This window comes from Salvia miltiorrhiza, chromosome 3, assembly GCF_028751815.1.
Source record: "Salvia miltiorrhiza cultivar Shanhuang (shh) chromosome 3, IMPLAD_Smil_shh, whole genome shotgun sequence".
Taxonomy (NCBI): domain Eukaryota; kingdom Viridiplantae; phylum Streptophyta; class Magnoliopsida; order Lamiales; family Lamiaceae; genus Salvia; species Salvia miltiorrhiza.
In genome coordinates, this window is record NC_080389.1 from 50,674,390 (window position 1) to 50,746,052 (window position 71,663).

The 71,663-nt window shown below is 36.0% G+C and overlaps 5 protein-coding genes and 2 long non-coding RNA genes across 9 annotated transcripts in view; 2 read left to right on the top strand and 5 right to left on the bottom strand.

The window, feature by feature from the left end:
* The window catches only part of LOC131014175 (uncharacterized), a 3,547-nt gene extending 3,207 nt beyond the window's left edge, over window positions 1-340 (bottom strand). The window contains exon 1 of the long non-coding RNA XR_009098093.1: window positions 1-340. This exon is cut by the window's left edge and continues 252 nt beyond it. This is a non-coding gene — a long non-coding RNA (uncharacterized LOC131014175).
* Window positions 341-7,497: 7,157 nt separating this feature from the next.
* LOC131014184 (uncharacterized) lies at window positions 7,498-11,020 on the bottom strand. Its single transcript, XR_009098094.1, has 3 exons — window positions 10,429-11,020; window positions 8,259-8,318; window positions 7,498-7,759 (listed from the first exon to the last, which is right to left on the bottom strand). It is a non-coding gene; the product is annotated as an uncharacterized LOC131014184 (long non-coding RNA).
* A 4,188-nt stretch (window positions 11,021-15,208) lies between these two features.
* LOC131014177 (protein root UVB sensitive 2, chloroplastic) lies at window positions 15,209-19,313 on the bottom strand. 2 transcript variants are annotated; one of them, XM_057942069.1, is made up of 10 exons: window positions 19,180-19,313; window positions 18,924-19,058; window positions 18,036-18,124; window positions 17,845-17,929; window positions 17,683-17,742; window positions 17,500-17,593; window positions 17,296-17,393; window positions 17,044-17,223; window positions 15,837-15,959; window positions 15,209-15,761 (listed from the first exon to the last, which is right to left on the bottom strand). In XM_057942069.1, the coding sequence occupies exons 1-10, from the start codon at window positions 19,189-19,191 to the stop codon at window positions 15,336-15,338; spliced, it is 1,302 nt and encodes a 433-aa protein (XP_057798052.1). In that variant the 5' UTR covers window positions 19,192-19,313; the 3' UTR covers window positions 15,209-15,335. The 2 variants fall into 2 exon arrangements, with proteins under 2 accessions (XP_057798052.1, XP_057798053.1); XM_057942070.1 differs by lacking the exon at window positions 19,180-19,313 and adding an exon at window positions 18,389-18,452.
* Window positions 19,314-20,266: 953 nt separating this feature from the next.
* LOC131014180 (uncharacterized) lies at window positions 20,267-22,278 on the bottom strand. The gene is made up of 6 exons (XM_057942074.1): window positions 22,139-22,278; window positions 21,928-22,022; window positions 21,740-21,840; window positions 21,360-21,429; window positions 20,800-20,843; window positions 20,267-20,643 (listed from the first exon to the last, which is right to left on the bottom strand). The coding sequence occupies exons 1-6, from the start codon at window positions 22,149-22,151 to the stop codon at window positions 20,547-20,549; spliced, it is 420 nt and encodes a 139-aa protein (XP_057798057.1). The 5' UTR covers window positions 22,152-22,278; the 3' UTR covers window positions 20,267-20,546.
* A 117-nt stretch (window positions 22,279-22,395) lies between these two features.
* On the top strand, window positions 22,396-24,772 carry LOC131014179 (uncharacterized). Of its 2 annotated transcripts, none has more exons than XM_057942072.1 (6): window positions 22,396-22,530; window positions 22,643-22,697; window positions 23,497-23,547; window positions 24,084-24,175; window positions 24,276-24,353; window positions 24,448-24,772. In XM_057942072.1, exons 1-6 carry the CDS (start codon window positions 22,475-22,477, stop codon window positions 24,596-24,598), a joined length of 483 nt encoding a protein of 160 aa, XP_057798055.1. In that variant the 5' UTR covers window positions 22,396-22,474; the 3' UTR covers window positions 24,599-24,772. The 2 variants fall into 2 exon arrangements, with proteins under 2 accessions (XP_057798055.1, XP_057798056.1); XM_057942073.1 differs by having other exon boundaries at window positions 22,476-22,540.
* An 8,503-nt stretch (window positions 24,773-33,275) lies between these two features.
* Window positions 33,276-38,706, top strand: LOC131014176 (geranylgeranyl transferase type-2 subunit alpha 1). Its single transcript, XM_057942067.1, has 8 exons — window positions 33,276-33,509; window positions 33,624-33,795; window positions 34,050-34,210; window positions 34,296-34,400; window positions 35,549-36,337; window positions 36,434-36,623; window positions 37,534-37,720; window positions 38,156-38,706. The coding sequence occupies exons 1-8, from the start codon at window positions 33,394-33,396 to the stop codon at window positions 38,521-38,523; spliced, it is 2,088 nt and encodes a 695-aa protein (XP_057798050.1). The 5' UTR covers window positions 33,276-33,393; the 3' UTR covers window positions 38,524-38,706.
* Window positions 38,707-57,796: 19,090 nt separating this feature from the next.
* LOC131014178 (ethylene-response factor C3-like) lies at window positions 57,797-59,041 on the bottom strand. The gene has a single exon (XM_057942071.1). The coding sequence runs from the start codon at window positions 58,825-58,827 to the stop codon at window positions 58,153-58,155; it is 675 nt and encodes a 224-aa protein (XP_057798054.1). The 5' UTR covers window positions 58,828-59,041; the 3' UTR covers window positions 57,797-58,152.
* Between the last annotated feature and the right edge of the window lie 12,622 nt (window positions 59,042-71,663).

The window sequence follows — 71,663 nt, forward strand, 5'->3', positions numbered from 1 at the left end:
AAATGTAGAGGAGAATTATTGATGTATTTTCTCTGTCTCGGTGATTCTGTAACTGTAAGATGGATCGCGTGCTCGTATCTGCTTGATACTGTTTATTTAAATAATTCTCGTATTTCGACATGTGATTTCTCGCTTAAATCGATAAATTATAAAATGAATCTAAATTAAATCCGTAGATTTAATTCGTTTGTTGTTCTAATATTTAAATTAAATCCGCAGATTTAATTAACTCACGAGTCAGAAATAAATCACGACTTGAATAAAGATAAAATCTAATTTCATCTTGCTTAAATAAATAACGTGACTTTGCTAAGTCAGTTATAACTCTGAAATAATATCATTGACTGCTTTAACAATATAAATTCAGAATCATAAGCTGAATTCATATTAGGATAAAAACCGTTTTCATTCACTGATGAACAAAAATAAACACTCATTACTAGATTTAAAATATATAAAAGAGCGGGTCACTACATACTACCCCTCTTAACAAAAATTTCGTCCCGAAATTTGCATATTTCTTCTAAAACAATTCGGGGTATTTCTCCTTCATTTTGTCTTCAAGCTCCCACGTGGCTTCCTCTTGTCCGTGGTGTCTCCATAAGACTTTCACTGATGTGATTGCCTTATTCCTGAGTTGTTGTACTTTTCGATCTAGAATGGCCTCTGGTCTCTCTTCATAGCTCAAGTCTGGGCAAAGGATCATCTCTTCTTGGTGGATTATGTGCTTTGGATCGAAAACGTATTTTCTGAGTTGTGATACGTGGAAAACATTGTGAACGTTTTCAAAACTTGGCGGTAACGCCAACCTATAGGCTACTGGGCCTATTCTATCCAAAATCTCATAAGGTCCTACGAATCGGGGCCTAAGTTTTCCCTTGACACCAAACCTAGTTATCCCCTTGGTAGGAGATACCTTTAGGAAGACCTTGTCTCCTATTTCAAAACATAACTCAGTTCGACGTGCATCAGCGTAAGATTTCTGTCTATCTTGTGCCTCTTTTATTCGCCCTCTGATCTGGCGGACTGTCTCAACCATCTGATTGACCATGTCTGGTCCTAAAACTTTTCTATCACCCACTTCATCCCAATAAAGCGGTGATCTACATTTTCTTCCATATAATGCCTCATATGGTGCCATATCAATAGTAGCCTGATAACTATTATTATAGGCAAATTCAATCAACGGCAGCACTGCTTCCCAACTTCCACCCCTGTCTAAGACCACTGTTCTCAACATATCTTCGAGGGTCTGAATTGTCCTTTCAGACTGCCCATCTGTCTGCGGGTGAAAGGCGGTGCTAAAATTTAGCCTCGTGCCTAACTCCTTTTGTAAGCTCATTCAAAATCTAGAAGTAAATTTTGAGTCTCGGTCTGAAGTGATTGACACGGGTACACCGTGTAAGCGTACAATTTCTCGAACATACAACTGAGCTAGCTTGTCTGACCCGTGTGTGATCGGTATTGGTATAAAATGAGCACATTTTGTGAGTCGATCCACTATTACCCAAATTGCAGTGTTTCATTTCTTTGTTCTGAGCAAACTAGTCACAAAATCCATTGCAATGTTTTCCCACTTCCATTCCGGAATTTCTAAAGGTTGCAACTTTCCAAATGGCCTTTGGTGTAAAGCCTTCACTTGCTTGCAAGCTAGGCACCTCTTTACAAATGATGCTATGTCTCGTTTCATACCTTCCCACCAAAAATACTTCTTCAAATCTTGGTACATCTTAGTACTTCCGGGGTGGGCAGTATAAGGGGTATCGTGAGCCTCACTCATGATTTTATCCTTAAGCTCATCATCGCGGGGAATGCATATTCTTCCCTTAAAGAGGATAGCATTATCTGCTGCTTCTTGATAATTCTTGACTCCTCCTTTCCTTACTGCTTCCCGTAGTTTCTCCATTTTCTCGTCTTTTCTTTGTGCTTCTACAATCATCTTTTTCAAGTTAGGTATCGCTTGCTATCATCCCTGGTGGTTTAACCACTTCTATGCTCATTTTTCCAAACTCTTTGATGAGCTCATTCTATTGGGTGACGAGGCATCCCAACCTAGATTGAGTTTTACGGCTTAATGCATCAGCTACTATATTGGCCTTACCCGGGTGGTAGTTAATACCGCAGTCATAATCCTTCACTAGTTCGAGCCACCTCCTTTGTCTCATATTAAGGTCCTTTTGCTCGAAAAAAATACTTCAGGCTTTTGTGGTCTGTGAATATCTCACACCTAACTCCATATAGGTGGTGTCTCCAAATCTTCAGCGCATGCACCACTGCAGCTAACTCCAGATCATGAGTCGGGTAATTCAGTTCATGTGGCCTAAGCTGTCGTGACGCATATGCTATCACTCTTCCTTCTTGCATTAGCACGCAGCCAAGTCCATTTTTGGACGCGTCTGTGTAGATCACGTATTCCTTATCAGCTGTTGGGACGGCTAACACTGGTGCAGTAGTCAACTTTTCCTTGAGTTCTTGGAAGCTCTTCTCGCACTCCTCTGTCCAAGAAAATTTTATTCCCTTCCTGAGTAGTTGCGTCATTGGCCTTGCAATTTTAGAAAATCCTTCCATAAACCTCCGATAGTAACCTGCCAATCCTAAGAAACTTCTTATCTCATTAGGGTTAGTAGGCGATTTCCATTCGCGCACTGCTTGCACTTTTTCAGGGTCCACTTTAATCCCTTCTGATGACACAATATGTCCTAAAAACGTGACTTCGCTGAGCCAAAACTCACACTTGCTGAATATGGCATAAAGGTGCTCCGTCCTCAACGTTTCTAGAACAATTCTCAGATGTTCCTCATGGTCTTTCTCATTCTTTGAGTAGATCAGAATGTCATCTATGAATACCAAGACAAATTTGTCTAAGTACGGATGGAATACTCGATTCATGAGGTTCATGAACACAGCTGGCGCGTTAGTTAGCCCGAATGGCACAACTACAAATTCGTAGTGGCCATACCTAGTTCGAAATGCCATCTTAGGTACGTCTTCTGGTCGAATCTTCAGCTGGTGATAACCAGACCGCAAATCAATCTTCAAGAACACGCTTGCTCCCTTGAGCTGGTTGAAGAGGTCATCTATCCTTGGTAAAGGATATTTGTTCTTGAGTGTCACTTTGTTCAGTTTCCTATAGTCTATGCACATTCGCAATGTGCCATCCTTTTTCTTCACGAAAAGTACGGATGCACCCCAAGGTGATACACTTGGCCTAATGAATCCAAGTTCCAAAAGTTCTTGCAGTTGTATCCTGAGTTCTTCCAACTCTTTAGGAGCCATTCGGTATGGTGCCTTCGAAATGGGAGCTGCCCCGGCTCCAAATCAATGGTAAACTCAATTGGTCTGTCCGGTGGTGGCCCTGGCAGAATCTCTGGAAATACATCTGAAAAGTCCCGTACAATTGCTACATCTTCTATGCTCCTTTCAGTTCCCAGTTCTCCGTGCAAGTATACGAGGTAAGCTGGGTATCCATTCTTCATCATTTTCGTTGCTTGTAGGGCGGAGATGATCATCTTTCTTCTCCCCATGCTAATTCCGTGGAAATGTGACGGCTCCCTTCCTGGGGATCGAAACGATATCCGTCTTTCGTTACAAAGGATGGTGGCATAGTTCTCAGCTAACCAGTCCATTCCTAGGATTATGTCCACATCTCCCATCGGAATAACATACGAGTTGTTCACTACAATCTTGTGTGACCCTATGTTCAGTTCTAGGTTCAAGCATACATGATCTACTGTTGTCATCCCTCCTATAGGTGATGATATACTCAACTCCTGATCAGCTCTTTCCATTTTAAGTTTTAAGGTGCCGACACATGTACTTGAAATGAAAGTATGTGATGCGCCCGTATCAAATAGAAGTACAACAGGAGTATTGAGTAACATGCCCATACCTGCCAGGTTTCCCTGGTTGTTCTCGGGCTGCTTCTGCCTCATAGCATAGGTTCTAGCATGACGAGGCTTTTCATGTTGTTTCTGTTGTCGCTGCTGTTGTTGGCGGGCCTGTTGCTGATACGGTTGTTGAGGTTGTGGTTGGTACTGTAGCTGTTGGTGCTGCTGTGGCTGCTGATACTGTGGTTGCTGCCTTGGGTATGGTTGGGGCAAAGCTTGGATTGCTCGCAGATGTGGAGCCTGGATAGGTGGGTTCGGCCTTGAACTCGTTCCATGTTGCTTATTCGGACACCGATTTGCATAGTGCCCCTTCTGGTTACAGATATAGCAACTATCACTGCCGGCCTTACAGATTCCCACATGATTTTTGTTACATTTGGGGCAATGTGGGGCCTTCTGTTGGTTATTTTCCATCTGTTTCGGTGCGCTCTGGCTTCCATAGCCCTGTGACTGGAAGACCCGTCCCTGCCATGGCCTCTTCTCGCCTTGGTTCGGGTTACTGTTGTCCCATCTCCTCTTTCCTCTAAAATTCTGATTATGATTTTGATCATGTGAAGGTGCTGGAGTAAGTACAATTGCAGATCTTTCTCCTGGCATGGCTGCCTCAATGTCTAACGCTCGGCTGAGCGACTCAGTGTAAGACAATCCTCCGTGGCTTGCCAAAGCCATCCTAATCTCGTGCCTCAGTCCGGCACAAAACTTTTCAGCCATCTTCTCATCTGTGTCAACTTGTTCCGGCGCATATCTAGACATATCGCAGAATATCCTGTCGTATTGAGTTACCGACATCTTTCCTTGTTTCAGATTGTAAAATTCAGTCTCCTTTTTCTTGCGGTAGCTTTTGGGTATATACTTGTCATATATACCGGCTTTGAATTGTTCCCAAGTCAGGTTTTCTAACTGCTCTGCTGTCATCGTTTTCATCCTTGCTTCCCACCAGAAATCAGCTGACCCAGTCAACTGAAAGGACATACAAGTCAGGCGCTCTTGGTCGGTGCAACGTAGGAAGTTGAAAATGCGCTCAATAGCGCGAACCCAAGTTTCAGCTTCTGCCGGGTCTCCTGTCCCGTTGAAGGTAGGTGGGTTCTGTCGCAAGAATAATTCCTCAATCCGCCGTTCTGGCTGAACAGGTGATTGAACTATTTCTGGTTCTGGCCCTGTTTCTGGGCCTCTTCCTTCATTTCGGGGAATCCTGCCCCCGCCTCTTGGTCGTCCTCGTTTTGGCGGCATTCTATTAGGTCAAAACACAAGTTGTCATCGTATTAAAACACAATAAGGACATACTATCATTTCTATAGTTACTCCTTAACTCATCGAGTTCTGCTCCTACTAAAACTTGAGCGAACATATAAATAAAACATAGCGGAACGACTTGCCGCGAAAAACCAATAAGGTCACCATATATAACATAGGGAAAATTGCCTCAATGAGGACTTTACATCATCATAAATGTCTAGATTCAAAGACCTATCTAAGTACCACACATGATGAACTGGCTACCTAGCGAAGCCATCACAAAAAGTACTCAGTCATGGAACGCCCCAAGGTTTCGCGTCTCCGTACTAATACTAGTCAAAATAACTAAGCCAACATAGGGGCATACAAAAGTATCGAAATGATCATCGTTTTCGAAATACACAAATAACGTCCTACTAAATGCACAAGAGATTGTCTGTATGCATTACGTGCTTGACCCTTGGGTTAAAGCATACGTGTTTGACTGATTTAATCTAATGAGTATCTGTTTATCTTTGGGTCACAGAAAATCTACCAACAGCTAGTAGATCGCAATGATTCATATCACAAATGGCAATTAGGCAAAGTGTTTCAATAATTTGCCAAACAATTGAAAATGAATAACCATAGGGTAGAAATGAATTGACTGAAAGGTCGAAACGAAATGACCTAATAGTCTGAACCCGTTTGGCTTTTCAGATGAAGGTTTAAAATATATAGGTTTAAAGACCCATATATGACGACTACTGAGATTTTGGCCATGTGGACTGGCCAGGTCCGACACAACTACTTCTCAATCACTCGGAAATACTTTTCCGAACTTGGTAACTCTTGTTCATTGGCTGCAAAAGGTATATTTGGTCTAAAATCACCACTTTCTTCTTAACATCTTGAACATGTCCTTGAAAATATTCTAGAGCTTCTCAAATTTGGAGTCTGTCTCCTAGTTTAATGCAATCCTTAAACATCTTCTATAGGCGAAATAAGGTAGGTTCAACCTTACTTAACAATCTTCCTCTACATGCTCTTAATGTAGTACTTCTAGTACTTAGTGTTCATTCACATAGCACTTGAAATGTAACCATATAATTCGAAGCACTCTCACGCCTTTACAGGAAATAGATTTTGCATCTCTGAGCATCTTTGCAAGGTATGTGTCACCACAGAAAATACTAAGTCATGGAATGACCTTAGTCAATGCTTGCATTCTGGCTACTAAACTGAATGTATAATCCAAGACGTTCTAACTGAGGCGATGTCCTCGATAGGTTAAGGTATATATACTTATCTTGAGTATATCCTTAGGGTCTTATTAGAATCTTAATTCATTTGTTTCAGCATTGATCCACTGTCGGCGCTTCTAGCTATTATTAAACTCTGAACCATCTTCGAGAACTTCTCTCGTCTTACACACTTGCATAGATTTTTCTAGTCAATCATAATGGTTGGTAACTTCTAGTTACCCATGGCACCTATCCTCCTTTCGATTTGTAGCAGGTGATCGTAATCAATAGGGATTCTAAATCATGCTCACGTGTAATATAATAGGTAATTGTAATAATAAAGGTTCTGAATATCTGAAACTATAAGCTGGCAGTTCTAATCGCGATGCTATAACATCATACACAAAGTGTTATAACTGCATGTGAGTCTGACTCTGAAGTTCGAACATAAATCATGAAGGTTCTCTTCATGTCATAACTGATGATAATCGAGAGTTAGTAATGAGTCTTAGCTCATTATGCGATAGCTAACTGATTACATAAGTCACACTCGTCGCTACGAGCAATGATTCACGTGATCTATCATCAAATAAGGCAATAGTCGATTCGGTGTTCTGTCACGCGTGAACAACCTGAATGAAGAACTATGCCTGCTTCAGTGATTCGTGCGTGGCACTCCGCTTGCACTGCTTTTATTGGATTCTCCTTTTTTTTTTTTTTTTTTTTTTTTTTTTTAGCTCTTCACCATGGCTATAGTGAAATATAACTGAGTTTCTAGCTTCTATTGTTCTTCTCGTAACAGTGATCATGCATTCTTAACGCATCTAAGTTCATTGAGATATCTAATCAATCAATAAAGCATAAAACTTGAATGTAAGCATCAGTACATTCATATAGAACGTGAACTTCTCAATGTTTTAAGATCATTACCACCTTCTTTCTTGCTGAGCATGACGATGTGATGAAGTGATGAGCTTTGGCTGACTGACTCATATACTAGTGATCATACTAGAAAAATGGGCTAACTCTAGGGTTCAGAGCAAATGAACTGCTCTGATACCACTCTGTCACGACCGGTCCTAATTAAGGATAATTAAGCCGGGGAAACCGTGACTAATAGAGGGAGATTAGAAGCGGGGTAGAAAGGGGAATAATCAAACAAGAAAGGATCGTATTTCATCAATGTTAACACCATGGATATTTATAATATAACGGAGTTTTAGTCGTATAGACTCAAATAACTAGTAAATTCGGATAACTCCGACTTATCCAAAATAACATAAAACTTCTGAGTACACAGCGGAATAAGGTTCTGATTACATGTATGAAGACATGTAACCCTAGAGTTCATTAATACATAATAAAACAAAAGAGTCCCGCTCGTCACTTCATCACCATCGGCAGCTGCTCAACCTGCACATTTAGAAATATATGCAGGGCTTGAGTACAAAAGTACTCAGTGGGCACGTATGCCTAAGTATAAAAATACATGCTTCAAAACTGTAAATTGTCATGCCATCATAAACAGTACAGCAAGGGAGTTTTTCGCTAAAAGGCCCAAGCTTACTAAATTCATTTGTGATTCTTAAAGTTCGACTGCAGTCTAAGTTCTCTTGTAATCTATCATATCTAGAACTGTGTGCCGGAGAGGTGGCCACCTCTCACGGTCACTTGACCGGCCAACCCGCTAGATGACTCACGGTCACTGGTGTACACTAGCCCTGGCAGGATAGCTATCAACTGCTCAGGACCCGAATTCGATTTCATAACATCAGATAGATATCATACCAAACATTGAAACATTTATGGCAAGACAACAGTTGAAATAATTTTCAGTTCAAAGATTTTGCAATGAAATAACTGTTCAAACATAACATTAAACTCATTTGATATATATGAAAGTAATGCCCACCTGATAGTAATTTTCTGTGATACAAAAGCTCCTCAACAGATTATCAATCTCGCCCTTGACCTTTATTACGAGAATATATGTACATATATAAGATATTTGCTCGAATAAAAAAAAAATCCTCAAATGAGAATGTGTATTTAACTATGCATGATCCTTATGCATGAATTATTATTCTGAAATAATAATCAGGGAATTTCTATTGTTAATCCAAGCTATCGGATTTAAATAAAAACTAAGTTTCGTCTCATGAAGCCGGATAATTAATAAAAATTAATCCGTTCTCTTAGGGTGTTCTAATCCGCCAATTAAATAAACCTTGCTCCTCGTAGTCAATAGAAAATAAATACTTCAACTTATTCGCTTTATAATCTCATAATTAATCGGGCTTAATAAATAAGAACAAGTAATGTTATAAAATTTAAAAAAAAATAAAATAAAATAAAAAGGCTCAACATAAGGCACATAAGAATCACAATCAAACATCATCAAAACATGCTCTGTTTTTACACTGACTCAACTTCAAAATTTAATCTGTTCTGACTCCGACATCGCCTGGACTCGAGACTCATACCGAAAGAAAGATCTTCGAGTCTAGTTTCATATAAAAAAAAGTAGAGTCGAAAACTCCAAGTGGTTTGAGAGATATGACGTTTTTACCACGATCTACCATGTTCGGTAGTTTTGAACAATCGAAAACTTGGATTTTTGAAAAATAGTAAACGTTGTCAAACTGGGCTCAACTTTGGTGGATATCTAGCTAACACAATAAGGTTAATACCATAAAAATTTGGAAAGCTAGATCACTCAGGAAGCTACTGAAATAAATGACTCTTTCATCTGTTCTCTGAAATTCTCGGTAGTAATGTGCAGTTTAGGTTTCGCATTTTAAAGAAGTATCAAACGAAGTTGGAATGGCTTGAAATTTTACCAGGGTACTCAAGACTCATGTAGGGACTTGCTATAAAATTTTCAAAGCTGTTAGACATCAACAAACCGTCGATCACAGTAAGTCAGTAGGCCTACGAAATTCATATTTATAAGTCCTTAAAATAATTTATATAAATCAAGAAATAAGAGTTTAATCCCAAAAATATTCATTAAAAGTCCATCATAATTTAAATAAATAACGGACCTCATTTAAAATAAATAGTCCCAAACTTGTTACGCACATATACTAAATCTTTCACGAAACATCCTTTAAAATAAACTTTGATACATAGAAAATAATTCAACAACTTGAGCTCTTAAGGGTTTGTTTTACAACAGACACCAAATCTACCTCGGATCTCCAAATGAGGCTCAAAAAGACATTCTGGAAACTAGACATTTCAAGGATAATTCTCCAATTTGAATCGAATGAAAAACAATTCAAACGAGCAAGATATGCCCTCTCAAAGATGGGTATTTAACAAGCAAAAATCTGAAAATTTCATATTTCCAGATTACAACCAAGTCAGTGGGCTTTCTTTAAAAATTCATATCTCCCTTTACAAAACTCCACTGGGAACCCCAAAGGTCAATCTGGAAACTAGGGAGAGATCATAACACTCTCCAGTTGGATTTACTCTAAGAACCTTCATGGTTTGGAAGATATGACTATCTAAAGTTCAGTGCACAAAAAGAGTTCAAATTTGGCAAATTCAGAACATAAATCGGAAAAACCACTTTAGGCTTCACCAAAAATTCTAAAACTGAACAAGTAAGTTCCCAACATGTCAGTGAATATTCAGTAGAAAGATAGGCTTGAGAATCAAATATTTAAGTCGGCCTTTTCCACCTCAAAGTCGTAGGTTTGTAAAATCTACTGGATGGTACATGGAATAAGAACTAGATTTCAAGAATTTATACCGGTTGTTTCCCTTACTCAAAAATGGTGAGGCCGATGTCAAAAGAAAGATACGGGAGTCTAGAGTGACATATTCAAGTTTCAAAGGTTTTCACCGATTGAAACTTTACTTATGATCTCCCAAAGATTGTTTACCAAAAATGTATTCCAGATGGGCAGTGATGTTTACAAATTCATAAATAAATCATGCGAGCTCTAAATATTCTGAAATTTTACCAAAATATAGAAAACGTATGAAAGATGATACACAATTAATTTGAGAATTTTTGGGAACCGTTTGGATGATATGCAACCGAATTCAAAATAAAGAAGCTTAGTATATACCTCTTCAAGTTACAATTTGGAGTTGGAGGAAACTCTCTCTCCCTTTCTCAACTTCTTCTACACGTTTTGGTGAGGGAAGAAAACACTTGATGGCTGGAACAATATGTGTTGTTGCATAATTGAGTAGTGGAGAAAATGGTGGTGAAAGTGGTGGGGAAAATGGTGGTGAAAGTCAAAAAGTAGATTTAGTGGTAAAATGAAGTGGGGAACAAAATTAATGGAAAGAAAAAGAGAAGAAAAAGAAAGAAAAAAAAATGTAGAGGAGAATTATTGATGTATTTTCTCTGTCTCGGTGATTCTGTAACTGTAAGATGGATCGCGTGCTCGTATCTGCTTGATACTGTTTATTTAAATAATTCTCGTATTTCGACATGTGATTTCTCGCTTAAATCGATAAATTATAAAATGAATCTAAATTAAATCCGTAGATTTAATTCGTTTGTTGTTCTAATATTTAAATTAAATCCGCAGATTTAATTAACTCACGAGTCAGAAATAAATCACGACTTGAATAAAGATAAAATCTAATTTCATCTTGCTTAAATAAATAACGTGACTTTGCTAAGTCAGTTATAACTCTGAAATAATATCATTGACTGCTTTAACAATATAAATTCAGAATCATAAGCTGAATTCATATTAGGATAAAAACCGTTTTCATTCACTGATGAACAAAAATAAACACTCATTACTAGATTTAAAATATATAAAAGAGCGGGTCACTACAGTGAAGGACGGAGTTGGCGGTGGTGGCCGTGGCAGCATGTGGCGGCGGCGTGGTGAAGGGAATGATCGAGAGAAAGAGAGAGAAGAGAGAGGGCGTGTGGGTAGAGAGAGAGAGAAGAGAGAGAGAGAGAGAAATAAGAGAATGAAAGAAAATTAGGGTTTGCCCATTTATATAGAAGGGTAATTTAGTCCATTCAACAAAAAGTGGGTAAAATTTTAAGTTTTAATTTGAATGGGTAAAATTTATTTTTGTTATAAGAAAGTGGGTACTTTGATATATTAGCACTATATAATATGCTAAAAGTAGATTTAAAATGAACAATTTATATGATAATTTAAAGTTTTAACATATTAGATCATTTATATTTTCAAGCAATATTTTCTTTGAAACTATAATTCTTATTTTAAATATTTTTAATTATCCTTTTTATTTTAATATTTTACTTTAAATATATATATATATATCTATATATTTATAGAAAAAATTATTAATAAAATATCATATAATTATAATAGAATAATAACATCTTATATATTATAATTTGTTTTAAAAAATACTAAATCAATATATATTTAATATTTACATTTTTGAAATTTTTTATTTAATTATATATCTTTATTTTTTTTATTTAACTATAACCAATGTCGTACTAAGCCCACGTTTGATTGAGTGTTTTTAGAGGTTGGAAAGTGAATCAAGTAATTGAATCCATTACTTGTTGTTTGGTTTGGGTAATAAGATAATAATTACCCTTACCCGAAGGTAACCTAATCACCCAATTTGTTACCCCTCAAAATAGAGGGGAAGCAAAAGAAAGGGATTCCCTTACTAATGATTATTTTTCATTGTTAAACCAAACGCTCAATAAAAATAAGGGGTTATTGCTGTAAAATACATCAAGTTTGTCAATTTTCTGATTTATATCATCACCTTTTTTTTTGGCCAAAAAATACATAAATTTATACTTTGTTCTCAATTGTTCCACCATTTACAATTTCACCTAAATTAATCTGATGTGGCAACCGGAATTGCCAACGTGGCAGTCGGAATTGCCACACGTACACACTTATCTCTCTCTCTCTCTCTCTCTCTCTCACACACACACACACTGCGCACAGCCCTCTCTCACGCACCCACTGCGCACAGCTCCTCCCCCTTCATTCCGCCGCCGCCGCCGCCGCCTCTCATCCCTTAAACCACCCCCTGCCTCTTTCTCTCTCTCACCACCTCTCACTCTCTCTCTCTCGCCTCTGCACACACATACACCGCCTCCCCCTTCCCCCAACCCTGCCTCTCTCTCTCTCCTCTGCACACACATACACAACTACAACCGCAGCAGCCGGCGAAGCGACGACCGCCGCTGCACATCTCCCTCTTCCTCGCTCGTCTCTCCGATGCTTCGATCGGAATGACGGCAGAGCCGCCGCCGCCGAGCCTTAGGCTCCCAAACCTTAGATCCCTATTTCCAGCCACCCCTTTCCCCAAAATTTCCAGTGTAAAACTCCGCCATACACTACGCCATTCAATGGCGTCGAATGAGTCCATTGGCTTCCACCAAAATTTGATGTAAGTAGCAATATCGACGTCTGCCAAAATTTCCCCAAAATTTCGATTGAAAAACTACGCCATACGGTGTATGTGTGTGCAGAGGAGAGAGAGAGAGAGAGAGAGAGGCGGTGAGAGAGAGGGGGTGGTTAAGGGATGAGAGGGCGGCGGCGGCACCTCTACTGTCGTCGGAGTTTCGAACTATTGGCGGGGGTGGTTAAGGGATGAGAGGCGGCGGCGGCGGCGGAATGAAGGATGAGGGGCTGTGCGCAGTGGGTGCGTGAGAGAGGGCTGTGCGCAGTGTGTGTGTGTGTGTGAGAGAGAGAGAGAGAGAGAGATAAGTGTGTACCTGTGGCAATTCCGGCTGCCACGTTGGCAATTCCGGTTGCCACATCAGATTAATTTAGGTGAAATTGTAAATGGTGGGACAATTGAGAACAAAGTATAAATTCATGTATTTTTTGGCCAAAAAAAAAGGTGATGATATAAATCAGAAAATTGACAAACTTGGTGTATTTTATGGCAATAACCCCTAAAAATAATGATTATTGTTACCATTTCACTCCTTTATTTGATTCCATTTCTCTACTTGAACCAAACGAGCACTAAAGCTATTTTAATATAGATATTATGAACTATAAGCAATTGGACACGTGAGAGTGCTTTCTTAAGCGTGCTATTTGAGATAATGACGAACCAAAAACCAAAAGCTAAAAGCTAAATCTTGTTCTTGTTTATCATATCTTATTGTGGCGATTAAAAAATGTTGATAATTTCTATATTCCCACTTTTTAACATCTTCAATCTTTATAAAAGATGAATCCAAAGAGATCTGGGGCTTGTTAGTGGGCTATCATAAAACATATTTAAATATCAAAAAGCCATTGTTCTTTGCAGTCACATATTTATTTGTTTTTTTTATGAAGGAAATTCGCAGTCATTACATGAAAACGTGCTATGAATAAAATTATTTCTTACTATAAAAAATAAGATAAACACCGTTGTCGCTTGTCGGGTTTCGAAACTTGAGTTTTTTTTTTTTTTTTATATAAAAAAAGGATATATTAAAACAAAAACCAAGATACCAGGTACCGAAACAGAATTACAAAAGAGAACTAATCAAATCATTAGAGCGCCAATCAGAGAAAGGAAGCTCCTTTGAAAGGATATCAAAACATTTATTCCAATTCCACGCCCTAATTTTGATCTCCGAAAGAATACTAAAATTATCCCTTCCCACAGCCTCGAACCTGTCTTCGTCTTCACGGTCTTTTTCTCGTTGCTCAAGTTCACAAACGATTGAAAGTGCAATCCAATCTTATTTGGTCTTACCGTTGAGAATCCAAGCCACTTCTGAATCTCGTCCCAGGTCTCCATGGTTTTTGGACAACTTAAAAAGAGATGTTCCACCGTCTCCTCCAGAGAGTCGCAAAACTTGCATTTCTTGTCTTCCTCGCTCAACGGTATCTGTCTCTTTTCTAAATTATCACAGGTGGCGAGTCTAATTCTGAGGAGTCTCCACGCCGTGACGACCGCTTTCTGTGGCGCCTTCGTCTTCCATATTTTAGCAAACTCCATCGGGAAACTGTTAAGAGAGGGTTGTCATAAGAGCTAAATCTCGAATAGTGATTATGGATTTGTATATTAGTCCCTTAATTTCATGAAATCATTTCTTTATTTATTTATTAAAATTTCTCATAATTCAGTCTATTTTTCTTGATTTGAACTGTCTTAAAATTTTCTCTAACTTCCCATAAAAAAAATATTTTACTAAAATAAACTTCTTTAACGGTGTGAAAATTATACATGGAGCAACAAATAGGAACAAAATTAAATAATCGCATATAAATTTTATCTTTCAAAGAGCATTAAATATATATTCTCTTAATTAGTGTGAAAATAAAATTAGACGCAGAAAGTAAAAAATGGATAAAAGGTACAAGTGTAAACGTGAGAAATATTTTTGACATGAAGCCTTACCGGAACAAATATATTTTCACATGTTCTGTATTGTATATAATTTCCTACAATCAATATGAAAAAAACAAAATCAAGTAACTCCTTTTCTCTTATTTTATTCAAATTCATGATAATATTATTATAGATTGTGATGTGATAATATTTTTCTCCGTAAAGAATGAGATAAAAAATGATATGATAAAACTTTCCAACCTTCTTATTCATCATTTTCTTATAATAAATTTATGACAAAAAACCGCACGCTAGAGAATTGCACTTTTTTTTTAACGTGGACCTTTTTTAATTTTATATTCATTTTGGTATTAGTGGATGCAAAGTTGCACCAAACGGCATCCTCTTGGATTCGTTTTACCATTTTCTTTTCATTTGTTTTGATATTAAATACTCTAATTATAAAGTCAACTCCCAATTTATTACTACTAATCAATACAGCATAAAAATAAATATTCTAGTATAATCAATAAACCCTAAGATAATAATAGATAATTAACATAAAAACATATAAATTGAGAAAATAAAACAGCAAAATAAAGAGAAAGAAGACCAGCAGATACTCAGATGAGACAAATTTAGAAATAATTCTGTTTGATTCGAGAGAATGCATATTTCCTTAGGAAGTAAAAAGAAAAAAAAAATCAAGAGCTATAGCAGCAGCCTAGAAAGCAAAACGACACCCATTCCCATCAAGAAAGCGATCAGTGTGCCAACCTCTGGCTTGCAGCTGAGAGAGAAATGGAGCAAACACAAGGCTCATTCTCTCGTAAGCCTCCCGCAGCGCCTTCTCACTAGGCTCGTTGAACTTCTTCTCGATATCAGCAGCATATGCAGCAACGAGCCACCCCCTAAGAGCATCTTCACCAGTTGCGTTGCGCTCCAGTATCATATCCGTCCATCTGGATCCACGGTGTAGAATAAATCTCTCGTTACCAAATTTCTCCATCACTTGGTGTAGCTCCGAGGGCCTGACGGCATCATGCAGAGGCCTTCCCACCCTAACACGCCCCGCCTCCTCTATGAGTCGGCCTGGGAACAAGAGGTCTTCTTGATACCTGAGATCAGCTGGGCTGGATATTCTGCCACTCTGGTGGAAGACGAACAAAAGATTACATCACTGCTGAGAATCACAAACCAAGTAATACGAAACGGGGCTAGAAACCTTCAAGAATTCAGCAACTATCATTGCAGTTCTCTGAGGATTTAGAGTGTTGACCGGAGTTGCTCGCATCTCTTCTCTGACACAATAAATGTGAAACGCAGATAGGAGAGGTCCAACCACCAACTGTAAGATGCTGAGCTTCGTCAGAATTACCAACTCTCAAATAAATAAAAGTAATATCAAATTATCAGTATCTTGGGGAAGGGAACGAGGAACGAATGGATTGAGGAAACATTCCTCTATAGTAGATATGATATCCAGCTATTTGGGAAACGGCCAAACCGATCCCAAATGGGAAGAACAACTCATTACTCAACACCATCCCGTTCTTCTGGCTTTGATTGAAAAGCACACATTCAGTTTCCAAGTTCAGTTTGTCATGACACAGTGGATGCCTATTTCCCATATGGGAAATAGGCATCCAATGCCCAAAGGGAAAATACAAATTAAAAAAAAAAAATCCTTTATGCTGACAAGAATATATACTGAACATCTACACAAAGGGGTTATATATTGAAGGGAAAATGAGGCCCTACATCTCAAACCATATTCTGTGTGATTGTACTTATCTTAAATCTACACTAGCATCTAGAAAGAAAAAAATGAAGATGTGAACTATAGAGATATACCAGTATCTAAGTGGGACTTACAGAGATGATATTCTAACTATAAATTATCAATAATAAGCAACCTTATTTTTCAGGGGAAATTAATAATAAGATACTTGATGCACCATTTACATTGAAATTTAGTAACTACCAACACTTCCTCAAATGAAGTGATATATCTTGATTTTCAAAGTATATTAACTGATAATCCTTATTCATAGAAGAATTGTGAAACACGTCATATGCTTAGCAGGTTAATCTATTAATTAATCATAGAAAATTTCATTCCATTTCCCTCCTCCATTTCATTCCTACCTCCATGCCATTCCCCGCTCATTCCATTCCATCATACCAAGTAGGCAAGTATGTCCTTAGTTTTAAGTGAGATGAGATTGAACACTTGGGCATATAAAATTTAATCACTACTCATTTGAATCTCAGAAATGAGAATACATCACCCAATAGTACAGCCTTTTTTTCGTTTAAAAAAAAACTGAAGCAATTCATATGAACTTTCCATTTGTGACATTTGTCATGCAAAGTAAATCAAGTTTTGTAACCAACAATTGCACGGATAGAGAAGCGTCAAAGACTAGTACCTTGCCCTGTGTAGACGAGCAAACAGTAGATGCTAACTGGATACCGGCTCCAATTCCGAGAACATTAAACAGTGTAGAAATAGCTTCACCTTTCGCGAAAAGGTCACTGAGATTTCCCTCTTTAGCGAACGAAGAATATATCGGTAACCTCGTTGCTCTTGCTGCAACAACTGCCATTCCCTGAACAGTGAAGAGTCATCTTCCATGTACGAAACGCTATCAGATGGGTACAAATGCAAATAGGTAACCCACCTTAGCAAAATTACCAAGCCCGGCCATTTCAAGAAATAACTGCGGACATAAAGGGGAAATTATTTCGAGACCAGTGCCAAAGTCGTAAAGAACATCAGCTGCATGAAGGAAGATTTAATCCTTTGAACTAAATTATGCGGAATGAATAACTTTACTGATAATTAAAAGAATCGGAGACTATGAAATCAATCCAGTATCACAAACCCAATATCCTCCAACATTTAGGCTCTGAGTCCATTCGTGCACCCAAATTGCTACATATGAGCTTTCCCACATGCTGCATCCCATCTTTTAATATCTGCATTAGAACATAATATATTGGCTCACAACACAACAAATTCAGTAACTACTAACTACATGATAAATTTTCCAATCAATAATCTTTACCCAACTAACAGCTGTAGCCTGAGCGGGTGTAGGTCGCAAGCCTGCAGCAAATAACAGCGACTGAAAGGGAGTGAGTAACTAAGAAACACCCTTTTCATAGTGGTGCGTTCGCATCATTTATGATTTTTCATGAACTAATTAGTAACAAATTAGCAAGAAGACCTGAGTCGATAATACAGACAGTGTTGCGCTGGAGAAGTGTTGCAAGGCACGAAATTGTGTATATCTAAGATAGCCTTCATTCACACTGTAGAGGTAAGATGTAATTTGAATAAATAATAATAAGATTGATGTTTGACCAGACTTGATTTTCTGTTGAACTATGCGAAAAAGGGCTGATAAAGGTGACATACCTATATGGATAACCTGATGGAAAGAACTTATTAAGAAAGGATTCAACCACCCTACGGGAGGCAGGTCTTGTGTCTTCAACCATCTTCACCTGAATAACAATAATAAGGTTCAACAATATCACATGTGAAATCATAAAAATAAATCCCAGTGTCTTTTGCATGAAAATTTCTGTGAATCGTTAGTAATACCGAATACGTAGGGAAAATAATTCATTCAGATTTTTACTCTAATATGTAGAGAAAGATATACCAAAAAGGCGGAAGCCATGCAACCTTACACATAGAAGGGCATCAAAAGGAAAAAAGAAACACACACACAAACTCATTCTTCCATTAGATTAATGGCATTTCACCATTTTTATCAGCATTCATCAGAACAGGTGGTATTTCGCAGCCTCTCAGCTATTGCTCCACTTTCTGTAGGAGAGTGATCACGTAATTAGGTGTCTTGAGAGGGGAATGTACACGATGAAAACAAAGATCCACAATCACTCAATCAAAAATAAAAATATCTACAATGGGAATATATCACACCCCACCAGCAGAATTTTAGCGCAGTTGATTAACCACAACATTTCATTTAAAAAAAAAAAATTAAGCCAATTAACACCCCAATTGGAAATAATGCCAAGATCATATCCAAACAAGAGAATGAACAATCAAACACGGAAAATTTCACGTAAAAAAAAAAGGTTTGAGGACGTCTAACTAGCAACCCAAGTGCATTGACCCAAAGCAACATAAACCCAGAGCAACCACACATCGAATTAATCAATCAGGCAAAAGAAAAAGGAAAAAAAAATTAAACAAGACCAAGAAGTATGAGATGAGCACAGCAGCTGTTTGAAAAAATGCTAAGAGCAATTAGCTAAAAGAATGTGGGCTCACCGAAAATTGACCATCGGGTTCGAATTGGAAGCGGTGGGACACTGAACCGGAAGTCTCAATCCACCACACGGGCGGCGGCGGCGGCGGTGGTGGCGGCATCTCATCTGATTTCTTCCTTTGCATCTTGAATGTTTCCTGAGGAAACAAAAATGGCCGCCGCGAAAATGAGCAGTTAATCATCCATTTTAGTTAGTGTAAATATTATACAAGAATTCAAAGACGTAGAAAGAGCGAAATGGATTGGTAAAGGAATTACGAAGAAATTCATGGATAAGACTTCAAAAGTTTCGCCGGCAAATTCTTGAATTTTGCCAGAAAGCTTGACATTAAATAATGGCAGCTAAATTTCTAGAATAGGCGCGAGCTCTGATGCAAATTAGCCAAATAACCATTATTACAAAAAATAAAATATAAATAAGTTTTTTTTAATTCGATAAAATATACTAAATAAGTTAATTTAAGTTTTTTTTTTTATCGGACAAAGTCATGTTAGATGTTAGTAATTAGTTCCTCATCTATTCCAAGAACCACCTTATCTCTCCATTCACCAAATCCACCTTATATCTCCAATCTCCAATTCGCTCCCAAGAGGGATCGAACCTGGGTCATTTCACTTAATTTAAGTAACACCCAGTTTTGGTTGGATTAAATTTTTGTCAATTTTTTTTTTTGCCTTTTCAGAATTTCTGTCAAGTTATTTAATTGGCCGTTAACTTTTCAATATTTACGATTCTCAAACCGAACCAAAACTGAATTTTCGATTTTTGTTTGATTTTGTCCAATTTTATCTTGTATAGGGATGGGTGAAAGTGAAACAATAACAATACACTCAATTTGGCATGTGTGTATGTATGATGAAAATTTTAAAATAGTTTTTTGGTTCAATATGATTTGATTGGATCTAGTGAAGCAATATTATTTATATTAGTGCTAATCAACCGAGTAAATTAGTGATATAAGGAAAAGTTTAGTGATATATTTTGACTTACTTTTCTATTTACTGATATACATTTTACTTGTTTTATGGTTATTATTATTTATGCAAAATACATATCATAAAGAAAACACAACTTATCAACACTTCTATAATATGTAGTAATAGAAAAAGAGCCTTATCAACACTTCTATAATCTATATCTATACTAATAAAAAAGAGCCTAATGCATTTTAAGATAAAACTTGTGGAGTGCCTATTTTACCCCCTATTATATATTTTATTTTAAAATTATTTTATATATTATATATTTATAAGAATATATTAATTCATTAGATTTTAAAAGCACCATGATCTGATATAAAAAAAGACATAAATCTCAATAGGTATGAACTCTTGCAAAATAAAATTCAAAAAGCAAGAAAGTCGATCAAATAGCTCAAGTATTTTTAGTTAGTTATACAAGAAGATTGACCTTCAACGCTTCAACTACCAAAAAAAAAAAACCTAGCTGAAGGACCTGTGTTTCAAGAACAGCAATTAGATGTTTATATACATGAAGATGGTTAAATATTGTTGGAAACATGTAAGCTTCGCAACAACGAAAACTTAAGCTCGGAGCCGGAAAGGTAGGAAGTTGAGTAGCCAGTAAAGTCAGTCTTCTTGATATTGATTTCTATAGGGAGTCACTACATCAGATCAGGATCATCTTCATAGTCAAAGTCAGCTTCGCTAGATTGCCTTCTCTTCGCCTCTCTCGGCCCTCTACCTTTCTTCGGTTTCCCACTGCAACATGTTGAGTATCCATGAGAACATACTCGATTAGAAACCAAAGTCAGATTGATCATCACCAGTGTATCAGCTAATGTTGCTCAACAACTCTGCATATTGTTCAGTATCTACAAAACCTTAATACTGAGAATGGAAATCTTGATTACTTACGGCCCATTTGTTGTTACACCACCATCTCTTGCTATTTCTTCCGCCTGGTAAATGTCATAAATAACTCAAATATCCGCGGGATCAAACAATTTGAAAACAAAGACTTCTACGCAGTATAGGGTCATACTCAATAACTCAAAGCAACTCGGAATATCTAAAGCATTTACCACATTGAATAACAAAAAAGAGAAAGTAATGAAAAGGAATGTATAATTGCTTTCCATTCTAGCAGTATCACCAGTCTAACCATTCTCCAATTCGAATATTATTTGACTCAAGGTGACAGTTTCACAAAGTACGTCTATCCACAATCACATTTAGTGTTCATGGAAAAATTACAAGCCTTCAAATTCCTAGACGGCGTCTATCTCAAAAGTAGATTATCTACACAATATATGATAACAGATGCATAAAACTGATAAAAGAGGGGGCCTAGTCCAGAGTTCGCATCTAAATCAATCTACAACAAACGACAATGAGACAGGCAGAGACAAACCACATTTAACTCCAGTTCAAAAACTTATTGTAAACAGAAACCATAATAGGATATGAACTCATACAGCTGGTGAAGTGACAGACGACAATGAAAACAGCCTGTCGTCAGGCTGAAACTTCCTTGATCGTTTCAAGCTGCGAATGAAAGAGCAACACTAAATTATTCTCGTTCGTATTAACAATAACCGGAAACCTAAATAACCAACTGAAGGAACAATGTATACATAAAACTTAAACATGAAAGAAGCAAAAAATGATGCTCAACAAGATCAATCTTAGATAGAAATGAACTAAGGGACCATTCAGAGCCAAAAATTCAATGCCAAGGTATAATGAAAACTTCACCCTAATAACCATCAAATCCCCCAATTACATGATCCATTAACAAGTATATGAAACAAAAGATACTAAATAATCTACACCAAAAAAAAAAAAAAACCATTACAGTGTAGTGTTCTTGGAAGAAGACAAAAACCCTTCAAAACCTTTCAAGACATTGCCACATTGGCTCGGATCCTGTAAATAACCCGTCTCCATATCATATACCTACACAAAAAATTTATTCAATAAACTACACATAATAAATAAGTAATCAATAAATCCTAAAAATAAAATCATCACATTATTCAACACCTGTTTTTCGATATTCCGGAGCTCTTCATGAAGTTTAGCCCTTTTGCACAATAGAGCAGCCAGCATTGCGGAAGGGTTTGAAGATGTTCGTTGCCCTAAAAGGAATTGTCAATATTTTTACCAAAAAGAATGTTTGTTATAGGCAAGTACTATTCTTTGAATTAAAAAATAAATAAAAATAAAAAGTACAGAGATGCGAAGATTGGTATACCTTCTGAATCCATGTTGAAGATCCAAGATTTAGGGTTCAAAGACTGCGATGAATTCGACTATTGCTTTGCTCTCTTCGGCGCTTCCTTGTTTTCCAGCGCGCTCTGCGATCAAGAATTGTGGAGGAAATTGGCACATTTCAATTCCTACAATTATTTGTATTTTGGGCTCCACTCTCTTTACTCGACCCGAAAAGCCCAACCATCTAAAGAGGCCCAAAATCATAAGCCCATCAATACCAGACTGGTAGACCCACCCTCCACTCGTGATTCGAGCTCTTCTGCACTCCCATTTTCTCTTCGCCTCTCTCTCTCTCTCACACACACTCAGCGCGCAAATGACGAAATTCAGGAAGCTCAATCGGCCTACCGGTCACAGAATGTCCATGCTCAGGTATTAAGAGGTGTATATGACTTTTAGATCCTTTTTTTTTGCAACCGTTTTTCAATCTTTGTGGTATTATCTTCACAAAATAATTAGCTAAAGTTTTGATTTTGTTGAGCAGGACGATGGTGTCGCAGCTAGTGAAGCACGAGCGGATCGAGACAACAGTTGCCAAGGTTTCTGAATTCAAATTTAAGTATTTCCTTGCGGTTCTAAAACTGATTAGGGTTTTAGTAGGGTTTTGCTGCTTTCATCTATTCTGTGAAAGCATATTCGAGAGAATCTAATGGGTCCTTCGACGAAATTTTTATACGGGGCTAAACGTGTAACATAAGTTTTGTTGTTTCGTTCTTAGTTGGCATGGGAAAGAGAAGAGACATTCGCTACAAATTCAGTACCAAAAATAATCTAGAAAACTAGGTATTAATTTCCTGTTCTGTAATTGAATTTCGTATGATCTGTGCCTGAAAATTTTATTTAATTATACGGGAAACTAGAATGAGTGTTAAGTTTGGCTGTCTAATTTGTGTATCCTGACTGATGGAGGCTAGAGCAATTTATATGGTGATTTGTCAGTCTGTGGGTGTTTGTGTGTGTTTATAGGGCCTATCAGTTTTCATATTGCATCGGGGTGTTTGGTTTGGTAGATGAGGATAAGATTGATAGGTTTAGACATGATTAATTAATCCATCCAACCTTGGGGTGATAAATAATCATCCAATTGCATGATTAGAGTGTGGGCTGAGTTATCCATCATGCAAACCAGGATTACTTTACCAATCATGCCTTATCACTCGAACCAAACGTTTCCCATGTGTATCAAGAAGTTTGGTGTCATCGACAATGAGATAATTTATTTTATCTTTGATGTTATAATGTAGTGGACGACTTTTCAGTGGCCTATTTGGATTTAAGCTTTAAGGCTCTATTAATGGCTTGATGTCTTTCTTATCTCTTCTCTTGTTATCTTTGTAGGCAAAGGAAGTTCGTAGGCTTGCTGATAATATGGTGCAGCTCGGAAAAGAGGTATATTTTTCATTTTCTCTGATCTAAAGCTTTACGAGCGTAGTAAAGTTTGAAGGTGGGTACAATACCTGCTGACATGGATTTAAATCCCATTCATTTTGAATGGCTTGCATTCCATTCCATGTCACTCAATGCAAATAATTAAATGTCTAGTGATATCCATTGAAATACCAAATCTTGTTGCTTCCAGATTGGCTGATAGTATAATGCTCCTGAGGATACGTCATTAACTGGCTATGCCATAGATATAATAAGTCTTGGTCTTCTTTAACTATAAATGGGTTATATGATATCCATAGCAGCAGATGTATGCAAGTCTCAACTTAGATGTCAAGTTTGACTTAAACATAACGCTTATAGTTTAATTGCATCTGATACCACTATTACTGAACAAAACAGATTGATAATAGGAGGCTCTCTTCAGCTATAATTAGGATTGTTTCTATTTTAGTTTTTAGAAGAATTAGGGAAGGTGATTGGATTCTCAATTTGTGGTCTGAAAACCAACCCTATTTAGTTCATTTACGTTGCTACAGGGTACATTATGTGCTGCGAGGCGTGCTGGTGCCTTTGTTCGTGGGGATGATGTCATCCACAAGTTATTTACAGAACTGGCCTATCGATACAAGTGAAGCTCAATCCTCCGAACTTGTTTGTTCCACTGTTTTTGGTACATGGTTGCTTGCTATAATAATATATTGGATATTGTTTATTTATTTTTGTTACAGAGATAGAGCAGGTGGATACACGAGAATGCTTCGAACTCGTATACGAGTTGGTGATGCTGCACCAATGGCGTACATTGAGTAAGTCCAGTGCAGTTTTGTGTGATAATCTTTGTTCATAGGCAATTTTCCCCAAGAATTAGTCTTTATTTCCCTTTTGTCTACACCACCTCAGGTTTATAGATAGGGAAAACGAACTTAGACAAGCTAAGCCACCGACCCCACCACCACCACAGAGGGCAGCTGTGGATCCGTGGACGAGGTCGCGTCTCACCAGACAATATGCGCCACCTAAAGAGGAGAAGACCTCCGACTCCGATAGTTGAGTTATGTCCTTGTCGAATTGCAGTTAAAATTCTGTAATTTTTCATCAACTTGAAATAGTTTTGACCTGCTAAAGTTTTTGGTGAAAGCCAATAAAACAGATTATCTTTCTCATTACCAATTCATGTTAAAATGAGGAAAACAAGAAATGTTTATTGATTTGGTATTGACATGAATTGATTGAGAGTGGGTGGTTGAATTGGTCGACGTTTTGCATCATATTAAACATGCAAACAAAATCTCAAACGAAAAACAAAATTAACAAACAAACACAACCCTTGATTGATTTGGTCATGCCAAGATGTCATCTCCAATTGAATTCTAAATGACTTGTGGAGAAAAAATATGCGCAATATGTAGATATAAGAAAAAACCTTTATTAAAGCACAAAATACCCATAAATATAATTGATTGATATCTTAAAATCACCATTCTCAATGAAATCATCATTCCAACAGACCTATAACCAGGTTAGTAACAGATCAAAAAACATAAAAGGTAATATGCCCCAGCTAATTTTTTTTGCTTTCTAGCTTTAGAATTTATATTTTTTTTGGGATAAATTTCGAGTTTAGGCCGTCGTTTCTTCCTCGGGTATTTTTTCTGCAAAAGAATAAGATAGTTCCTATAACTATTAAGCATCAGCATCGCTGGGTGCGATGGCCGGATCGAACCCGGCCTATCGCACCCAGCGCCGTTGCTGCACCCGGGTGTGAGGGGGGGGGGGGATGCATCGCACTCGGTGGAGACGGGAGCGAAGGAGGGGGCGTGTAAACATGCGCCCCATTTCGAACCAAAAAAAAAAAGGAAAATTAAAAAACATTATTTAAAATGAATCAGTAGCCGTTTGTTAGGATTTTTTATTTTATGTTTGTTTTAATTTAAGTAATTTAGGATTTTAATTTCTTGTATTGCAACTTTATTTCAATCAATGTAGGATTTGAATTTTAATTCAATGAAATTTTAATTTATCAAATATTGTAAATTTAAAATGAAAACTAGAATAAAACTAATTCAAAAATAAAATAAAATCTATTGCAACCAAGTGAATGCAATACCATTGTTGGAGTGGATGCAATAGAAGTGGGACCCCTTCTATTGCACCCATTATGGGTGCAAGCATTGTGGATGCTCAGCCACACAAGCAACAATGATTATGATGATAAACACACGCGATGTGGGCTCCACTGATGATAACATGGGCCCGTCGGGCTTTTTCTCAGCCCGAACATCGGCAAAAATGAGACTGAACAACACGAGCATCAATCTGAGATAAAAAGGAACCAACTTCGTTTCCATTTTTATTTTTTTATTAACTGATTTTGCGGTGAAGCCTAATTTTTGTTGAGATTATAGTGCATGACATGCAATTTCTGGGGAAAATTATAGTAATTTCGCGTGCGTATTTAATTCTATAATTTATGAAAATATTGATTGCGAAAGTGTGTGAAACATTGTTTTGAATATATCCTTGTAATTTGATGAGGAAACACGCGAACTAGCTAGAGATTTGGTGGTAATTAATGTACCAACTAAAGATATTATGCCACCACTATGTTATGGTTATGGCATGGTTGGATTTGTGTTGGAATTACAGCTGCGAGTGTTTTCATATATTCGAATCAATAATTGTGGATTTTAATTTATGTAGATAATCGTGGTATTAAAATTCTTTTATTAGGCTATATGTTTTGAAGTATATTAAATATGGCTATATCACCGTTTGGTGTTTATTTTGACGGCAATGAATATTATGGTTGTTATTATTACTAGGGATAATTGTAGGGTATAAGAGCATCCGCAGTGGGGACCCGATAGGAGGGACTTGAGTCACCCCGAGATCGGGTCGTCCATTGCATCCGCAAGAGACATGAGGCTGCCCCAATAAAACAGGTCAGATACGATGATAAAAAAGGCGGGCGCGTGTTATACACGCGCCAATATTAAAAAATAATAATAAAATAAAGGAAAATTCGAATTTTTGCAAAATAGCCGTTTAATCTCTTTCTCTCTCTTCCCAACGGCTCTTTTAGCCGTTTTTTATTTTGTTATTTTTGTTTTATTTTATTTTCTCTTCTATAAATACACATCTCCATTTCACCTTCATTCATACACTCAAAAATTCTCTCTTCCACTCTTCAATCTATTTCTTCTTCATTCACACACTCAAAAATGGAGCAATTCGATGATACTTCATCATCTTCGTCCGACGGGATTATGGAAAAGATCATCGATGAGCTCCAGGAGCAGCAAGAGTTGCATGCTGCGATGTACTCCCAACCAGCGCCGGAAGTGTAATTCATCACCGTCAATACGTCCACCGTGATCGTGAGGGTGCCCATTTATGTCTTATGCAAGACTACTTCAACGACAATCTGACGTACGGTCCTATATTTTTTCGACGTTGTTTTTCAGATGCAGAATGAGTTGTTCTTGCGCATCGTCGAGGCTATTCAAGGTGAAGATACTTACTTCCAGATGAGCCATGATGCACGAGGTCGGGACTCTCTCACACCTTTGCAGAAATGCACTGGCGGCTATCCGCCAATTAGCCACTGGCGTCAGTGCGGATACTTTCGACGAGTATCTCAAGGTCGCCGAGACGACGGGGCATCTATGCCTCAAAAAGTTCTGCACGGCTGTCATCTGGGCTTTCGGAGCCCATTATCTTTGTCGTCCAACGCCGGCGGACATCCTCAGATGCACGAGGCGTGACACGGATTTCCTTGGGATGCTCGGGAGTCTTGATTGTATGCATTGGAGCGTGGAAGAATTGCCCAAAGGCGTAGCACGGCACATATACACGTGGTGATAAAGGGGAGCCCACCTTGATTTTGGAGGCCGTTGCATCCCACGGATCTGTGGATTTGGCATGCCTTCTTCAACGTTCTAAACCAGTCGACTCTCTTCTCCGACGTGTTGGATGGAACAGCACTACCGGTGATCTTTCAGGTCAACCAACGCTACTACCAGATGAGCTACTACTTGTGCGACGGACATATATTCGGAGTGGCGTTGTTTCGTCAAGAGTTCACCGATAGGCGACCAATCCGAAGGAGGCGAGGTTCAATAAGATGCAAGAATCGGCACGAAAGGATGTCGAACGTGCCTTTGAAGTGCTTCAAGCTCGATGATGAATCATTCGAAGTCCGGCGCGAGGTTGGTACGTCAAGAATCTCAAAGACATCATGATGTGTTGCATCATTCTCCACAACATGATTGTGGAGAACGAAGGTGATAGAGCTGTCCATTGGAGAGATGACGACAGCAGGACACAGGGGTGTCTAGTAGTGACTCGACGGAGAGTGCTCGAGCAACCCCGATTTGCTTTGAGGAATACGTGCAAAGAGATGCAATTCTCCGAGATAGACAGATGCATGTTGTGCTCCAACATGATTTGATGGAGCACGTTTGGGCACGTTTCGGACCTCTAGAGTCGGAATAGTTATTTTAGGATGTCTTTAAATTTTTAAGATTTATGTAATTTTTAGGATTTTAAAATTAATGCAATTTAAATTTGAAGTAAATTGTGTTATTTAAATTTGTGCAATTAAAATTAAATGCAAAATACAAAAATCAAAACTAAAAAAATCAGATCAACTATCATGTCATCTCACTGCAGCCTCCATGACCCAATGTGGTCCCCTCTCTATCAGGTCACCTATCAAGTCATCCCCACTGTTGATGCTCTAACACATGAATATTGCAAATGTTCTTATAGAGCTTTTAGAACATTGCACACCAGCTTTAAAAATATATAAATTTAAATTGACGCTCTTAGTTTATTGAGGAAAAAGTGGAAGATTCCAAAATAAATATAAAATAAATGCCTATAAAATTTTAAAAAAATAATCTATTAGATATTATTTATATATAAAATGAAAAATTGAAACCATATTCCATTCTTTATAAATTAAGTAAGAAACACATTATTATGTTATTGAAATTATTATATATGGTAAAGATCAATCCAATCGAATGATTGGTCATATGTGCAAATAAATAAATAAAGATGTGATTATCATTTAAAAATCAGTACTAGGGGTGGTAAAACGGGTTCCGGTTAATCGGTTTTAATCGTAATCGAATCGGAAAAGCTTGGTTTTCGGTTAACCGATAATCAGTTTTTACCGGTTTGGTTCGGTTATCGGTTAGTGTGTTCATCACTAATCGATTAATCGGTTAAACCGGTCGGTTAATCGGTTAAACCGATTAACCGGTTTATTTTATATCAAATTAATTAATTTATATTTTAATATTTTAATTTAAATAATACATTAATATTTCAAGTATCTATAAAATAAAAATTTGTTCTAAATTATCATAAGTTATGAATTGGTGCAGTGGATAAGACCTTATTCTTTCTTTCAAAGGTCAAGAGTTCAAATCATATTGCACACATTCTATAAATTTAAATTTTTTTAAATAAAAATCAGTTAATTCAGTTAACCCGTTAACCGATTAACCTCATATTGCACACATTCTATAAATTTGAATTTTTTTAAATAAAAATCGGTTAATTCAGTTAACCGGTTAACCGATTAACCGAATTAACCGATTAAATTCAGGCAAATTGAGAAATCGTGGATTAATCGATTTGATCGGTTAACCGATTAACCAACCGGACCGGTTAATCCAATAACCGGTTCGATACCGATTAGGGAAATGGCCCTTAACCGGTTTCGATTAACCGGTACCGAACCGACCAGTTTACCAGCCCTAATCAGCACATTTTGGATTTGTCATTTCATTTACAACGTAAGGAACTCACTCCACCATAGTGCACATGGTGGTGATAAAATTTGTATATTTTCATACTTCCCAATTTGACAAGTCAAAAACAAGTAAAATTTCTTTATCTTGCGTTATATGGAGCCCATTTACACTACACATATAGATCGAAAAATCAAGAAAGTTTGCATCCTCATGTAAACCTTGTCACCCGCCAATAAAGGAAAAATAATTCTAACACATTTACAATTAAAATAAGGCATAAAGTTCATCTTTTTTATTGAATTATATCTATGTAGAAAAAAAATATCACAATGATACAATCTTTAAAATTGAAATTACAACATTGAATAAGTAAACTAAGTAATACTAACTAATTTACTATGCTAAATCGAAAATAATTTTTTTTACAAGGGGCAAAAAAAATGAATAAAGGGCTTGTGCTCAATTTTAATATTCATTGAATAATGAAGAATCAAAGCCAACGTAGTTTTCTTACCTTAACTTGCCTAGTCGTAGGCCTCAGCGTCGGATCTTTAGAACTCGGTGAATTCATTGTTTGGGCACTCGTCGGCATTGATCCCATTGGTTCTCTTGCACTCACAACTCTACTTTGGACCAATCATCAAGCAACATGGTGACCTCCATGTTTCGAGGATCCATGTTGCTTCTTCTGTCGTCCAAGATAATGTAAGGACCATCATTGCAAGATGTCGAATTGATAATTTCCTACACCCTTGAAAGCAAATATACTAGACAAGTATATATCTAATTCGTTAGTAGTATGACTCCTTTGTGTTTGCAAAAATGAATAGACGGCTTAGGCGAAGCGGTTCGAAGTAAAAGCACCTAAGGAGCCACTAAAAGGTTGGGAACTACTACCTACATTTGAATAGTATGATGGGTTTGATTGAAAATATTTTTGTTCATATTCACCAAATAAGGCCCTAATTGTGTTTTCTATTCTAACCTTAATATGATCTAAGTCAGGAATGTATCATTCTATTTCTTGATTATTTGCTAATTTCTTTTCATAATAAGGCATTTCTTTAAAGACACCATAATAAATTTCTAACATGCGATAAACACCGAAAAGTTTCATTTGATGATCTAAAATCTTAGCAACTAAAAAAACATCGAGAAATTTATATAAAGTATTAAGCCACTTAAGAACCATTTCATATGATATAGTATACAAATCTTTATTATTACTACAAGCATTTAAAGCAATAGCAATATACATGCAATGCTTTAACACTAGTGCGATAATAAACACCCGAGAAATCCGTTGTTGCATTTTCAAAAACATTTAAAAGTTCAAATAAATCATGACATTTATCACAATAAGAGGGCAATAAAATCAAATTAGCCTAGGGAGTTTCTCTAAAACAATCACATAAATGCTCAATATGATCCATGGTAGATGCAAGCACGGTATATGTTGAATTCCAACGTGTTGTAACATCTTTAACAAAATTCGTATATCGAATTTTCTTACTACGACAATATCTTTGCCATTTTTTTTCAATATTTGCTTTTTTATGTAAAATATTAACGGCTTGTCTAATGGGTTCAACATTTTCATTAATAAGGTTGTAAGCATCTTGTACACATCGGTTCAAAATATGACAAATACATCTAGCATGAAAATACTTACCATTAAAACGGGTGTGCACGCGGCAACTAATTCAGGAATGGAGGTGATGTTGGCCGATGCATTATCAAATCCAACAAAAAATATTTTATTTAACAATTGATACTTATTTAAAACGGAAATAATCGATTGAGCATTATTAGTAGCATTATGTATTTAATTAAACTCTCTAAATGCAATTAAACTGTTTTTGGAGTAGCCAACATTCATCAACCCAATGACAAGTAACTCTCATACAAGATTTTTTTTGAAAAGAATCACTCCATATATTGGAACATATAGAAAAAATTTGATTTAAATGGCTAAAATATTTCATCAAATCACATTTTCTTTCTACGGCTTGTCTTCTTATACGCCGAACCATAGTAGTTCTACCAATTTTTTTTTTTTTTTGCGGGGGGATTATAAGCATTTTTCATTAGAATATTCAAAAATCATTTTATCGATGAACATAAAAGGCAAATGCTCCATAGCAACAAAACGATTCATTACTTCTTGAGCATTTAAATTGTCGTATTTCCATAAAACATTACCTTGTTGGGCTTGAGGATGTAGTTGAGTTTGAGTTATATAGATTCCAAACTCGGGTTTATGCATCTTCTTCATATGCCTTGAGAGTGTGCCATAACCTCTTCTCGTCGTCCATTTGTAACAAGCATCACAATAGTTACAATACACCATGAACCTTCTCCGGAGTATTGGAACCTTCATTTGGATCTATTTCTCTAGCAACTTTCCTGAAATGTTTAGTGAAAATGTTAGAAGTAAGAGATTTAGCCTTACCCTTAGCATTAACTCTAGTGGAGGGAATTTTCGTCTCCACATCATGTCGTGCTTGATCAGCTTCCTCCTCCATCTCTTGTTGGCTATGCAAACTACGAGCATATGCTTCATCCTCCTCTTCTTGAATTTGTCGAGGATATTGTTCACCTATCAATTCGGCAGTCTCAAGGTGGGACGACCGTGTTGATGGGACTTTTCTCCTTGAGGATGATGATGGAATATTCTGAGGATAGGTGGGAGTGCTACCAATATCTTCATCGGAGTCGACATTGATAGACTTGCCACAGTTACCACGAGATCCAGACATGATAACAAATAAACAAGTAGAGAGTATATAAATAATAGAGAGTACAATATAACAATAAAGTAAAGTAAGAGTGTGTGTAGTGCAATTATAATTTAAATATATAGTACTAATTAGTAAATAGTACTTAGTATTAATATAATGTAAAACAAGATAGTAACAAATAACAATAGAGCAATAAAATAAAGCAAGAGCGTGTGTAGTGCTAGTGTAATTTAAATATATAGGAATGAATAATTAGTAGATAGTATTACTTAGTAGTAATATAATGTAAGCAAGATAGTAACAATAGAGCAATAAAGTAAAGTAAAGTAAAGAGTAACAATGGAGCAATAAAGTAAAGCAAGAAAGTAACAATATAGCAAATAAAGTAAAGTAAGAGAGTAACAATAGAACAATAGAGCAATTTAGCAATAACAATTAAGCATATAAAGAATGGAATAGAATTAGAAGTAGAAGAGAAGAGACTGTATAATTGTTAACACAATAAGATGGTTTTGAAGGTGGAAGAATGAGGGTATTTATAGATAAAACTGGGAGAAAGAAAATCTAAATTTGAATTTGAAAATAAAATAAAAAAATTTAAATTAAAAATCATCGATTTTCACCTGGGAGATTGCGCGCCTAGCCTACCGCCTCGTCTGCCGTGCTGAATCGGCGATTAACCGCGGGCCAGGCCCGACAATTAACTGCTGGCTCCCGATTCCAGATTTTCCGGCCCTTAACCGGCCCGCCATTACTTCCTGGTTCCGGTTCAAGCTTGCGTTCAATAGTCCGGGCCAAAACTGTTGACCACGGGTCGATCCGGGCCGATTTCGGTTCATGTGGGCCCAGTCCGAACTAGGCAACACTATTAGAGAAGACGCCTAAAATAAGGATAAATTGTAAGAGGATTATTTTTTATTTTTACAAATTACAATAATCAAATAAATATTTTATTGATTCACTCTTAGTGGCTCGTTTGGTTCAAGTAGAAGAATGGAAAAAGAATGAAATTAAATAAAGGAGTGGAATGGTAACAATAACCATTATTTTTATTGAGTGTTTGGTTTAACAATGGAAATAAATCATTAGTAAGGGATTCCATTTCTTTTGTTTCCCCTCTATTTTGAGGGATAACAAATTTAGTGATTGAGTTATACATTATTCAAATCAAACAACAACTAATAAATTCAAAACAACCAATGAAACGTGGGTAAGTCAAAAACCCGTATCTAAACTTAACTGGGAAGGTATGATAACTTATTTTTGACATTTGCAATTCTAGAGTTTGAAGATCTAAACCCTCTCGATCAACGAATTCAATATTTCTTGAGAGAGAGAGAATGCACGGGATACCGCGCAAAGCCCCAACTCAGGAAGAGCGAGATGACTCGTCTCTCAGAGCCGCCAAACTTCGCGATCTCCAATCTCAACTCCTCCACTTTCACCACAACAAAATGTTTGTCATTTCCCCTTTTTCCTGCTTATTTCGATCGAGATTTAGTAATTAATTGGGTTTTGATCGATTTGTGCTCGTTTTCGGGGGTTTAATTTGTGAGGATTTTCGCTGCAGATACACGAAAGAAGCGATAGAAACCAGTGCGAAGCTGTTGGAATCAAATCCCGAGCATTACACCGGTTGGAATTACCGGAAGCTCGCGGTTCAGCACCTTCTCGATCGACACAAGGAGGATGGAGTTGATTCGGAGTCGGCCCAATCAATTCTTGATGAAGAGTTGATACTTGTAAGTTTGTGCTTACTTTTTATTTGCTTATTGCTCTTGATCGAGTGACTTGGAAGTTATATAGGATTTATGGGAGGTGTTAAAGGTTGATATTGTTGCAACTCTTTCTGTAGTAGGAATAGGGTTAGATAACTGATGGAGCTGTGGATGAGTTGAAAGTTAGATCCAGTGTTAAAAATTGAAATTTGCATCTTTTTGTTGTAGGAATTGATTAAGTAACTGATGGATTTGTTAGAGTATGAACTGTCATTTAGGTAGAGAACGCATTGAAGAGAAACTTTAAGGCTTATGGGGCGTGGCATCATCGCAAATGGGTCCTAAGCAAGGGTCATTCATCCTCGGACAGGGAATTGAGGCTTCTGGGAAAGTTCCAGAAACTGGACTCCCGGAATTTCCACGCATGGAATTACAGGAGGTGAAGTGCTGGAAATTTGGTGTTCAATTGGGTAATCTAGTGATTCTGACATGCTAATGTGGCTCTTTGCTGCCGCGCTATCCAGGTTTATAACAGAACTGAAGAAGATTCCAGATGAAGATGAACTTCAGTACACGACTGACATGATATATGATAATTTTAGTAATTATTCTGCCTGGCATAACCGAAGGTATGCTAGTTTGTTTCTTGAAATTTCAATTCACATAAGCTGATCGTTCCTCGTGCATGCTTTAGCTCCTATGTCCCGGGAAGTACTCCCTCCGTCCACGAAAAAAGAGTCTCATTTGGGGTTCAGCACGAGTTTTAAGAAAATTGTTAAAGTAGGTGTAAGTGGGGTAAATGTACAATTTGTAGGGATAGTGTTAGTACAAAAAAGTAGAATAAAAGTACATTGTTAGTTAAAAAGTGGAATAAAAGTACAATTTATAGTTAAATATAGGAGAAAAGGTATTATGTGATGGTTCAAAAAGTTAAATGAGACTCTTTTTCGTGGACGGAGGGAGTAATATTTTTTACTGCATATTTACAGACATCAAATGACCATCTATCATCATTATATATACTTCATCCGTCCCATTACAAATGTCTCATTACTTTTGGGCACGAAGATTAAGAAATGTGTAGAAAGTGGATAAAATGGGTTGGTGAAAATTATTTAAATATTAGGTATAGAGAGAGAATATATTGCCAAAAAAGGAATGAGATATTTGTAATAGGACATCCCATTAAGGAAAGTGAGACATTTGTAATGGGACGGAGGGAGTATGATATATGGACATATTTTGTTCCGATGACAATAGTTGGATTTCTGAAGTAGAAACTATGTAGGGGTAGGGTGATATTTTGGTAATTTTCCATTGATGTTCTTCTTTAGCACCATGTTATTCTTAATTTGCAGATATGCATTTTCTTTTCAACTTGATAAGTAGTATCCAAAACAATCGTTATACTGAAAAAAATAAGAGTTGAGCTACTGCATGTGTTGTAGTTTGCATTACATGGGTCTAAACAGCTTATTTGAGCTGCCGAGTTAGGTATGCATTGCAGTAGTTTTATAAAATTTACATTGTGAGAAACAGACTCATGAAATCGTAAAGAATATTAATGTTCAAATGTTATAGAGCTACAAAGATTGGTTTTTGTATCACAAATGTCATGTAACAAAAGTCAAGTATTTGTACTTAGTAGATTTTTAATCTTAATAACCTCTTCTATAGATTCTAGATAGAGTTACTAATCAGTGGTTTTGACTTTCCTTTTTGTAGTAGTCAATTGTATTTTGATATAAATATTTCACTTTTCCCCCAACACCTGCAGCATGCTTTTGTCTAAACTACTTGAGAAAAGCGCAAAAGGATATGACAAAAAAGAGAATGTCTTGAGTGAGGAGTTTGAGTTTGTACGCAATGCTCTCTTCACAGACCCTGATGATCAAAGTGGCTGGTTTTATCATTTGTGGCTTCTGGATCAAACATTGAAGCGGGAGCCTCTATTTATTTCTTCATGGCCTCCTCATGGTTCTAATCTATCTTTATCAATTGATAACCCCGATCGCCAGCCTCCTTTCTCCAAGATATATTTCCAGTCTAAAGAACGAACGTTTCCCCTCATTTTATATTTCAGTGAAGCAGTTGAAGGTGTTAGCTCATCTACAGTCACTGTTGAATTTGATTATGATGCTGGTGATGGTCTTATTTGGCGACCACTTTCGGCAAATAAACTTGGGTTTTCCCAGGCTTGGTTAACTTACATTAAGTATCCTGATGATTCCTTGGAGTCCTGCCATGTAAAGGTTACCATTGCACACTTTCCCAGTATTATCTCTTCAAGTGGTATGCCATGTAGTCGGTCTTGTTTTATATCTTTCACTGTGAATGTATGTTCAAACGATCAAGGGCATTCTGAGGTGCCAACTAAACATAAAATATCATGGAATGAGGAGAATTTTAAAGCTCATTCTACCCAATCTCCAGATGCAAACTTGCTTCCCTTACTTCGTAAATTGGACATTGCAAAGGAGAATAAGAAAACCACTCCTATGTTGTGTATGGAGACTATATCTAATGAAATTGCTCACAGCCGGGAACTGTTGTCATCATCAAATTGGTAAGCTAAATTCATGCTGGATTGCTTGCGCATTTTCAAAGAAGCTTCTTGATTTGGCAAGTAGTTTTATTTTCTTGTTATGTCTTTTTGTTGTAGTAAAATTGGAAAACTTACTCTTGCAAGACTCTTGGTGGCGCATAACACATTGATCACATATGGCTGCACGGATTCCAGAACTGAGGCTCATTATGAAGAAATTCTTGCACTTTATCATGATTTAATAAAGATGGATCCTGCACATATTGGTTATTATGAGGATGAGTACAGCATAGTGCTAATGAAGCAGGTGAATCTTCTTTCACTTGGCCTGTCTGTCTGGATAATACAGAATGCTTTGGTCATGTCAAGTGCTGAGAGAATGTAGCGTTTCATCATGGTAGATAGTCATTACTAGGTCAATCTGCAATCCTTTGAAAACAAGCATAAAAGCTAAATTGACTCAGTTAGCTTTAGAGCTTGAGTTGTTTGATCAAAGATTCGGTTCAACCCAATAAATGTCATTTAGTCATGAAACCCTTTTGCTTTAGGCCATGTGAAAACTGTCTAATTTTTATTTACTCTTAGTCCATTTAAACTCCTTAGTTAAACTACAAGCTGGATAAGAAAGCCATATAATTCTTTGTTAAAGACTTCTCTTTATTTAAGGAAGTAGAGTCTCATTATCACAAGTTTTGAGGGGAAGATCTTTTTAGTGAGAGAAGTCAAAAACACTTTAAATTCAGAGAAGCAGATCATGTGTAGTTTTTTTTTTTTTTTGGGTGAGGAATAGATCATGTGTAGTTAGTTATGGTCAAGGAATGTTTTAATTATGGATGCTAGAACTAGGAAATGCTCTTCCGAGCTAAAATTTGTACATTCTTTCATTGTACTTTTGGGGAATAAAGGATCATGTATAAGATAACTTTAATATATATGTAAGTAAATGGTCCCTAATTTCATAAGCACCGTTTACATGAATCTCGTATAGTGGCAATTGATCATACTGTTTTCAGTTCTGTGCTTGTAATCTTTTTTATACTCTCTTCTTGGCAGGTGCTTCCCTTGTCACACCTTCCTTGATAAGACATCTTGATTATAAATTTCTTTTTATATTTCGTGTGTGGTTGTGGGAGGGGGGGCAGTGCATTCAAGTTATTTTCTGCATGAATCCTACTTCTTTCTCTTATCTTCAAATCATCCCACTTACTGTTGTGCAGCTGACTTCAAATAATGAGTCTTTATTGAAGCTCTGTGGTAATTATCAAGAATTGTCCTTGCCAAGTATTAGTTCTTATACATGTGTACGGCTAAAGGGCCTCTCATTGTCACGAGTTTCATGTATGGAGCACTTGCTGTGGGTTCAAATGTTGGATCTCAGCCACAACAAACTCAGATCAATTGAAGGTAGTTGATATACAAATATATGACATCTTATCTGCATCATTACGGCTTCACCCTTTCGATTAATGTGATTTGATGAAATTATGTGCTGATACAGTTTCAAAAAATTTTATTGTCTGCGGTTTTATTTCTATTTTTTGAGGGAAATGGTTTTCATTTTGGTACCTCTGCAATTACATAATCCCCTAAGAACTGTTTTTGAGGAACTCAGTATCGCATAAGTCAACCTTTACATGAATTGGTTCTTGGGTGAATTATTTGCTTCTACTATGGGTCGATAGCTACATTCTCTGCTATTTAAATAACTTAAATGTAAATTTCTAATCTATTGTAGATTATATGTTGTTTTCTCACACACCTTATATTGCTGGTTGGAATTTTATTTATTGTCACGGTTATATAAGCCGACTTAACTTGGCATTTCGAATTCTGGGACAGGGTTGGAAGCTCTGCAACTACTGTCCTGCTTGAAGCTTAGCAACAACAGGCTTGGCAGTTTTACAGCTCTGGAACCATTGAAAATGCTAAAGTCATTACAAGTATTGGATGTATCATACAACGAGATTGGCGCTCACTCTATCGACACAAGAAGATATCTGTGCTCGTCTCCCCTCAATGATACTACGGGATCCGAGTGGCACTTGAAGAGATATGCTGATTTCTGGGATGCTTATCTACTCTTCAAGGACTTGAATTTGATACAATTAGATATTGTGGGAAATGCAGTGGTGGATGCAAGATTGAAAGCGTTTCTGCTCAAGTTGATGTCAACACTCAAGTGGTTTGATGGTGAGAGATGCCATTAGATCTGTGATAACTCAACTCAAATTTTATTCTTCAACTATACCAAAAACAACTGATCGGAAACTAGTTAAGAGTTGGTTTTTAACAACACGTTCCATCTATTTATTGCTCTGTAATGTAATATACGTGTGAAAAACAACCCAACCAGAATGAATTGAATTAACTGAATGCTTTATTTTCTTTAATTTTGTTTAACTTTGTGAATAATTATATGTTTTTATGTTTTAAAGGGAAAAAAATTATCATTATTAACTGCAGATATTTCAATTTGTTTTAGATAAGATCGAGATGTATATCTGTTTTGAGATATGGGACATGATATAAGCCTCCAGCGAGCACCCTAACTTTGTTTCTGTTTTTTAAAGTTGGTGTTCTACTTTTGGGCTACGACATTTCATAAATGTTACTCAATCGTTTCAATTTAACAAGTCATATTTTTTAATTTGAACGTTTGATTTTAATAGATCAATTTTTAAAATGAAAAATTTAAACATAATAGTAATAAATAATATACATAAACCTCATTATTTATTTATATTATATATCATTGAGCCAACACATAATTATCTTTTTTCTTATCTTAAAAATAATACTCTCATTTCTTTTTCTTATTTTTTTGACAAACTAGTACGACCATCCGTGCGATGCACGGCGAAATCAAAATTAAATGACATATTTAAATAAATATAAATAAATATTAAACAGAAACAAAATATAATAAATGCAAAATATGGTTTAAAAATAAAATACTAATTACTCAATAAAATTTCGAATTTAAAACGTAATTTTCAATTATGTATAAAGTGTAATAATAATAATAGTTATAAAATTATTTTAAATTATTTGATAATGAAATTAATTACACGTTATTATTATAGAGTATTTCACATAATAATAATAAATAAATAAATATTTTCATACACAAACATAAATAAAAAGTTGTAAAATTTTAACAAAGAAAAAGGAAATAAAATATTTTAAAATTTTAGTAACCTATTCGTTTTAAATTCATTTTTGATAATTTTTATACCATTAAAGATCTTCTAACGAACTTAAGCTTATGATGCACATTGAATATTTTGTGATAAATTAAATTTGACAATGTTTAGAAAAGAATTAAAATTATAAAAGAAAAAATATAATAAAAAAAATGATGGGAGAAGAGAGAGAAAAATGGAGGGAAAAAATGGAGAGAGAAAACTCCTCTTTTATATATTATATAGATATATCTTAAAAAAAATTGCTTTATCTCTCTTAAACTATTGTGGCCTATTGAATTGAGATGAATGAAGTATAATATATTCATCTTATATTTACTAAAGAGGTGTTTGGCTAAATTTATTTTAGAGAGTTTGTATTCCAACAATTTATCTTATACTAAGATGTAATATCTTAAGAGCTTATAAGTGGACACAATATTTAGATAATTGGGCTTATAATAGTATGTGATGCGGGACTCGCTGGGCAGGCTCTCCAACGAGCCCCTCCCCATTGGCAAGCCTGGCGGCACGATGAAAAAATGTAAGGCGAGTGCTATGCACATGCTAATTGAAAAAAAAAAAAAATTCGACCATTTTGGTGTTATTTATTTATTTTCTGTTAAATAGTTATTAACAACAATATTTTCTCCTTTTTTTAGTCTAACTAGTATGCCCGCTCGTGCGATGCATCACCAATGTTGAAATTGAACGATATTTTAAATAAATAAATACATATATTAAATATAATTTAAATATAAATAAATGCAAACATAAATCTCAATAAAAAAATCGAAGTTATGAACAACATAATCTCAATAAACACATGAATCTGAAAACCTTTGAATTTTCAATTTTTGAACTACCAATTAACTATTTATAATTGATAAAAATGAACAAATATAAGTTTAATCTTTTTAGTTGCCTTAAATTTTTATAATAGAAAAAAATATAAATAGAAAATATTAAAAATTATTACTAACAAAAAAATAAAATAAAATAAAAATAGAAAAATGAATGAAATAGAAAAAAAAATGAAGAACCGTAGCATTTAAAGAAAGAAGATAGGAGAGAGAAGAGGATAGATGAGAGAGAAGAGAGAAAAAAAAATAATTTTGTGACTTTAAACGATAATAACTTATTTATTTTAAATTTATTTTTTTTATAATTTTTATATCAAATTAAAGATCTTGTCATCATCTTTAATTTAACATCCATATTGAATATTTTTGGGTTAAGTACCAAATTTTCCCCTAGCGATGGCGTCCCTATCGCGTATAGGACCCTATAGTCAGGGTAAGAGTTGTTTACTACCTCAACGTGGCAAAATCGCACCAAATACCCCCTGCGTTTTAACGGCGGTTAGCACCGTTAGAAATGGTTAAGTACCAAATTCCCCCTATCGGGGGAGGGGGGGGGGTAATTGGTGCGATTTTGTCACGTTGAGGTAGTAAACAGCTTTTACCTTGACTATAGGGTCCTGTACGCGATAGGGACGCCATCGATAGGGAGGAATTTGGTACTTAACTCAATATTTTTTTATGAATCTAAGTTCATGATTTTTAAAGAGAATTAAAATACAAAAAGAAAAGTGAGGAGTGATGAGGAGTAAAATATGCATCAGCCCAGCCCGGAACACTCAGCCCAGACCTTGGGACGGTGAGAACCAGTCAACTCAGAGGCTCCGAGGGAAAAGCGCGTAATAAAGCTGTCAGGAACATGACCATACTAACTCTGCAACAGCATGAGGGCAGCGCTGCATCCAAAATGGCAGGGCTGAATCCAAAACGGCAGGGCTGACATCGACCGAGATAAGGAGCAACGACTGTTACCTGGGAAGAAGAAGTACGAGGCAGGGCTGCCTTGGGGCGTTCTTAGGGTCTTGCCTCACTTAATGTAGGGCAGGGCTGCGACCCTAATTTTACCGTTTTGCCCCTGTTTATCTCTATAAATAGAACAATTGTACTCCCATGTAACTCACGTGATTCTCAATACAACAGTTCTTATTTTCTTTGCTAATTGCTCTCAACTCACATTCAACGCACAATGGGTAAATCTCTCTGAAATCGCCCACCAAATCCGGACTCATCAAGGAGAGAGAAATTTTGGTGAGAAAAAATTTACGTTGAACTCATATTTTATATATTATATAGATTTATCTTATAAATAACTCCTACTGTTATTCATTTTTTTATATATCATATCTAAATCTATTTTTCATTTCTTCTTCTCCTTCATCCAATTTAAGTTTCGTTCTTGTTCTTTTTTTTTTTTTGAAAAAAATAGAACGTAACTTCAACAATTGGTTTTTCAACTAACCAAATTCGCCATTGATTCCAAATTCTCATCCTCTCGATTTTTCTCCTTTTTTTCTCAAGCCTCCAAGACATTCAACCCTCAAGGTCTTAAGGCTACCATCTTGAACGAAACCAACCCTTCAAGGTCTTGAGGTTATCAACTTGAACAAAACTCAATTCGTTAAAGATGACAAAGTCGCTGAGATTTATGCGCTCCCGAAGACGATGAAGTCACGCGCCGGATACACCTCGCCAAAATCGAGCTAATTTGCTCACTATGGGTCGGGGCGACCGTCAACGCTGTTAAGGGTACCAATCGAAAAAGCACTCGTCTATGCGAGAAATCACGAGGCGCTTCAACAAATCTCATCCTTCTGGCACTCCAGCACGCAACAAAAAACTAATAAAGTTGCACTTCCAACGTGTGCAAAAGGACATGAAGGTTTGGGAGTCGGTTTACAAAAAATGTCGAAGCAATTGGTGGAGCGGCATGAGTATGACCAAATCATTCAAACAAGCCCAAGAAATATATCAAACCAACACCGAGACTCATTATCAAATACTTCGGGGCGTGATGTATTACCCGCAAATCTCAATGATTCGCCTTCATCGGCGACGACGTCCATTAGACGAAGCGCGCAAATAATACCTCTGAGGGGGTTATACGATGATATTCTCCGATCCGAGCGTGGCGACTAGGTTTATAGGTCAAAAGGCGGCCAAACGGGACAAAGGAAAAGGTTAAAAGATTGAGTCGCCATCGGTGGCCTCGGACAAGGAAAAGTGCGTCAATATAATGAAAAAAGTCGCCGAGAAGCTCGACGATATGAAGAAAAAAAGCACGACATAGCCGATGCCTGAATTATTTCCCTCGACACTTTGCAAATGGGACCGACTCAATTAATCATGCATAAGACAATGTGTGAGGAGATCGTGAAACGTCAAGGAGGAAACCTCTAGTTTTAATTGTCATTTTCAAGTTTCTAATTTTTTTAATTTTAATTATTGTAATTTTTTAATTAAATTTTTTATTTTAAAATTCGATATTTATTTTAATTTTAGAATTCAATTTTAAAAAATGAAGTTAAAATCTGTAGAGTCCCTCTATAGAGCCCTCATTGTCGAAGAGATGGCTCTAAGCCCCATCTCTATAGAGTCTCAAAGAGACTATGATGCAGCCCAAGATTCGTCGTTAGTGCAAGAATTGGTGAAGAAGCCAACTGGAGATGGTGGAGTTGGCGCATTGGATAGCCCACGATTGATTATGTGCATTTGGGCCGAAGTTGGATGACTTTATTTATTTTATTTTCAGTCTTGTTATTTTAGAGCCCGATAGTTTAGCTTATTGGGTTATTTTCGAAAATTAGGGAATAAGGGCCTTGTTTGGCTTATTAGGGTTTATTTTAAGTTGTTTCCTTATTAGATTAGGTTTAGTTTTTGCCTATATATATGGCTTTTATGTATTGGCCGAATTTGAACCTATTATTTATCAAAATTGTGAGTTTTATTCTCTCTTGAGAGTTTTCGAATTCCTCTTGAAATTCCAAGACGAATTCATCTATCGACGTAACGGCGAGTCAACCAACCTTCATCGGGTGTCATTCATCATCCCCGAGTTGATGCGTCGACATCACGTTGGGGTATAGGGACTCCATCGCCTGTATCAGTTGAAGAATCAGTTGAAGACTGATTGTTTAATGCGCGCAAAGGACTGATACTAAAGTCAAGTATCAGTTGAACATTCCTCCTAGGACTGATCTTCCAACGTTCAGAGGAAGCCACGTACGCACAAGTACAACCGCATTAAATGCAGAGATCTCAGAATATCTTATCTCTGCAGAGGTCATTCCTATCTGGTGGTTACTTTTCAGAGATGTCACATCTCCTGTCCATCAAAGAGAGCCGTTTCCACACAGACAAGGAACCTCGAAGATTGAAGCCTCAGCCCAAATTCGAATTGCTCTCCAACGGAAGAAATCTTGAGGACGATTTACGCCAACGGATCTATTCAAGAGTTCTCCTACAAATAGCGCTCGAGGATCACTTCAATCTTCACCGATTCAACAACATAAGCTGAAGCTCTGCCGAAATAGCTACTCAGCCTAAAGCTTAACCGCCCAAAGCTTGAATCGAAGAAAAGAATTCCAAAGCCAAAATCAGTCATTGCTGATTACATACATTCTCTTAGACCCTAGGCATATATCTGTTTACCCAGAAGCCAAAGGTCAAACTTGCTTCAAAGAACTTGTTCTTTGTAAGTATAGTTGGCACTCGTTTAAACCTCTCCCCCATAAGAGTGTTTGAGTGGTTCGGAGTTCAGGAAGGTACTCTGAACTCTGAGTGAAAAGTCTGAGCACGAGGTGTGCTTAGCAGGGAAATCCTACGCGAGGTGTGTAGGTGCTGAAGAGGGGTTATCTTCAGTTTACGGTTGTGTGCACCAGGCAAGCACATGGGTACGATTTGCAGTGCACCAGGCAAGCACTTGCGGAGTGGATTGTTGGTCTGATCAACCAGCCGTGGATGTAGGAAAGGGTTTTTCCGAATCACGTAAAAGTCTCTGTGTTATTTACAGCTTTCAGTTTTACATTCATACTTGTGCTATTTCAATTGATAAAACTGAACACTGACTAACAGCAAAGAGAAACCTTAATCCAACAACTTGCTCCACCGAGGCTATTGCGAAACTAAGTTTAATTTCCGCTGCGTATGATATCAATCTGACTGAACTATCCTCTGATAGTAAGGAAGAGCGATATCATCTCTATCTTTGCAAACACGACTGAAGCCCTTATTTGAATCAGTTAAGTTCCAGTAACTTAACTGATAACTCATTACTGAAGAGCTTTCAATATCAGTCGTCAACCCTGTTGGTCAAAACTGATTTCAGTAAAACAGGAGTCTTAGTTTGCGTGTAAAGTTTCGTTTTAATCTCTGACTGAGATCCCTCTGATTGAGGTCAGTAGATTATCATAAAAATAGCCTATAGGTGTATTCCCCCCCCCCATACACCTATTCGAGACCCCCCGGACCTAACAAGGGTTTTATGTGTTTTTCCATATTCTACCTTATCTGCTCAAGATTTCCGCGTCTTTCCATAATTCTTTCCGATTTTGATTAGGTTTATGTTTTTGTTTCCGCGTTCCTTATGTCATAGGGTGTCGCCTATTAGGATTTTCGCAATACATATATCTTAGGATTCCGTGGTCCGTGGTCTGATCTTAGGGTTTAGTGGTCTGATCTTAGGATTTCCGTATTAAGATTTCTATATCTTACATATATCTTATACGCCCATACACATCCATACTTCATATTTTCGTTTGGCTCTTGATATTTACAGAATCTACAGCCTGTGATTAGGGTTAAAAAAAGTATAGAAATTTTCGAAAATTCTTTTTCTGCAAGTTTGTTATTTTGATTCCTAGGGTCGTATAAAGTCTTTTGGGACAGTTTTTGTGTACACTTTTTCTGAATTTCGATTAAATCTCATAGTGTTTTCTGGGTTCCTTGGGTCGTGTAGAGTCTGTTGGGGTAATTTCTGCGTGTTTTTCTGACTTTTCAGTTAAATCTCATGTTTTTTGAGTTCCGTGGGTAGTTTAGAACGTGTTGAACTCGTTTCTGTGCAGGACATTTTTGAGTTTTCAGTTTCCGTGTCTTTGTGTGTTTCGTCTTCGTTGGATAGTGTATAGCACTTAGAGTCAGTTTTGTTGGTGCGGTGATCTTGTGGGACGTTTCTTTGGTGGTCTTGTTTGTTTTCGTTGGTGTTGAATTCAACTGGTAGATTGAGGGAATTCGATTCCTTGAGGGAGAATTTTGAGTGGAAAAAGGCAAGAGTGGTGAGATTATTAGAGGGAAAAAGCCATTGATTTGAGTGATACACGAGTGCTGAGTGATTCATTTTTTAGTGATACAGGAGTGCTCGTGAGGTGGTGAGGTTCTATTTTTTTTACTAACCTTTTATTGTTTCTGTGTCAATATGTCAAAGAAACATGAACAGGGTTCCAATTTGGAGGATCAGCCTACTATTGATCCAAAGACGAAATTCATGATGGACTTAAATCAGAATTGGGAAAGATTCTTAGATCAGAATTGGAGAGGATGCATGATAAGATTGACCAGATTGAGTAGTCTCAGTCCAATGTCAATCAAGGAGGCCGAGGCGGCATAGGAGGCCGTGGTGGTAGAGGAGGTCGATTCCAGTTTCATCAGAATGAGGAAGAGGACACAAATTTTGGTGAGGAAGATGACTGGCAGAGAGATGACAGAAGGACTTGGCAAGATAACAATCTGGGCAACATCAAGATGAACATTTCCTCATTCCAAGAGAAAAACGATCCAGAATTGTATCTTGAATGAAAGAGAAAGATGGAGCTTCTGTTTGACTGCCACAACAATTCAGAGCTCAAGAAGGTGAAGCTGGCTGCAATAGAGTTCTCAGATTATGCACTTGATTGGTGGGATCAGATGGTGACGAGTAGGAGAAGAAACGGTGAACCACCAATTCAGACTTGGCTTGAGATGAAAGTTGTGATGAGGAAGCGATTTGTGCCTAATCATTACTACCGAGAGCTTTTCAACAAGTTGCAGAATTTGAAGTAAGGTAGTAGGACCGTGGATGAGTACTACAAGGAGATGGAGGTTGCCATTAATCGAGCCAATGTTGTGGAGGAACAAGAAGTTACTATGGCGAGATTCCTAGCTGGTTTACTGTCACAGCCCAAAACCATTTATTTCCTTTATAATTTTATTTGTAAATTAGTATTAAATATTCAAGTTATGAAATTTTCAATAATATTTTGTTTATCGAGCTTTTTGACTAGTCAAATTGTATTTAATTTTTTTTTTACTTTTTAGCCTTATAAAAAAATATATTTATTTATTTTACCTGAGAGTGCTAATTTTAAATCCATATGTAGAATAATAGATATATATACATATATATATACATAATATATACGTATACTAAATCTATGTTTTGTAGATATTTATATTTATAATTGAAGGATAATAATTTTAATATGATTACATGTGTTATAGATATACGTAAGATGCATATATAACACCCCAATATTATATATAATTACATAAGATAATAATCTAAGCTAATAAAATATCTAAAAGGTATGATACGTGTAATGTATTACAAATAGTAAGTTAGCCTAATAACCTCAAACGGCAAGTCTACAAAATGACTCATGAAGCCTAGGTAAATTTATACATATATATGTTGTCCACGTAGGGCTTTAATTTCACACTATATATACAAGATCATTTGGCAGTAAAATACATTGAATTAAATTATAATTCAATTAAGAAAGCAAGTATTTGATCATGTGTTGAGAAAAGAGGCGCGGCAAAGATTATGACGTGAATTTTGGTTTGAATTGTTTAAGTAATTTTTAAAGTTCAAATTTCAGGTGTGGAATTTATTTAAATACATGTTGTGATTATTTATTGTCCATGTTAATAATATGTGTTTACCATATGTATTATGACATATATTTTGAGGATATCGCTAGGGGCCCGTAAATAGGGTCCAGGACTTCACAGTCATTGGATTGCCACAATGCGATTTGAGGTTTATTTTGAGGATGTCGCCAGGGGCCCGTAAATAGGGTCCAGGACTTCATAGTTCTTGGATTACCACAGTGCGAATATTGAGGATATATATGAAGTGACCGTATGTGTTTACCGTGTTATTATCTTGGACAATAATTGCATGATCCCACACTGAGTGTATTTTATATGCTCATCCCATATTTAACATTTTCAGGTTTTAAAAGTCGAAGGCGCGTGGATGGTCGAAAGGCGGATCAAATATTTTAAACTTAGCTTTGTCTAAAGATGTTATTTTGAGTAAATTATTTTTTTTAAATAAAGATTTATTTCATGATTTTCTTATTAAATATTTATTTATATTCATGATTTTTCCGCACAAATATGCATGTAAATTTTAATTGGATTTGGATGTCACATTTACATTAGGATATTCGTGATAAGGTGGAGTTGCAGCACTATGTTGAGTTGGAGGATATGGTCCACATGGCCATCAAGATAGAGAATCAACTCAAGAGGAGAGGCAGCAACAGCAACAACCAGAGACAGAATCAGTCCAATCGGAGACAATCCCAACCAGTTTCTAGTGGTTCCTCTTCAAAAGGGAACTAATGGGAGAAGAAAACACCGCCGAGAGATGAAAAGAAGCCGTTCTTTAGGTCCCGATCCGATGGTTCAAATTCAGCAAATCCCACAGTTTTCGATGGTCGAAATCGAGATAAGAAGTGCTTCAAGTGTCAAGGATTCGAGCATATTATGAGTGAGTGTCCGAATAGGAGACTTATGATCATGAGAGATGACGGCGAAGTTGTGACTGATGGTGAGGAGACCGATACGAATATGCCAGTTTTGAAGAAGGTCGACTATGAAGAGGAGATTGAGGAGATTTTCACACCTGCTGGACAGTTGTTGGTAGCTAGGAGAGTTTTGAGTACCCAAACTCAACTCGATGAGAGAGAGCAGCGAGAGAATCTCTTTCACACAAGATGTCTTGTTCAAGACAAGGTGTGCAGCATGATTATTGATGGAGGGAGTTGCACGAATGTGGCTAGTAGAGCCATGATTGAGATATTGAGTTGCTGCGTCAACATCACGTTGGGGTATAGGGACTCCATCGCCTATATCATTATGTGGGTTAGATTCAGAGGTTTTGGGATCTTCCATTATCTATTGTTCGTTATTAAGTCCTCCACTTGCGTGTTCGTTTGAACGGTCTGGCAAGAATCGTATCAGACTCTCCATTGTAGATGCTACTAAAGAGAGAATTATGAGTTAGAAAGAAAAAAAACACAATTAGACATAAAATTGAAGGGAGCTGAAATTGAATGTGTATATATTGAAGATTACAAATTATAATAGGTTATTTTTGTAAAATGATTGTTACTTATATGATTAAAAAAAAAAGTTAACTAGGTCGGGATCTTAAGCTTATAAATTGTCCAAATTTATTTTTATAACTTATAAGTTGTTTATGAGATATATTACTTTGCCAAACACTTTTCAATACGTACCTTATACTTAGGGATGTCAATCGGGCCAGCCCATCGGATTTTCGGGCTAGCCCTATCGGGTTCCTGGTTAATCGGGTGCGGGCTAATCAGGCTGGAGATTTTTTCGGGTTGTAAATCTTCAACCCTCACCCTAAACATTCGGGTTTCGGGCTAGCCCATCGGGCTAGCCCATCGGGCTAGCCCATCGGGCTAATCAGGTTAAAGGCGTAAAAATAAAATTATCATTTGTATTTTTATTATTCTTAATGATCTAATGTATAATGTATAAAATATACATAGATATTAAATATATAAATTATATAGCAAAGCATGAAATGCAAAATATAAGATATTCAAGATTACATAACATATAAAATAAGTTAATAACAATAAAATATTCAACTTATTAAAAAAATAAAAATAAAATATTCAACAATAATTTGAAATTAAAGAAACAAAGCATCTAAAAAATAAATATAAAGTCTAAACATTTGAGTAACACTCTTCTTCAACATTGATAATATTTGGTGCTTCAACTTGATTCCCCTATTCACACTAAATTATATAGCAACTAGCAAGCACGAAATGCAAAAAATATAAAATATTGAAGAAGAAAAAAAATCAAGATTACATAACATATACAATAAGTTGGCAACAATAAAATATTCAACTTTGTTAAAGAAAAAACAATAAAATATCCAACAATAGTTTGAACTCATAAAATCAAAGCATCTCAAAAATACAGAAAAGCGAAATTATGAGACTTTATAATGTTTTATCATTTTTTAATTTTTATATCTAAATAATTTATGTTATGTGTTCGGGTTTTCGGGCTAGCTTGCCCATCGAGTTAGCCGGGCCGACCCTATCGGGTGCCGGATTATTCGGTTACGGGCTAGTCGGGTTGAAAATTTTCAACCCTAACCCTCTCGAATTGACAGGTTAATCTGGCCAGCCCACGGGTTTCGGGCTGGATTGACATCCCTACTTATACTAACTTTTAAACAACTTAAAGTATGTTTTATTTGATTGATAAATTTATCACGAAAAAAAGTATGATAACTAAACGTTCTCTCTTTAAATCTCCTAAAAATGTGTGATAACATCTTTCCCTCATCGTCTACAAAAGAAAATTTTGTCATTTTCACTTCAATTAGCTGGGGATAATATATATATTATCACACTAAAAATAGAGGAATAATATTATCCCTTTTTGGTGTGAAAAGAATGAACGAGAAATGGTGAATTTTTTTTTATATAAAAAAATAAAGCTGAGATCTAAAGAAAATCTTTTGTTATCTCCCATTTTTCTAACATAAATTTATAAGATGTTTTAAGAAAATACACTAATATAAATATGCGACATTTAAAAACACTGTTGTGCGTCTATGTCTCGACTATTGATAATTTGACAAATTTTTGTTTTTGTATTGATTTGGTGGCATATGTTATATATGCGGTATAAATTGATATGTTAATACGTGATTATGATAGGCTAAATGGGAGATGCATTGAAAGCTTCTAATAATAACAAACGTCGCAAAAAGTTGACATGTAAATTCATGTTAAGGCTAATTATTTAAAACTGTGAATATGGAATATGTACCATGTGTCCTGCATGAGTTGGTTGGTACTTGGTAGTAATCATAGTTACATGCACTACTCAATTATAAATGTCTGCTTTGGCGATGTGAAGTAGAAAGATATTGTGGAGCAGTATTGCTTCATTTTTTTCATGAATCTTTTCAAATTCAATATTTTTTCACGTGACAGTTTAGGAATAAGGTCTGCACCCACTTGACTTTTCTATGAAATGATGATGACCTTATCAATATCAATACTCTCATATTTGAGCTTTAAAAAACAAATAAACTTCTCAGACTTAGATGTAGGCATTCACTAGATTCATTGAACTCAGTAGTGGCTTTCTAGAAAGTGGGGCTTCTACATAGGAATAGAATTATACCTTTCCTAAATTCCTCTCTTTTTTTCTATCTTATCTTTACTCCCATTTTTTACGTAACTAATTTACTTCAACTTCAATTCTAGGTTCTTTTTCCTCAATATTTTATTCATCGAAGATAGAAAATATTTTGTTTCTCTACCTATTGCACGTGGCGTAGTTAAAATATTAAATAGTATTAAGATTTATTGCTCACATGTTAAATTGTAACGGTTAAAATTCAATTTTTTTCAAATTAAGTGATTTTGAGTATAATTATTTGCGTGCTAGTTGTTTGTAAAACCTTTTTTTTAAAGACGATCGATAGATGTTTGTCAAACTTTTTTTTCTTTTTACAAAAAGGATCAGTAGTTGTTTGTCAAACTTATTGTTTCATGGTTTAATTAAATTTGTATTCTGATAAATGTGACTGGTTTAATAATTTGTTTTCTATGAGATGAAGATTCTTTTTTTAATCATTGGTAAGATTTTATGGTTAATAAGATATTAATTAACAAGTAGAGCCTCTAAATTATTTGGTAATTTTTTTTTAAAAAAAAATGTTACTCTCCAAACATATGCGCAATTTGTCATTTTAGTATGTACCTTAAAATTATTTACTTTTCATTTTTGTACATCACTTAACTCAAAACAAAGTAATACCCTTCTTCTACTCACACACACTCTACTAATATTTCTTAAAATTCGTGTCACCAAAAGTGCCGAATAGTTCTAGGGGATGGAGGGAGTATATATGTATAGGTTCCATGGAGAATTATATTTTTCGAGAGTATGGACAATTGATAAACATGGTTTTCGTACCTCCATTTCAAATTATTTGTTGTCATTTCCCTTCATTTTTTGCTTGTGAATGCTTGTTTGTGCCCTAATATTGAGTTTTATGAAGATTTGATTCTTGGATGTAGTTTTGGTTTGATTTCAGGAAAAATAAAGATAAATTAGAGAATTGTGAAAACATGAGGTTGAGGTACATCTCGAGAGGAAACCGTGAGCGCAAACGGCGATCAAATCGGAGATCAGACGAGGGAGAACTGAGCTGAAGTAGACTGCGCAAAGAGCCCAGGACCCCGCGGCTCCCTAGCCCGCTGTTCAGTATGCCACAGCGGTCCGGGCCGCGGGCCCCACCGCAGGCTTGCCCATTTTTGCACACGTTCCCTACCCGCGGCCACTACCAGGAGCGCGGGAAAAAAGCGTGATTTCTCCCATGTGGGTCCCAGTCGCGATATTCAACCATAAACACCTCTTTTCCCTTATTCTACCCATCATTGATCACTCACACACAATTCCAACACCCCCAATTCTCCAAAACCTAACCTTAGCCTCCATTACTACTTCCAACTATCAAAATTGAAGAGCATTGAAGAGGAGAGAAGGAAAAAGCCCATAAATAGATTTGTCACGTCCTAGTCTCTCTTTAATTTATGTATTTCTTTGATTTAGGTATTTTGATTGTGAGCATGTTAGGCTAAATCCCTTTTTGATTTGGGGATTAGGCTAGATGGATGATGTAATGGATTGATTGCTTTGATATATATATATATATATATATATATATATATATATGTGTGTGTGTGTGTGTGTGTGTCTATATAGGGGTGGGCTACCATGAAAACACTCTTAAGTGTATAAAATAGGAACAAAATCCTACCATTCATCCATCTAAAATCAACGGCCCGGATCAATTTTTAATACATTGGACGGTTCGTAATATTTTGACGGATGATTCGTAACAAAAATCGCCCAAAGGTTAAAAATGTAATATGCTATTGTTGACTTTCACTATTTTCTCCGATTCTAGCGAGCATGGATATGGTAAGATTTTTATACAAATATCTCTATATCTCTCTTAAATGTCAACCTACCAAAAAACAAATCATCTAAAACACTCTCTCATTTAGAACTCACGAACGGCAGCGCAACTAGGGTTCCAGAGTGTAGGCGAAATGTGAAGAAGTTAGCACGAATTTTATTAGTCATGTTACGAATTAAAATGTGAGGAAGTTTGCACGTTCCATCTATTGCCACCCAAAAATATGGTTGCTTAGCAATCTTTGAGATATCCCGGGAGTTATGGTAATCTCGTTCACCATCTAAAGTACCATCACACTCAAACAATTCCTTATTAGACAAATCAAAATGAAAATTAAAAGATGAAGACAAATAAAAGTGAAAGAAGCAAGTCTTCATAGAATCACTCGTGTCGAGGTAAGGATCGACCAAATTTATGACTTTAAATTCTTTGAAGCTTGCAAGGTCTTCATATTTTTGGAATTGTAGAGGTTTCATTGAAAATGTTGGGCTCTCGACTTCAAGGGATTTGAAAAATTGATCATCATCTCTCTTTTCTTCATACTCTTCTTCAACTTCTTAAGGCTCTTCACTTAGCATTGACATTGGTTCCTCATACAAGGTTCCATTTTGTAGGCTAATGGTCATGCACAAATCATCAATACGTTTTTGATTTTCCATAGTGGTAGCCAAAGACCTTCTTTGCTCATCTAGCATAACCTCCGATTTTGCTATACTTTTTTCTATCCAAGCTTGTGTAGCTATGAAGTATTGTAGGAGATCGTCTTTAGAATTTGATTTCTTCTCTTGATAGTATCGATTTTCCCTTGGAAGTCTTCTTGAGTTGAATAAGAATTTTTGATAATTTCAATTATTGAAATGGTCCTCATACTCCAATGGCGATTGCCACTCCATGACATTGCATCCCATGTCATAATACTCACTATAAAAAGGTATTGGTTGAAAGGCTTCTTGGATATATGGTTGCCTACAATTTCTTTTGACTTCTAAAACTTGCAACTTAAGTTGCATCACCGCCAATTGTAGTTGGAATTGCTCAACCAACTCATTCCTTCCATCATCCATTTAATATTTTTGGTGCCGCTTTTCGGTTGTGTAATAATTTTTTTTTCATCACATTTGGACCTTGTGTTCGTAAACTACCTACCAACCAACAAAAACAACGAGTCAAAACAACAACCTTAAGATTGAAAGCAAGAATAAAACAAGTAAAATGTCTAAATTAGTTAAGCACAATGATTCAAAATATCATAAGTAATAAAACTGAAGTAAGCCCCCGACAACGGCCCCGAAAACTTGTTCACTATTTATTTTTGCTACGCCACAAGTATACGGGTAGCGCAACATCAACTGAGTTTATAAAACGTAGTATATCATCACTATTCTTCACATAAACCTCCACCATCTTCACCAACTTTGCCGATGGCGACGGCCTCGAGACCTCAAGACATAGCCAAAAAACTCAGTTGCAACAAATTCGATAGATGCTCATGTTTCACACACAATATACTAAGGCCTGTTGAAATTTCGTATCAAATACATAAAACGTTCTAACTACCATTCAACATAACCCAAAAATAATTCGTAACAAATGAGTTCTAATACACAACATATCTTAAGGTTGTTGTTTTGACTCGTTGTTTTTGTTGGTTGGTAGGTAGTTTATGAACACAAGGTCCAAATGTGATGAAAAAAAAATTATTACACAACCGAAAAGCGGCACCAAAAATATTAAATGGATGATGGAAGGAATGAGTTGGTTGAGCAACTCCAACTACAATTGGCGGTGATGCAACTTAAGTTGCAAGTTTTAGAAGCCAAAAGAAATTGTAGGCAACCATATATCCAAGAAGCCTTCCAACCAATACCTTTCTATAGTGAGTATTATGACATGGGATGCAATGCCATGGAGTGGCAATCGCCATTGGAGTATGAGGACCATTTCAATAATTGAAATTATCAAAAATTCTTATTCAACTCAAGAAGACTTCCAAGGGAAAATCGATACTATCAAGAGAAGAAATCGAATTCTAAGGACGATCTCCTACAATACTTCATAGTTACACAAGCTTGGATAGAAAAAAGTGTAGCAAAATCGGAGGTTATGCTAGATGAGCAAAGAATGTCTTTGGCTACCACTATGGAAAATCAAAAACGTATTGATGATTTGTGCATGGTCATTAGCCTACAAAATGAAATCTTGTATGAGGAACCAATATCAATGCTAAGTGAAGAGCCTTAAGAAGTTGAAGAAGAGTATGAAGAAAAGAGAGATGATGATCAATTTTTCAAATCCCTTGAAGTCGAGAGCCCAACATTTTCAATGAAACCTCTACAATTCCAAAAATATGAAGACCTTACAAGCTTCAAAGAATTTAAAGTCATAAATTTGGTCGATCCTTACCTCGACACGAGTGATTCTATGAAGACTTGCTTCTTTCATTTTTATTTGTCTTCATCTTTTAATTTTCATTTTGATTTGTCTAATAAGGAATTGTTTGAGTGTGATGGTACTTTAGATGGTGAACGAGATTACCATAACTCCCGGGATATCTCAAAGATTGCTAAGCAACCATATTTTTGGGTGGCAATTAGGGCTGTGCATCGGTCGGTTCGGCCGGCCGACCGACCAAAAAAACGCAAACCGATGGGCCGACGGTTTGGAGGATTTATGGGCCGAGCCGACCGACGTTCGAAGACCAACCGGCCGATCACCGAACCGTGGAAATAATCGGTTTTCGACCGACCGAATAGAGCCGAGCCGAACTGGCAGCGGCGGCACACTCAGAGAAGCAACAGTTGGAGGTGAGGCGGCGGCGCGGCTCGCTCAGGTGTGGAGGTGAGGCGGCGGTGCAGAGGAAGGCTCACCGCTCCGAAACTAACCTGTGCTGTGGACGACGACGGCTGTGGGCTGGGCGCGGCGACGACAGCTGCGGGCTGGGCGCGGCGACGACGACTGCGGGCTGGGGTTCTTCGCGAATCGCGGTCGCGGCGACGGCTGCGAGTTCCAGGCTGCTGTTCGGCGCTGCCTCGGACTGGGCTAGGGTTCTGGTTCGCCGGCGCTCGGCTGGTGGTTGTCCGTAGGGGTGAAGGGCAGAGGGCCTGCGGGTGGGGTGGGGTGCGGCGCAATGGAGAGGAATTAGGTTAGGGAGAATTAGTGGGAGAAAAAAAAACCCTAGTAAACTAAATAGTTCGGTCGGTTCGGTTTTCGACCGGCCAAAATCGAGAAAACCGAACCGGCCGACCAAACCGAAATTTCTAAAAAATTTGGGCCGAACCGACCGCCCAGGCCGGAAAAACCGACCGAAAACCGATCGGTTCGGCCATTTTTTGGTCGGTTTTTTCGGTCGGTTCGGTTTTTGCTCACCCCTAGTGGCAATAGATGGAACATGCAAATTTGATGAAAAATGGCCACCGCCTAAACCTCCACCTCGGTTGTGAGTTCGAGACAACTTCTCCTTCTCTTTTCCTCCAAACTCATTTCCACTTTGTATGGAATAAGTTTGGGAGAGAGGGGGAAGATGGATTAGTTGTCTCATCTATCTTTAGTTTGCTTTTGTTTGTTTCGATTCTGATTATTTTTGGTTTTTGTTGTTGTTGTTGAATAATTGAAGGATTGAGATTAGGTTGATGTTTTTGTTTTGCTTGGGATGATTGTAGCAAACATTGTGATGATGAATTAATTGGTTTGGGCTTATGATATGAATGTTGTTTTTGAAATAAAATTGTTATGTTTCACTTGTAGATTTTGCATGTAGTAGCGGCATGGCAGCGGACTGAGTGTGTGAGCAGTCATCCATGGAGATTTATTTTTGTGGGTTTCGTTGATTTTGTGCTGGGTTTTGTTGTTGTGTGCTTCGTTGTTCTAGATCTTCGTTGATTTTTTATCTTTGGCGACACAACTATTGATTTTGTTATGGGTTTCGTTGATTTCGTTCTTGTTCTGGATCTCATTCTTGTTCTTAATCTCATTCTTGATTACGTTCTTGTTCTGGATATATTTCTGGAATCTTTATTGTTGCTTAGTGAATTTCGTGAATTGTTAATTTAATTGCTTGGTATTTTGATTTTGAAATTTTATTCATAAGATTCATCTCCACTCTCTCTTTGTTTTGTTAATTCATTCGATGTGCCGAAAAGTAACGTGCCATAAATAGCGGGACGGAGGGAGTATCATTTTTTATTTATTACAAATGAATTAAAACTATTATGTGGTCTTGTCTACTGCAAAAATATATAGTAAATCATTTTCTATATAATAAATTATATGATACTTAAAATCACAGGAATTAACATAGAAAAAACACATGTTAATCATCTCATAATGCAATTATGATATGACTATTTTCTGATTGATTTTTATAAAAGGGAGTTCATTGTAATCGAAAAGGTTATTTTTCGTGTCAAATGCAAGTTCATTCATACTTATTTATTTTCATATATTTTAATTTTACAAAATGTTATATATATTCTTTAAGCAAGAAAGTATTAAAATGAAAACGAAGATGACACTAATAAATTTGTTGATAACACAAGTTTTATATGATGAATTGAACTCCATATTTACATGAAATTTGACAAATATAGATGATCACGACTGATCAAGTGATCATTTTGTTGATTTCTCCATGAACTATTAATTTATATAAATGATTGTATAATTATAAAAGATAAAATATTTGATGAGGACGTCCTCACATGAAGACCATACTCATATAGAATTTAATTATCAATTTCAATCAGAATTTATTAATTCTAATTGAGTGCGGTATTCACATATCCTTACGTGAGGACCTCCTCATAAAAGATCATTTTATTACAAAATTTGACTAATGATTTATGCTGTATACAAAAAGAAATCATTATTTTATACTTTTGAATTATAAATAAATTATTATTTTGTACCTTTTAAATTATATTTATTTGTCTTAATGTAAGATCACTATTTTACACAGTGATCTTACATGATAACACCAGTAGCTCATAAGTAGACACCAATCGCGGTGCTGACTTTCGGGTATCCCATCACTTTCAACTCTAAAGCCAAGATAAATAATAGGATAATCTTAAGATGAGCCAAACAATTTAATACCCCACTCTCAATTGGATTGAACGCTACTTCCATTCTTAACAATTTCACCAAAAAAGAAGAAGAAAAATAAAAGGAGATAAGGATCAAAATATTCAAAAATCACTCAAATTAATTGAATAAAACCTTTTCCATGTACTAATACCAACGCATGATTGGATACATTGGTAACAAATCAAAAGATTACACATTATAACGCCCACTTCTGTACAAATTACATAAACTAATGATATGATAGGTAGAAGAAGTAATAAAATTAAAATAGATGATATGATCTCGTGTGTTATTATTTAACATCGATCCATTACGAAAACTGTTTCCTAATAATCGATTCCCCTTCTCTTTTGGGAAATTCACAAGAAAGAGAGAGAGAGAGAGAGAAGTTATAGAAAGTGATGAAGAAACACAATTAATTTTACACCCAAAAAGAAAAAAGAAAAAGAAAAAGAAAAATCACCAACTTTGTGATGAGGATGGTGAGGAAGAAGATGAACAACTCAAAAGGGATTCCAAAATTTCAACTCCCAAATCCTCCAAAACGACGACAGTGGTGTGATCATGGCTGCCTCCCTTGTCTAAATGCATAATCTTCCTATTGACACTCCTCTTCTTCCTCATGGAATGCTTTCTCTTGAGCGCCATCACCGGCGAGCACCCTTCCTCCACGCCGCACTTCATCTCCTGCAGCGACTCCTTCACCCTCTCCACCGGAAAATTCAGCACCGCCGCGCACCCCCTCATGGCGAAGGCCGCCTGGTCGTACGCCAGCGCCGCCGCCTCCGCGTTGTCGAACGTCCCCAGCCACACCCTCACGCCATTCCTAGTGGAGTCCCTTATCTCCGCCGCGAACTTCCCCCACGGCCGCCGCCGCACCCCCCTGTACGCTTTCACCCTCTTCTCGGAGCTCACCTCCTCCTCCACCTTCACGGCCTCCCCGCCGGCGGCCCCTTGCGCTAGCACGCCGTAGAGGAGCATCTCCTCGGAGTCGTTAACGTTAAAAGGGAGTCCGGAGACGCCGCCGTCGTCGTGTTCCCACGAGAGGGAATGAGGGGAGTCGGGGAATGAGAATTGGAAGAATGAAGACTCCATCATCTGTCTCTGTGTTTGAGTTTGAGTTTGAGTTTGCATTTGCTAACAAGATTTTTCTCCTCACAACTTTGACGATACTTTTTGAACTTTGGGGCCTTTATATACCCTGCGAAAAATGGATTATTTGAGAAAACAATATAGGGAAAATTTATTTGTAATATAGTAGGGTGGGGTTAAATTGGACATAGGTATAAGTGACATATAAAATTAAAAATAAACAAGGGGGGATGTTTTTGTTATAACTTGGTTTGCACTGCATAGGGAATAATATGAAAATGGTGGTGAAATGTAATTGGGTCACGTGAGTCTCACGATAGCCGTGACGCACGGCGGCGCGGGTCCCACCATATAATTCAGGATCTATTTGCTGGCGTCTCGTTTTTCTTTTCTTTATTGCATTTTTATTTTTTATTTTTATTTTTGGAGCTTTCTAATTGTTTGAACCATTATAATTATCTCAAAAGATATCCATCTTCAGTTGTAATATCATGTTTGATGGAAATTAATCAATTCGACTCATCTGCATAAGAATGTCAAAGAATTGATTAGCTACGCATCTAGATAATTGAGCTTATGCTTCAGGTTTGTTGAAGAATTTTCAGTGGATTAAAACTTTAAAAGAAAAGAAGCTAATGCATTTATTTATTTTTTCTTGTTGGTCATATGCATAAATAAAAGACATTAATGTAGCTAGAAGAAAAGTAATTGAGTCAAAATGGGTTGATCGTAATCAAAACAAAAATGTGTTCAAACATTATAGTTTATCCTTTTAGGCTGCATTCACTTTGATGGATGGCAAAAAAAGTGATAACAAAAATTTATGCCTTTAAATATCTTCTTTCTTATTCCACATTTTACACAAAAGAGAAGTTCACCATTTTTTCTTCCTTATTTTCACTTCAAGGAGGAATAATATTATCCCTCCATCTTTTGTGTAAAATGTGGGATAAGAAATTAGACATTTAAAGACATAAATTTTTGTTATCCCTCCATTTAGAGGGATAAAAAGCAAACACACCCTTATGACCAGAACAATTTTTCTTTGTACTAAATCGATTTTTTTGGGTAATTTTATATTTACTTCGTTTTCGAAATATCTTCTAATTTTATGAAAAATTAATTGTGTATTTAGTACGAGTGAAGAAGGGGTTACATAAATTAGAAAAAAATACTTAGTGAGTTTATATGAGTTCATTAATGAAAATATGTGTAAGCATGTGAGAATCCCTTTACCTCCATAACTAAATTCCAAAGTATCAAGATATTTGAATTAAGAATTTAGGCGGATTAAACTATACATAATTTATAAGTTAGTTAAAGAGAAAGATCAAGTGGAAATTTGATAACCATTGTTCAAGAGAAAGCGAGGACTTTTTTTTTTTTTAGTTACCGACCTAATCAGTACCTGTTAAATTATAGTCATGTTTAATTTATTTTGTTAAATTATAGTCATGTTTAATTTATTTTAGACATGTCAGCCCACTTGAATTCACAAAAATAATTTGTGTGTCTCTTGACTGCCGGTTTTGAGATGCAGCATAAGGGCTCCATTGTAAACTCACAACGTCGAACAGTTTCTCTTTGAATTCTTCGTTTGAAAATTCAATCTGAGTTAGTTAATGATGTTGTATATGAGGTAGGGTGGGTGGATGTGTAACACCAATCCTGTGATTTAGTTTACTTTATGTTATTCAACCGTTAATTAAAAAAGAAAAAAATTTGCTCCCTTCAGGATTGAACCCAAGTTCAACATTCATCTACCATGATAATGTATTCACCGTAAATCTTGGTGATCGAATGACTTAAAATGGTTCTCCGTTTTTATTTATTTAGTGGTTCTTATTTGAACATCTCCCATATATATATATATATATCTGGTGAAAATGAAAATGAATATGGAACGTGAGATATCCAAATTCTATGGCTATTATTTATTCGAATTAATGGTGTGAAATGATAATAACGAATAAATCAATATAAATCTACGAATAAACTGTTTGTAAGGAACGAATAACTATTCAAACCTGAGTTCGTATTTTGGAGGGGACAAAAATTTCACCACATTAATTAAATACGACTATTCGTCCATTACAAACCGCTTCTCATATTTATATTAACTTATTTGTTATTTTCATTTATTCAAATCCTATAACTATTATTTCTTCAAATTAATAGTGTGAGATAAGAATAAGGAATAAATTAATATATATCTATAAATAAACTACTTGTAAGACACCAAGAGTCATTCAAATTTGAGTTCAAATCTTGGTAGGGGTGAACATTTCTCTAATTAAATACGGATATTCGTGCATTATAAATTACTTTTTCATAAATTTATAGTATTAATTTATTTGTTATTCTCATTTATCATGAAAATAGTCATTTTGACTATAACCAACCATATATATAGGGATGTCAATCGGGCCAGCCCACTCGGTTTTGGGGTAGCCCATTTGATTTTTGGTTATTTTTGGTTCGGGCTAATCGATTTTTTTTTCCGGCTAAAATATTTTGATCCTAACCCTAACCCAAACCACTCGGCTTCGGGCTAGCCTGTCGAGCCCACAAGTTTATAATTTTTTTTTACATATTTAATTTTTTTATAGATAATCATATTCTTGTGATAAAAAATATGTCGTGTTTTTTCAATCAAGACATATCGCCTTATTTTAGATACAAAAATTAGTGTAAATTTAATGTAAGTTTACACAATAGCTAATGTTAACTTCATTTCCAATAACAATTGAATATACATTTAACATAAATCACTATCTTTAATTGATTTTTATGTCATAAATATTTATTATAACCATTGGAAATACCCAAAACACATTAAAGTTTAAAATTTTATTATTAAGAAAGTGTTCGGTTAATCGAGCTAACCCACTCAATTTTCAGGCTAGCCCTATCGGGCCCGGGCTATTTTTGGTTCGGACCATTCGAGGTAAATTTATTTCGGGCTAAAAACTTTCCCTAACTACTCATTTTTATCGGTCTATTCTAGTCGGTCCGTCGATTTCGAGAATATATATATATATATAGGGCCGCTCCAATGAGACCCATAATTTTAGTGAGATTTAGGGCACGATCTGGTGTGTTTATTTTATCAATCCTATGGCTGATATTGTATCTGGAGGGTGATTTTTTTTCGCAGGATTCGAATCCTGGATGGAGCAGAATATTTTAAATTTTGTTATTCATCAATATATACTGCATTGTTCATCAGTATATACGACCTTGTTCATCAGTATATATGTCTTATTCATTACAAATTTTTTAAATTTTATTTTTCATCAGTATATACATCTTGTTCATTAGATATACGTTTTGTTCATTAGTATTATACGTCTTATTCATTGTACTCATGTTACACGAAAAATAGGGGGTCTCACTGGAGCGCGCCCCTATATATATATAGGAATTGGTTCAATTGAGATTTTGAGATAAATGAACATATAAGTACATTTTGATGAACTTGTCAATTAATTTTTATGAACGCGCTGGAGTTCAATCTCTGCAAGTGGCATATTTTTTTAATAAATTAAATAGATTCATATGTTCATCAGTTATATAGGTTACGTTCAAAAAATTTATTGATATGGTTCATTTATCTCAAAATCTCAAAATATTTAAAACTTCAATAGAAGCTAATCCTATATATATATATATATATATATATGCGCGCGAGAATTTATATCACCAAATTAGTTTTCTATTCTTTCATTTGTATCTTGGTATAGGCAATATATATAGGGGTTTGATTTTGGCCCAATATGAGACATGTTCAAAATTTATATTGTCAATTCAATTTTTGAAAGTAAATTCTTAATGCACTGTTAGTAGGTAGCTTCTCAAGTCTGATAAAGTAATTATGAGTAAGACTATTGAAGATTTGAAGTACTTGTAATACGCTAATGGTTATTTCAAAGTCAGATTATTAAGTGACATACAATTACATTTATTTATCTTAAATATGGTAATTAGTCATCATCATATACATTTATAGAAAGTTTGAAAAGTCGAACATCTGGTCAAGACTTCCGTAAAAAGACCAAACTATCCCTTGCAATGACACATGCAATGCAAAAGTAGGAAGATTCCAGAAAAATATTACGAAGATTTTTTAATATTAAAGTAATGCAATTCTATGATAACACTACTATCACGAGAGTAATGCTTGCTGCTACAAAAACAAACGTTTCTATTACTTGGAAACAAAGATTATTACGTGATAAAAATTATACCTATTGAAAAAAAGAATAAAACTAAAAATAAAAATTAAAGAGTCCAGATTCAGGCCCTTGAAAGTCATAGTCCTACACACTTGTGGGCTCTAGTTGAAAGTCCTCCTTAGAAAAGGGAGTCAATAGCAACCAGCAACTTGTTCTTTGTAATTTGTATCCACTTAATTTAATTCCAATTCATTTTACCAAAAAGAATTTAGAGCTGCAATATATATTCACCAATTTGATATTGAATTTCATAAAAAATTGCATTCTAAGGGAGTGTGTACTATTCAAAGTTAACAATAATTTCTACAATCCTAGTTCTTTGAACAAGATCTCAAATCTTGAAAATAATCCAGGACTTTAAAATATTCTAAATTTCCAATCTATTTTAGTAAATGGAGTAATAGCTAACCATTTTTTTAAAATCTATTTAACCTAATGCTAATAATAAACTCCCCTAAAATTTTTATGCACCACATAACAAATCATAAATAGTCTGTTGGTATTCAAGTATTGTTATATATGATCATTATTTCCATAAATAGGACATAGCTGCGAGAAAATTCAATAATAAATGTCGCATATGAAATAAATGATATTTGGTCCAATTTGGAGGTTACAACGTGACAATCTTAATGGCCAAGTTGCGATATATAGAGCAAGCTATCTCACTTTCATGGGTCACTCTTTTTTGCTCAACTGATAAATGGGTAACCTAGAACTAGTGCGAATTTGGAAAGAAAAGATAAATCGAAAAAAAAAAAAATTGCATATCAACCACGAAAATGTTGAAGCTTTTATCTTATTATGGTAAAAGAAAAATGTTAGTGACAAGCACTTCAGTTTACATGATTATAATTAATTAACCATCTACTATATATATATATATATATATATATATACACGTTATAGTTCGTCATATTATATACAGTAAAAGACATAATAATATTTGAAACAGTAGTTATGCAATTTTGATGCAAGAATATAATAGTAAGTAGTAGCAGGGGGATTTAATGTGAATATGTAGCATGGTATTATTGTGGAATAATGATGGAGACATGTGTAGGGCTGGAAAATTTCATTTGGCCAAACATTAAAACAAGTTTTGTCGGGTAGCGGCTGCGCCATGTCAACTAATATTGCCTCCTCCACATGGCACCCGATTTATTGTGAATTCTGACAAATTGCTTTTTCATTTGTTTAAATAATTACAGCCTCGTTATTTGCTTCAAGTTTCTACTGCATATTTTGATGCCACCCTATTTATTGTAAATTCCGAATTTTGACGATTACTCCCTCCGTCCCATTGTATGTGAGATCTGTTTTTTTACACAAAAATTAAGAAAAATATATTATATTTATAGATAAAATCTTTATTAAAAAAATGAAAGAGTCTCACTTACAGTGAAACGCCTTAAATAGAAAGAGTCTCAGTGGGACGGAGGGAGTACATTTTTATTTGTCTAGATAATTACAACCTTGTTATTTAATTCAAGTTTCCACTGCATATGATGATGCTGTAAGAATTGAGTTTCTTATATTATCACAAGTAAATTGTATAATATTCAAGAATAAGGTTATATTAATATTAATAATATTCAAATTAATACGCACCACAAATATATAATACATAGGTTATTTTTTCACAAGTTATCCACTATATTTAACAACATAACAAGATACAATACAAAATTTCTTAGTGATCAACTTTTAGAAATTTGTTGCTTAAAATTAAAATACGTATCTACTAAGTGACCTAGAATATTGATTCAATACAGAAAAACTCACTCGAGTAACCTAAGACAAGGGCGTAGCTAGGGGGGGCTGAAGCCCCCTCCCAAATTTTGAGTTTTTTTTAAAAAAAAAATATATAAATATATGTTTATATTATAAAAGAAATTTATTTTACAAAAGTTGATTAGCTTGTTATATTCTTCCATTTATAATTAATATAAGGATAATTGTGTTACTTAAAACTATACAATCTATAAAAATATTATACATTATTATCACTATTATGCTTGTCGATCTTTTAATAAAAAATGCCCAAAAGGGATGGAATGCCCAAAAAAAATTGTTTGCTATTATTACTATGCTTGTGTTTTATTATTATTGATTCTAGCTTGTAATTTATTGAAAATTTATAATTTATGAAAATATTGTTTGTTATTATTGTTATTATGCTTGTCTATTAATAAAAAATGCCTAAAAAGTTTGTAGTGTATTGAAATTAATTTGTAATATATTGAAACTATATAGTATATGAAAATGTTGTTCTTTATAATTACTATTATGCTCGTCTTTTAATAAAAAATGCTTTAAAAATACAGAATGTCCCAAAAAGATTTTTAATGTATTGAAACTAATTTGTTATATATTTAAATTATATAATCTATGAAAATGTTGTTCTTTATTATTAGTATTATGCTTGTCTTTTAATAAAATAATGCCTTTAATATACGGAATGTCCAAAAAAAAATTCTCGGGGGCTCCCGCCCCCGAACCCCCGTGTAAGTTCAGCCCCCTCCCAAATTAATTCCTGGCTCCGCCACTGACCTAAGATTAAACGATCAAGGAACAACATGCTATGCTCCAATGACGCGCGCCTTGATTTTCAATTCTTAACCTTGCTTTCTCAGCAATACAGAAAATAGTCTTTACAAATTGACTACATAAGACTCCTCCGTCAAAGCAAGACTCAAAAGCAATCATTTCATGTTTGCAGCAAGAAAATGACAAAATGGTAGCAGTGAATATTAACTCTGTGAAATCACACTTCCAAGTTGTGCGTGAGAAAGAACCATCTTGCAGCTTTTATAGAGTTTTATGTCGTGCTTAGTTTGCTCCATTTTCCACTTCCAACCCTTCTATAATCGCTGCAATCCACTCCTAAAAAGTAAAAACCGCTAGTTAGTCAGCCTATGGAATGTGGGTTGTCTCATGTCCTGAAAAATAAGAACAAATGCCCCATTATCTTAGACCATGATTTAACCTAGGGCTGGCAATTTTCGACACGACACGAAATCGCACGAAATTAATGGGTTAGTAACACGCACGATAAGGTTTGGGTCCTTATCGGGTCGACCTGATAAGGACCTGATAATTTCGGGTCGGGTTGGGTTGGGTTCGGGTCGGATTCAGGTAACCCAATAGTGATATTATTATTTTTATTAAATATTTATTTTAATTTTTTAATTTTTGATTTCTAATATTTTATCTTCACTTCAGTTTAGGGTTTCAATATCTTCCATTTTTTAACTATTGTTTCTTTTATTATACTTTTATGCTTCATTCTAAATTCCTCCTATGTCGATTGGATATGTTGAACATATGTGACGAATCTTGTATTTTTATTATTATTATTATTATTATTATTATTATTATTATTATTATTATTATTATTATTATTATTATTATTATTATTGTTATTGTGAATGAATCAAATCAAATTCGTATTGTTATCAGGTCGTAATCGGATCGTGTCAACCCGATTCAAATCGTGTCGTTATCAGATCGCGTCGCTATTGTGTCGTGTCAACTCGGTTCAAATCGTGTTGATATCGGGTTCGTGTCGGGTTCGGGTTTAGGTGTATCAGGTCGGGTTCGGGTTGGGTTCGAGCATTCCCTTATCAGGTCGGGTTCGGGTTTGACCTTATCAGGTCAGGTCGATATCAGGTTGACCCGATAACGACCCGACCCGCACGATGTGCCAGCCATAATTTAACCTCTCTTCCACTTATTCAAAATGTTGTTAGTTGCACAGTTTTAGCAAAAAATCGAATCAGAAATTAAATGCTCACCACTACCAATAGTAGCATCCTTTTCTTTTTGTGGCAGATGGGAAGAATCTTGGCTCCATAGAACAAGATTATACAGTGCAAAGTCATAAAACTAAGGCATATATATGACCCAAAAGTCCATTCTTAGGGGTGTGCAAACCCAACCCGGACCCGCCGAACCCGTTCGGACCGACGGGTTCGGTCCGGACCGAACCGGCCCACTATAGGTGTTTGGTCCGGGTTGGGTCTTATTTTACGGACCGAAAGTTTTCCGGGTCGAACCCGGTCGAAACCCGGCGAACCCGGAACCGACCCGTGCTATTAAAAATATAATATTTAATATTTATATTTAATAATTAATATTTATAATAATAATATAATATTAATCTAACTTATCTAACCCTAAGAATCTATTACTGACGCTGCACACCCCTATCACTCCTCAATTTGAATTTTGAATCAATACCCAAGTTCTAACCTAACCCCTAACCCTCCCGCCGCACAACCCATCCACTCCACTCAAACTCGCCGCCCCGCCGCCCTGCCTACCGGACCGACCACGCCCAGCACCGCTGCGAGCCTGCGCCTGACGCGCAGACGCGGTGACGCCCGACTCCCGGTCTCCCCCCTGCGCGCCCAGAGACCAGAGTCCAGACGCCTCGCCGCGCGACCACAGCCACTCCGCGCGCCCGCTGCCGGCTGCCCTAACTCCGCGCGCCCAGCGCGGTGTTGCCCTGCCCAGACGCCGACCTGCGACCACCCCTCGGCCTTCGCCGCCTCGCCACGGCCTCCTCCGGTAGATCTGAAAAATAGGAGAAAAAAAATAGGTTATTAGCGGGTCTGACCCGGACCGAACCGGACCCGTTGCTCGGGTTCGGTCCGGTTCCGGGTCGGCCCGCTCAAAAATTTCGGTTCGGGTCGGTCCGCTTTTCTAAAAATTTCGGGTCTACAAACCCGGCGGGTCGGTCCGGGTCCGACCCGCTGCACACCCCTATCCATTCTTCTTCGCACAATCAAATCTTAAAAGATAAAATCAAATCTCATCCAAATCTAAACCAAATCATACAATATATATCATACAAATTTATTTAAAATTTGTAGAGATTAACATATAAGCTCAAAGGAATAAACATAAGAAATTCTAATTTACAGATAGACTCACTAAGATTAGTTAATGAGAGAGAGAGAGAAAGATAGGAAGATGCTTATCGAAATTAAATAGAGATGAGATAATGTTACCTTCCAGTGTTGAAACATTGCTAAATAACATTGATACCCAACAACCTTAAAATAGAAACTTGTCACCTTATGCAGAACAATCCCTCATTTTTTTTAAACATTTGAGATCTTTTGGTCTCAACACCTATTTTCCTTGAGTGCTTCTTCGCATCGAATGTCGTGCTCCGAGTACTTAGGTGAGATTTTATTTATGATATCTTTCTTGATAATATTTTATGACCTTAATCTCACTTTTGTGCTACTGGTCTTATAACATCAAAAGATTTTATCAACTGAATATTTGCTTATGGGAGAAGATCACAACAACTCAATTGGAAATATCAAAGAATCGGATTTTTTCCTGCAATGTTAGCAATATTAGTCTCATCATTCATATGCCTACAAAATTTGAAAAACAAACACAAGAAATAAAAATAGATGTTGGAATCCAAACAACATATCGAAGCCCCAACATCTAAGCCATGCATAGAAACTACATGCAACAAAGTCCGAGAGACTTCCAAAGATGGGAGAATCCCTCAAAATCTAAAGCTTTAGTGAAGATATCTGCAAATTTTCTATTAGTGGATATGTACTTCAAACTAGTCAGATTTTTTATCGACAATATCTCTAATGAAATGGTGATGAATGTCAATGTGTTTTGTGCGATAATATTATATAGGAATTTTAGAAATCTCTGTGACACTAGTGTTATCACACATTACTCTTCATACCATATTCATCCAACTTCAGCTCGAGTCAAAGAAGTTGTGAACAACAGCTCTCTGCAACAATATATTTGGCTTCATCTCTAGAGAAAGATACAATTTTGCTTCTTACTTGACTAGGATCCAATATTTTTGCCCATAATCATATCCACTAGTGCTCTTCATGTCATTATCATCATGTGCTCAGTCAGCATCACTAAAACCAACAATTTTAGGATTAAAAACTTTTGAAAACCACATTCCAAACTCTATATATAGTGCCAACTACGAGTGCCCACGGGCTCTGAATCGCCGGTTCATGGTTCACCGGGAAGGTGAGCCGTAACCGACCCTTGAAGAGATTGAGAAGGGCCGGTTCCAGCCCTTGAACCAGCGGTTTCGGGCCGAACCGACGATTTTTCATTTTTTTATATTTTTTTTATGTATTGTGTATATTTTTCGTATTAAATTACATTATTTAATACATTACATGTGACAAAGTTGTTGAAAAAAAATATAAATGAAATAAAATTATAACATATTAACACCCAAATTGTAATTAAATTCGCATTTTTATTAAATTTAAAGTAAAAAATTATAGTTTACATGTACAAATAAATAACTAATATAAAAATTGAATGTAGAAAAAAAAAATTTAAAAATAAAAACCACTGATTTTGGACGGTTAACCGACGATTTTTGGGCCGACGGTTAACCGCCGATTTTCTATTCACGAATCTTAGTCCCGTAACTGGACCGTGGACTTTGGCGGTTCCGATTTCGGCCCGTTGTCAACGGTTCACGAATCTTAGTCCCGTAACTGGACCGTGGGCTTTGGCGGTTCCGGTTTTGCCCCGTGGTCAACGGTTCGGGCCCAAACCGTTGACTTTGGGTCGGGCTAGTGCTCAATTTTTCAAATGAACTCATCATAGTTCTCATGCATTTGTCATTTTTAAGTCCAAATCTCTTCACCAACCTTTTTGCATATTTTCTTTGAGAGAAGAAGATGCCATCAAATGTTTGCATAACTTGTAAACCTAAGAAATAGTTCAGATGTCCTATCATATTCATTTCAAAAACTGTAAACATTGCTTGTAAGACGCTTATCATTAGTAGCACGAAATACAATGTTATAACATAAATGTGCAATAATGATGTTACAAGTAGGGGTGAGCATTCAAATTTCAGATCGATTTTTTGCCTCATCCGATCCGAAAATCCAAAATTTTCCTAAAATTTAATTTGATCCGAATCGTATTATCCGAGAATTCGAATTTAAAAATCCAAAAAATTTCAGATAAAATCTGATCCGAACTGAAAAATCCGAAATGTGAAAAAAAAAAAATCGAAATGTTAAAAAATATCCAAAAATTGAAAAAATCTGATAAATTCGAAATAGATGTCAACCTAACCTATTAGATAATTACAATCAAATTAAGGTCATAATTAACTAGCCATTAATATATTTAACTATTTAAAAACTAATAATTATATATATTTATTTATAATATTATAATATTAATTATATTATAAATATAATTCCGATTTCGGATTTTTTTCGAATTTTTAAAATGTCAATCCGATCCGATCCAAAAATCCAAAATTTGCTTAAATTTCAATCCGATCCGATCCGAAAATCCAAAAAATCTGAACTAAATTTTAAATTTCGGTTTGGTTCGGATCGGATATTCGGATTTCGGATATTGTGCTCACCCCTAGTTACAAGCATGTTTCTAAATAAACAGTGTTTTATTAACTTGGCCATGAGTAAAACCATACTCAATAAGGAACACTATTAATCTTTCATACCAAGCACGAAGTGCTTATTTTAGACCATACAAAGCATTTTTCAATCTATGTTGAACCCGAGCGAGCACGTGTTGGTGTATGGGAGAGTGGGATACAAAAGATACAAATTTTGTCATTGCTTATCAGATGTTAGTCTAAGATAAGTCCAGCTAATAATAAATCAGTTAGAATGATTCAGCTCCGTTGACCTAAAGGTAAGTTACCTGGTAATCCATATAATGTTTTTCTAACTTGGTGATCAGTTACCAATCCTACTGAATACTCGGAAGCTGGTCACTTGGACTAATAACTGATGTTGTGCGGAATGTGGTGGTTAAGCAACTCGCGTTATGAAAATCTTTATGTTCAAGTTTTCATCTTAGTCAATTTTTCAGTTTGATCAGCAGCTTGAGTCTATTGATTTAGATTATATTGAAAAGGCAATTTTTAGCTGATGTCGAGTTTTGGTTTGCTAATGGTTTGTATGCTGATAAATGGTAGATAACGTAATGTTGAGAGTAAAAGCACAATGTAATTGTTGGGGTCCCGTAAGGTTGACTGACAGGTGTATGTGGGGGGGGGGAGAGGGAGGAATACACATGTGGGCTATTTTTCACAAACAAAACAAACTTAACCAGATTTCAGTTCGAAATAGGTTGTAGACTGATACTCAAGATACTTCAGTAAAGTGACATCAGTCGAGCACTGGGCTTAACTGATATCTAAGTGAGGCTTTAATCTAGTTTGTAAAACAGAGTAGAGTTATTAATCTCTCTGACTAACAATCGTCAGTAGGATTAATAACTCAGCGGCGGAATTTAAACTTAGTGCGAATAGCCTTTAGAATAGGTTTGTCACTTGTAAAATCCTTAGTTACACTTTTCAGTTAATCCAGTTTAGTTGAAAACAGTTTGGCACAAGTAAGAAAAAATTGAAAGCAGATAAAGAACACAAGAATTTTTAACGTGGTTCGGAGACATCTCTCCTACATCCACAGCCAGATTATTTGTCTGACAAACACTCTGGGCTTATGCTTAGAGGTGCACAGCAAACCTACCAATCCACCCTAAATTGGATTTAACACTTAGCACGCCCTGATAATGTCGTGTCCAATCAGCTAATGATAAGGTAATTGGAGCCAGAACCTTTAATCT

What these genes read in the sequence shown, in the direction of transcription:
- LOC131014178 (XM_057942071.1), bottom strand. Translation starts at nt 58,827, where the DNA reads ATGCAAACTCAAACTCAAACTCAAACACAGAGACAGATGATGGAGTCT.
- LOC131014177 (XM_057942069.1), bottom strand. An exon ending in TGTCTGTATTATCGACTCAG is followed by an intron (nt 17,743 to 17,844) that starts GTCTTCTTGCTA and finishes ACTCCCTTTCAG; the next exon opens with TCGCTGTTATTTGCTGCAGG. An exon ending in AGGCTACAGCTGTTAGTTGG is followed by an intron (nt 17,594 to 17,682) that starts GTAAAGATTATT and finishes GTTCTAATGCAG; the next exon opens with ATATTAAAAGATGGGATGCA.
- LOC131014176 (XM_057942067.1), top strand. Translation starts at nt 33,394, where the DNA reads ATGCACGGGATACCGCGCAAAGCCCCAACTCAGGAAGAGCGAGATGAC. An exon ending in CACGCATGGAATTACAGGAG is followed by an intron (nt 34,211 to 34,295) that starts GTGAAGTGCTGG and finishes CGCGCTATCCAG; the next exon opens with GTTTATAACAGAACTGAAGA. An exon ending in CTGTTGTCATCATCAAATTG is followed by an intron (nt 36,338 to 36,433) that starts GTAAGCTAAATT and finishes TTTTTGTTGTAG; the next exon opens with TAAAATTGGAAAACTTACTC.
- LOC131014180 (XM_057942074.1), bottom strand. An exon ending in TCCGGAATATCGAAAAACAG is followed by an intron (nt 21,841 to 21,927) that starts GTGTTGAATAAT and finishes TTTTTTGTGTAG; the next exon opens with GTATATGATATGGAGACGGG. An exon ending in GGTGTAACAACAAATGGGCC is followed by an intron (nt 20,644 to 20,799) that starts GTAAGTAATCAA and finishes AACATGTTGCAG; the next exon opens with TGGGAAACCGAAGAAAGGTA.
- LOC131014179 (XM_057942072.1), top strand. Translation starts at nt 22,475, where the DNA reads ATGACGAAATTCAGGAAGCTCAATCGGCCTACCGGTCACAGAATGTCC. An exon ending in CACAGAATGTCCATGCTCAG is followed by an intron (nt 22,531 to 22,642) that starts GTATTAAGAGGT and finishes TTTGTTGAGCAG; the next exon opens with GACGATGGTGTCGCAGCTAG. An exon ending in GCACCAATGGCGTACATTGA is followed by an intron (nt 24,354 to 24,447) that starts GTAAGTCCAGTG and finishes ACACCACCTCAG; the next exon opens with GTTTATAGATAGGGAAAACG.